The following is a 72,089-nucleotide window of genomic DNA, read 5'->3' as shown; positions in this document are numbered from 1 at the left end:
ACAAAACCTAAATTAAAGGATGTGTTTATATTTAAAGCCATTTGATTAATCATAGTGCGGCGTTTTGTGATGTGGTTTTCAAGAAGGTGGTAGCTCAGTGGTGGTGATGTTGGACTACTGAGCAAAACGTTGCATGTTCAGATCCCACCACTGCCCAGCTGCTAGGCCTGGAGCAAAGCCCTGAACCCTTCATTTCTACATTGAGTTGTAGAAATGTGATGTACCTAAGTGACTCTGGATAAAAGTGTCTGCCAAATGCTAGAAATATAAATGAAGATATAAATCTCCAGCACTCAGTATGTGCAACAGTAAAGATGCCAAATGGCTTCGTGTCAGGGATTCTCAGAGGCGAGTGCAGGCTTTTATTGTGGACGGTGTAAAAATAACACATATAAGTGTTAGAATGAAGCGAAACAGCAAAACATACAGACTCTGAGCTAGGCTATGGACGGAAAACATAACATCACTGAAGACACTGAAACACATGAGGTGCTTATCAGGGCGAAATGGGACACAGACACACATCTTGACACTTGGGCTGAAATGAGGCAGCGAAAGCAATTAAGGATAAAATGCAAATTCAGACAGTCAGCTTTCCATTTGTTTGTTTTGACCGCTTGTCTTTGATTAGGGTTTTTTTTTGCCATATCTGTAATAATATTTAATTCTGAACTGCTTCTATCACCGTTTTCTCCAGCCCATACCGCACACACACACACACACACACACACACACCGTGTTAATTGGTAATGCAAACCAGCATTGATGTTCCTCTGATCAATGGTTAATGATTTTTATAAAAAAAAAAAAAAAAAAAGTAAGAGCTGCATAAATGTGATAATGGGGTTGTAATAAATACACAGGAATTATTCCATGCCAGAAACGCTCATTTAAATGCACTCATTTTTCTGATCTACATCGTCTATTCAACTTCTTTGCTCACTTAAAATAAAAATAAAAAAAAACCCTGGACAATCTATTGACATTGAAATATTTGTGTTAAGATTATGTTACAATTTAGTTTCGACTTGGTTTTATTCGTATAGCATGTGGACATTATAAAAAAATAAAAAATATCGAAATTTTACATATAAATCTAATCAATTTGCCAACAAAGCTAGCAACAGAATAGCAGCACAAGCAATTTGTCACTGTGTTCTTGTGTTAATGTGGATTAAGAACAAGTAAACTTTACCCTAAAAACATTAAAAGCTAAACATTTACACCATGACATGTAGCATGACAAGATGAATTGATATATTAGAAATAATCTTTGTAATCCATATCATTCACACACGCGCACACACACACACACACACAGTGTATGACAGATGATGGATTCCACATCCATACAATTCTACATTCATCCATCATGCAGGTTTTCCAACTAAACAAGAACGGCTTTCAAGAGATCTCATCAGGTATCGTATATTAGCTGCAGTCTGCAGTCACACTGACCCTGTGTGTCTTTACTAAGAATCTCAAAATCAAAATCGACAGTTGTGACACATCCACTGGTCAGGAGATCAACAAACAACACAGTGAATGCAAATCAAAGGACAATGTGAAAACAGAAGCAGAGGTCAAACAACAAAAGACTATAAAGACTCGTTAATGGCAGAAACTGCTGTGAACTGAGCAAATACTTCACAGTGAACTGACTGAATGGAAGATGTGGCTGTAGTTTGTTGATTGTGAAAAGGGAAGTGTGTGTGTTTGTGTTTCTGTCCAGGGTGACCATGTTTGTAGGCCATGGCATACGCTGGGCATTGGAGCGCAGTAAAAGTACTGTGAAAGAAAATTGTTGTGCCGTTTTTGCCTTTCCTTTTATCCAAAATGATCCAAATTATTTAAAAAATAACTCCAAAATTGTGTTATTGAACTTTACTTCGATATAGTTACTAACAGGAAAAAAAATCGTTTTCTTTTATTAAATTTTAATGAAATGAGATTACTTTTCTTTTACTATTTTCTTTTTATTATTATTATTATTATTTAAACAAAAAAGAGGGCGGAAAGGCACAAAATAACCGAGTTGTGTACATATGCCTTAACCATTACTTTGTCAAATCAAGATGTGTTAAATTGACCAAAAAGACTGTATTAGATTGCTGTATTAAAACAAAAAGTCCTTTAACAATTATATTCTACTCTTCCTTGCACAAATCCTATGAGTTTCAGTAGGATTTAGAGCTGGAGTTCAGATTGTTGATCTATTTATATTCTAAAGCTGGCTACTTTGTTTACTTGGATTTGTGCTTGTATGATTTTCTTCCTTTTCAGCTGTCTCAAAGAGGTCTTTTACAGGTTTTTACGTCAACATCAGTTGGTTTTGGAGATATCCACGATTCCCTGGATCTTGATAAGAGCCCTTGCTAAAGACAAGCATCATGCTGCCACCACCATGCTTCACTGTTCTGCGGTGTTTTTTGGGTGATAGACCGTCTGATGTTTGTGCCAAACATATCTTTTAGATTTACGTCCAAAATTGTGTCATCAGACTGTAACACATGGTTTTGCCACATGGTTTGGGGGTGATTTCGGCGAGCTTTTAGCCATCCTAACCCAGAGCCCAGACATGAAGAGTATGGGAGATTGTTGTCACTGGCAGAGAGTGAGCAGTCCTTGCCAGATTGTCCTTTATGTTGCCGTAGGTTTCTCGGCAGCCTTCCATGTCCTTTTTGTCGAATTTGAAGGGACATCTTGTTCTTGGTGATGTCACTGTGGTGCCCCATTTTCTCCACTTGTTGATGTTGTCTGTTCCATGGTACATCAAATGTTCTGGTAAAAATTATTTTCTGCCTCTCTCTTGATCGATCTCTTTCAACAGAGATCCTGTACATGCTTTAATCTCTTAGTGGACCATGGCATCAGATAAAACCAAGAAATCTCTTTATTTGGGGTTAATCAGAATAACGTCATTAATAACAGACAGATGTGTTTGTGAGACAGTGCAAAACAAGAAAAGAGTACAGGACAGATAGACAAAACCGCAGTGTACATTCGGTATAATATGTTATATGTGCAAAAATAAGAGGGTTCTTGTAAACATATACTGTACACTAATCACAGAAATCTTTTGTAACACGGTGGTGTGAACTTCCACTACATCCACTCTAGATAGATTTCTAGATCCATTTTCCCTCCTTTTTTCTATGATGATCATGTTATAATCATACGACGAGATTATAAAGTGTGATCACTTGATTCAGGTCCATCATATTCTGAAAGAACTACAAATAGCTGGATTTCATAGGGGTAAATTTGATATTTGTCTGAAGGCTGCAGGTGCAAAATCCATATTTAGAAAAATCAAATCTAGATCTGCATGAAAGGAAAATGGATGTTTCGAATCAACAAAACACTCCACGTGAAGCGCTCGTCCTTTATGTCTGAGATGCGAAATCATCATCACACCAAGCTCCAGATTTGGAAGTGAATAAGACAGACTGTGCTTTTACAGGTTCCAAATGCTCCATGCTGACAACCAAGAAAAAAGGGCATTCATTCTGTCCATCCGTGCATATTTGAAAGGAACAAATGAATTGACTGTCTGCTGTCTGGCTGTCTAGTCCACAGCAGGAGTGAACAGAGCCACTGAAATCGTCTGGGGTTTAGACCAGTGTGATGGCAAGCCCTTATGGTGCTGTGTTTGTGTATCTGTTTGTCTGGCTGGATGCCCCCACGGGTCTCTGATTTTTAACGGATATGACAGATTTGAGAAAGTCTGTCTGGTGTGTGTATGTGTTTCACAGAGGAGTCTGATCTCATGCTGAGCAGCATCACTGATGGATCAATCAGCCCCCTCCAGTGTGTTATATGTTATACCATCTGCCTCTGATGCGTTTTTGCAAAAAAAGCTATTGTCTTAATGTCACAAATTTGCTGAACTGCTTCCATCCCTATCATGGATAATAACGAAGGTGCCAGAGAAGGTTCTGTTGGTTCACTAAAAAGTCAATCCATTTCCTTTAAGAACCTTTTTGCTCTTTAACGGTGAGATAATAGCCTGAGTAATCATTTCCCATCACGCGTCATATTTCATGACGGAAAATATTTAGTCTTTCTGTGGCCTTCTATGTGAAGAACGTTTTCTGGCTAAATATTAATTAAACATTGTGATATGCAGTATTCCCGGCACTACCATTAGCGATACACTTAACTTCTCATTAGATTATAATAATGTCTATAAATCTATTACCTGGTATTTTTCCTCGCTGTTCTGTTTTGAGCTGTGATTTAATCCTCGAGAGGCTTCAGCATTTCAGTGTTTTCTCTTCTGTTGAGTATATCATTACACTCATCAGCGTCTTTAGAGTTTGCAAGTTTTAATCAGACAGTCAGTGAAAGAAAATACCGCCGCAAATCACACCTTAGCTAAACATTGCGGTTAATCCACTGCATTGTATATATTTATTCTGTATATCACTAAACGCTTTGGCAATTTCATAGCTCACGCGACCTGTTAAGAAAGCATGTTGTGTTGGGGTGTGTGATGATAAATGACACTGAGTGTGTAGAGACACGTGAGCTCCTTTTGTACAGTGTGAATGTGTGTGTGTGGGGAGGAGCAGCGATGCCTAATTACAGACACTCTCCCACTGATGCTAATTCGGCCACCCTGAAAGATGGCTTTTAAGGTAAAAAGCTTTGAAGCAGCCAATTGTCTATTAAGTCTTTGGCTAGCTGCATAAAACCTGATGGTTAATAGCAAACAAAACAGCCAAAAAGAAGTAGACGGTAAAGACACAGGAGCGAAAAAAAGCGCCACAAATGGGAACATATCGATCGATTAGGAGCATGTTAGAATAGGCAGGATATGTTTTTTTAATAAGAGATGAGTAGCATCAACATTCCTTACAGCCCACTGAATAGTAGAAAAATTGTACGACTCTCGGTTTTACTACTGCGCATTAAAAAGGCTTCTTAAAATGAAGCAAAGTGATCAGGTGGAATCCAAAGTTCTGAGACCACACTGAAATCTGGGATTTGTTTTTTCTTTAATTAGATTGATTTTGGAATTTTTTTGTCCAAAATATCAGATTTTCCTTATAAATAATTTCTATTGAAGCTTTTCGTCAGAAAACACGCTGATGGATTTGATCTAAAATGGATCTTAAGGTTTTACAAAAACTTATGAAGTCCAAACAGTGCACATTGTCTTTAAAGCAAAGATAATAAATAAATAAATAAATAAATAAATAAATAAATAAATAAATAAATAAATAAATACTACTTTCTACTTTTCATTCAAGATGTTGTCAGTAATATCATTTGTAATGAAAATTGTATTTCATTTAAAAAGAACACTAAATATAAGCATTTTCTCTGTTTTCTGACACCACTGTATATATTTCTTTAGCTTCTAAGATAAACTCACTAGATGTGTGTTAAATAAACCCATGGATTTGATAGCCACATGTTTTTTCCAGCTACAGTAGTTATTATTATGATGCAGAATATACCATCAGTGAGCAGAATACGAGAGCGGTGAATAAAGCACTGCGAAGCTGATATCGATGCCATATAAGTGCTGCAGTCACATTTCACAGCTATCAATACTCTGTGATCTCCGAAGATAAGTAACGCAAATGCACATCCTTGAGGGTTAAAATGGGGGCTATTCTTTTGCACATTCTTCTTCTCCAGCGAGTTCTCATTCACACCTAATAAAAAAAAGAAGCTATTCACAGCATGAGAAAATGAGAAACTACTGACTGTAGAAACTGGCTTCCATTTGGATGCCAAAAAATAGAGCTTTGATCACTGCACTGGGAGAAAAGGAATAAGTATAAACTATAGAGAGAAGAATTCATCATTTATCTGAAATGTTCTAATCATCAACACAACGTCCCTCGGATGAAAATGACCAAGATCGATCTCAGTTTAAATACAGTGCTGGTGTCAAAGGTGAGTCGGCATCTAATAGTGGCTTTTCTTGATTTCTTTCTTCAAACTGTCTCTCTCTCTTTAAAATTCTATTCCTCTTCAATTCAGTTATTTGTTTAGCACTTTTAACAATGTCTCCAAGCAGCTCCTGTACCTACATTTAGTAAATTTTCCACCAGGAGTGCTGAGAATCACCACAAACATTGTGTAATAAATAGTGCAAGCATACAGCTGTGAACTCTTGGAACCATTCATCACTGGTTCACAAGGGTATCCATGGTTCATAGAAGCACGCTCTGGCCAAAAGTATGTGGAACATCGGTACTGAGCATCACACCCATATGATGATCGCAATCCAAATCCTCGTAGAGATAGAATAAACTCCACTCTTCTGGAAAAACTTTCCACTAGGAATTGAAGCATGGCTGTGGGAATTTGTGTTCAGCTACAAGAGCATTACTGAGATCAGGCTCTGATTTTACTCCCCTAAACACCAGACATGGTATAATGTAAGCCAACGATGTCCTGAGGCCAAATTTATGAATGTTCATAATTTATTAGACCCAGGAGAGACGTGCAACCTGGTGTGTGGTACATGGAGATACAGCTTTAAGCACAGTGGCATAGTAGAAATGATGAACTCCCTCAAAGTGGGACTGAAAAAAAACAAAACAAACAATAACAGAAATTTAAGGATCATTAGCTAAAAGAGGAAACACATTTTTCAATCACAGATAAAAATAGGAAGAAAATAAAAATATTTTATACTCTTAGGATAAAGAAAATATTTTTTCCATGTTTTATGTGTTGAAGTGTAGTAAAGTTTCAAATCTTAATTTTGTAAAGAGTTGGTAAAGTATATACATAAATAAATCATTGTAAAGTAGTAAACAGGCAGAAGCAAATACAGCTCTCAAAGTCTCCAAACGTCTGAATAATTCATGCAAACATGCAATCTTGTGCTTTCACTCATTTCTCACTGATGTGCTGGTGAGAAAGAAATGGCTTTGAGCATTTTAAGAGGTAGCATGTCAAAAAAAATAAATCTGAATACTCAAAAACCACCAAAATATGAGGCCAGACCTTCTTGATTTGAATCCACAGATCAAGCATATGCTGCTATTTTTGTGTGACAAACTCAGAAAAAGGTAACTACTGGCTGGTTTAAAATCAAATAAATGTCTCTTTCCTGTGTTTAACAGCTTGACTCTATGAACTTAATAATGCCATTTACGTCATATATATATATATGTGAGTTTGCCTCGTCTAGCACACCCTCGCACCCTATCTGTCTGTCCCTTAATGCTCCTTCCATCACTCTTGCATTATACCACTGCTTTTGTGATGAGCACTTGCAGCTGTCTGGCAGTCTCTTTTTCAGAAAAGTATTTTTCCAGACTGATTTTCTTCCCACTATTTTATTCTTACACATTGAAGATGGGTGAGAAATAGACTTTCGGCCACCTCTGCTGTGCCACTTCTGAATCAATGTTTTGAGAAACATGTACCTCCAGGCTTCTGTGAGTCTCGGCTATATTCTAAATCCTGGAAATTAGAGGCTATTAAACCTGAACTCAAGCCATAACATAATCCTGATGAGTGAGAACTGGTCCTGATCATTCGACTCTTTATCAAAATAGGGATGGGGACCACTACTAAGACAGACTTCTACAAAACATTTCTAGGCCCTGAAATGCATTATCCTCACAAAATACTGCTTCTCATTAATAATTAATTCTCAACAAAATGATCCAGTACATCTATTATTAGCCATCAATCATTAGTCATTTGATTTCAGTACCATGATCACAGATAAACAATAAATACAATTTTTCATAGGGGCCACAAAACTTAAGTTAAGTTTAATGATTAAGTCCATTGTTTAAACCTGTTTCGTTAAGGCTTCGCTAACTGCACTCTCTCTGGGCTTTCACACTGGCAGGTTAGTCTGAAACACAAGATGATTTTAATGAAAAATGGTAATGTGAATTTTATTATACTGTACGAACTGGGAAGCGCACTGTGGTACCAAACCCAAGAAACCCCTGTAGGAGGTGTTATGAGTTCGTTTGCACTGGAACGGTGTGTCGATTTGTGTGAATGTGAACACTCTTACTCGGTTCTGCACTTGTTCAGGAAGTAAAGTAACCTGTGTGTCTAATCTAGTTGATGATTACATCATTAGTTTCCACAACAAACGTGTACCGTAAGTGGCAGGGGAACATTGAGAGACACAGAAGGGGTGAGGAGCCTTACTGCACATAACAGCACTAAAATGAGTGGTGAGTCACACTGTGTGCTCCATGAGAGTTTGTGATGATGTAAGATGAATGCAAATGCACCGGGGATCAATAAAATCTGAAACCCAGACTAGTGCTGTGGGGACCAGAAATAATCACACTCAGATTCAGACCTTGGCAAAACCATTCAGGGAGTTCATGGGAGAACAGAGAGAACAGAGAACTCTCTTTATTCTGCTAACAGTAGATGAAAGGGGCTCTGGTGTATCAGAGCTCCATTGTGCCTGTGCTACTGAGTGCTTCTCCAAATTTGCTAAAATGTTAGAGCTATTGCAGATAGTTTTCAACTATCTGAGATACTCTCTCCTGAGAAGATGCTCCTGCTTTGGTCATGCTTATTCTCTCAACAAAAGTCAATTGCTTTGAGCCAGCTGTGTGTGCAATTCAGCCTACTGTGGCTTCCTGGGGGAAGACAATTATCACTTCCCTATTAAATCCCTGTTATGTTATAATTTAAAATTAGCTGCACATCACCTTCAATTCCAACTACTGCATAAAATTTGAACCTTTTCTGGACCATCACATTTTCTCACCTCTGCTCCTGTACTCTATTCTTGTGCTTTTTTGCACTCACATCAGTTCCATTCTCCAGTGTTGAACAGAAAATGAAGGGTTTCTACCTTTTTAGTCTTGCTTTATCGACTCATAGCTGCACTTTACCAAACCGTGACTCCATTACTAGATGAGCATGCACCCTTTAATGAATTTGTTCTCTGGGGTTTAACCAGTGATTTGAGTCTGAGGGCCTGTGTTCACGCATCACTGTGCTGAAAAAATCCCCTCACTGAATGCAGAAATGAAGAGCATGGTAAAAGGAAGATGACCTGTGACTCGCTCTCTGCTGCTCGGAATGTTCCCTCGTGGATATCCGAAAGGTTACACTCAACAAAATAAGTGTATATCCACAGCACTGCCTTGCTTCAGAAAATAATTTTGCCTGTAGCCCTAAAAACATTTGCTGTTTATAATTACAAAGACTGTGATGCTCACAATAAACATCCTTCAACACATTTAGTATTGTTTGTCTAAAATACATTTATGGCATTTGGTAGATGACATTATGCACAGCAACTAACATTAGTCCTTTTTTTAAGGGCCCAGCAGTGGCAGCTTGACCTCACAACCTTCTGATTGGTCCAGCATCTACCCCTTATATACAATTGTAAGTGTACAGGAAGTGTAATTCATAATCACGGAGGAGGATGAGTACCCTTTTGAGACTGGTTTCTCTCAATATTTCTTCCTCATCCCATCTCAGGGAGTATTTCCTTGCTCTGACTTGCTCATTATGGAGATGTCTAGTATTGAAATTGTTATACAAATAAAACTGAATTAAATGGAATTTAACTGAATTTGGAGTTGGGTGATGCCCCATTGTCCCAGATGACAAGATAAAGCCTGGTGTTGGAGCAGTTGATCAAGGCATGACAGCAAGGGTCACATAACTATTTACCTGATTGCTGCACAGATTTACTCTTAGCAGATATTTATCTTTATATCCTGGGACCTTGTATGTGTATGTGCTATAATGTTCTTCCTGGGAATATGATCTATTGAATAACCCTATTCCAGCCTCATCAACATGGTGGAGAACACAGATGGAGAACACATCAGTCTAAAACTGACCTTCTCAAGTGTACCCAGTCCATGCCACCTAAACCGCAGACCCCAGTGCCAACCCCTGCAACAGAACCACAAGTTTTTACTTTGTCACCCATCTGTAACATTCTTTAAAATATTCCCCACATTTTATTCCTCACTCTATGGTTAATATTAGTCTATTATCAGTCATTATCATTATCTGCTGTTCCTCTCCTCTGTTTCTTCCTTCCTGTGATTTGGTACAATTGCTTTGGTTTTTTTTTCTGTCTAAAATGCTGTCTTTTTTTGAGAAAGGAGTGAAATTTATGCCTGTTCTTCTTTGGAACAAAAGAGTAAAAGAGTATATTTTTTAAACTAAAATCACCAAATGATTTATTAATTACAAAAAAAAAAAAAATTGGCAGAAATAATTGTTTTTACAGATTATACCTCGAGCGAAAAAAATAGTTTATTATTATTTTAATTTTTGTACCACATTATTAATAAATTAACAAAACAATGGCAGAAATAATTGTGTTCTTACAGACCTCAAGTGAATATTTCTTCCTGGGTGAACCTAAATCACAGCAGAGAGTCAAAACAAGTATTACCGTTCGGAAAGTTTAGTATTAGAGAATATGAAAATGAGTACCACGAAGCAATAATGTCATCCAGTATAATACTAATAACACTAATATCACTTGATATTATCTAAAATTAAAACCAATCATTTCAGTCAAACATGGTTTTACTGATCTCACTGTCAAAACACATCATGACTTAAGAGAAAACGATGGTGTATCCACCAGGATGCAAGCAGATCCCAATCTCTTCACTAATCCCAAATACCTTCCTTATTCATCCCAACTCCTCCTTCATTCATCCCAATCAACATCCCTCATTTATCCCAACCCTTATTTGTTAAAATTCAAATCACCTCACACTCATAACAACCCTATCATTCCATTTAACTCCTCCTTCAAACCTCCAAATCCATCTTGATTCATCCCATTCCCTCCCTTGAACATCCTAACCCTCTTCACATATCCTAACACTTCCTCTATTCAGACCACCCTCTTCCCTTGTTCAGATCAATCTCGGGTCTCCGACTACTCAGTTGCCTCTACACTATGAGCTACTATAATCTTTCTCCTGCTGGCATCACAACAGAAAGCAGTCAAGCACTGTTCCTGAAGTTTACACTCTGCTCCTGCCAAAAGAACCCTAAATTCTACAGGTTCATCATCTCTTTCTGGCACTATGCCAACCATTATCTAGCTCCTGATTCATCTTCAACTGACCCACTAGTATTACCCCAAAGTCAGTTAAAGCTAGACAGTTAGGCAGTAAAGCTGTTCTGATTCCAGCCACAATTGTATCCTTGCTAGCTGCTTACCAAATACTGCTAAGACAATGCTCAGAGAGTGTTTCATAAGGCTTTTTTTGTGGCAACTGTACTAGTGTTATACTATTCATATAGTACTATATAAATTTAAACTGAATCAAATTAAATTGAAGTTGGAGTGTGGATCAAGGTATTCTTTGCAAAACCATGCTGTGTGTAAATCTTGTGGAGTGTAAACTCCACTGCATTGAGTATTTGCAGGTAGGATGTTCTTTTTGATTGCTATGTCTCAAACTGTATTTGCACATGGATATGGCCGTGTCATCTAAATGGTGTCTTACCATAAAGTTCAGTGAAAGTCAATTTCACCGGAACAGTGATTTTCTTTTTCTGTGTGTGTGTCAGAAAGAGTTGGAGAGAGAGAGAGACAGAGACAGAGACAGAGATAGATTGGCTCTTGCACTTTGGTAGACATTGCCATGAATCAAGAGCTTCCCTGACACACACTGTTATTTTGAAGATACATTCAGTACCAGCAGTGAGGATGTGTCCACCTGGTAAAGTTTGACCCAGTGCTGATCAGATGTTCAGAGTTTAGACTGACTGGAAACATTGGCAAATGTGAGCTCTTTAAACATTTATAAGAATGCCCCAGACCGGGCTCATCAGAAAGATTTGACATTAGGCCAAATTCTCGTTGAGTAAAAACTGACTACATTAGTAAATATTTGTTTATATATTTACTAGAGTAAGATTAAAATGTTATCCTCATTAAAACTACACTCTTACAAGTATATGCAATATATGAATCACCTGTGGCTGAGACTATTTTTCTGTCCAATGTGATAGAATATCAGTTTAACTACATCATGAAGGTAGGACAGTTTTTAGTAATTTATCTTTATTTTAACAGATTCTACCTGGAAAAGGGTGCTGTAAAATGTGTTGGGAGCCAGAAACATGTTCCTGCAGGGCATCATTTAATAATCCTGACCTTATAAAATGGAGAAATAGATACTTCACAAATTTCATGACAAAACTGATGGAGACGTCACAGCACACAGATCAGTAATGTGAGCCACTTGTGCTCTTTTATGTGTCTAAGAACTATTACTACAAATTGCTCTTTAGCTATTCATCCATGGAATCATCTGTTGCCACAAGACAATTCATGGAGATGGGCTTTGGCATATGAATAAGCATTGAAAAAAGCAAAAGAATTGATTGACCTCAGAAAATGTGCTCACATGGTAGAACCCTATCCATGTATCTGGTTTGTGATTCTTTTTTTCTGGAACAAAACATGCTGATTTAGATGGACTTTTGCCTCTGATGTGAGAGCCAAAGGAAAGGCGCCAGGGACATCCCTAAAGGGTGGCATGTTAAAATGGATTTGGAAATCTAGCTTGATTGGAACCATCCAAGCATGGTTTCCAAAATGTCTGATATCATTTAACTCTTAGATACTGCCTGTGCTCTGTGGGAAAAACCTAAGATCTGGCTACTAGCGGAGCGGTGAGCAATAACTATGTTTCGGCCAAAATTATATCACTTGATTGCTTGTAAAATAAACGGCAAGATAAACGTCTACAGTCATCAAGAAAAATGAAAAACAGCTACTGAAATGTTTCTGGAAACATGGAGAAAGCAAGGTTATATCAGTGGCAAGAGAGGCCTGTCTAACTCAAGTGGAGCGAGAAATACTTTTCCTGACAGCAAGTTCAGCACTGAGAGACAAAGAGCAACTTGCTGAGCTTCTGTCTCTCAAAGCTCACAGACATTTTTGTTTCTCCAAAGATCAAAGCCCTTCTGTCTCCCAAAGCTGGCCGCCCTTCTGTCTCTCAGTGCCTCCAGTTCCTCTCTCTAAGGCATTGCAGATACACTCTTTCTTTTCCTCTGAAGAACCCCAGAGACACTCTTTCTCCATCTGAGGCAGTGCAGACACCTTATTTTCTATAGAGGCATTGAAAAGGCCCTTACTCCATCTGAAACTTTGTAGACTCTCTCCCTCTCTCTCTCTCTCTCTCTAAACCATAGCAGACATTTTCTCTCCCTCTTGTCCATCCCTTATGTCCTCTCATTCCCTGTTTCTGAAGCATGCTCTCTCTCATTATTTCTTAAGGGTTGCAAAATCGATGTTTCTCTGAAGTATACAGATGCTCTCTCTCCCAAAGAGCTCCAATGCTCTCTCGCTCTCTCTCTCTCTCTCTCTCTCTCTAGGACCACAAACACTCGCACTCCCCATCACATACAATGGCTTTTCGTCATTCTCTACAAGAACCACGGCCTCTTTTTCTAAACAACTGCAGGCTTATTGCTCTATCTACACACTTTTTTCTCTATCCTCTTCTCCATCTCCATTGCCCTCATCTCATCCCCTATCTTATAGATCCCAATCTCTTCACTAATCCCAAATGTCTTCCTCATTCATCCCAACCCCTCCTTCACTCATCCCAATCAACATCCCTCATTTATCCCAATCCCTATTTTATTTTTTTTTTATTCAAATCCCATCACACATCTCTTTTCACTCATCACAACCCTCAGGGAAGGAAACCTCAAGTTTACAGGTTCATGATCACTTTCTGGCACTATGCCAACCATTATCTAGCTCCTGATTCATCTTCATCAACTAACCCCCTAGTATGACCAACCGTCTATTTTGACCCAAAATCAAGGAAGACTGTTAAAACTAAGCAGTTAGGCAGTTTAGCAGCTAGTTAAAGCTGTTCTGATTCCAGCCACAACTACAATTGTATCCTTGCTAGCTGCTTACCAATAACTGCTAAGATAATGCCAGACAGAGTAGGATGAGCAAACCTGCCAAACCTTGAGTTCTCCCAAGGTTTCTTCATCCTTGTTTTTTAGGGCAAATTTTTTTCTTGCCAATGTTGCCAAGCTCACCAGGGTTTAAGGCACTCTCATGTCTGTAATTCAGTTACACATGCACAAGTAAGTAATTCTGTGGTCATGTCCACATCCTATTCTGATCAACTCCACTTCATCAGCCTCTTTTGCTATCCAAACAATGTCATCTCTTGATAAAATTGGGTTGCATTTCACTTTCTGACCTGCAGGTATGATCCACTTGAGTCAAATAAGCCTTCAACCCATACCTTACCATCCATGCTATCCTTTGACCATGAAGGGAGAGTCATTCTAATACACTTATAATTGGACAATCCCTCACAGACAACTACTTTAAGATCATAATATCTTTCCTTTGCTAAGCTAACCTGATGTCCACTCTAGAAACACATCTCCCTCTGATTAACTTATAGCCAAATCTAGATCAAGAAATAGAGCAAAAGCATGGCCTCACAAGCTATAGTGAGCTACAATCACTTTAACTGTGCATTCAGGGGCCTGGTTAGCTACTGCAAAGTTCTCCCCTGTGCTACAATCACTCTTTATGTCATTTAATTCAGTGTGTGGTCTGCACCCTTAATGTATTATGTAGGAAAATGAGGTTAGCTTACAAGAATTGTAGTTAGACAGAAACATAACTCTTACAAATGGCTTTTTGAAGGTAAACAGTGTGCCTTTTTATTTTGAAGTGACTTGTTTGCAATCTGCTCTGTAAAAATTCAATTCAAAAGCACTCTCATTAATATTTATAAACATATTTACACACGCTAGCACACATTATTAATTATACACGACTGTACAAGATGTCCTCTAAGATACCCAGTTTCAGTCAGTTTCAGTATTCATGAGCATTTCTAGTTTATCAAAGACACTTAAGCTAATGCTGAGTATTTTGCTCAGTTGTGTTGCTAGTTGCTATAGCAACAGTGGGGCCCAATCAGTTGGTTGGGTTTAATCTGAGTGCTCAGATTTCTGTTGAGCAAATTTGGTTGTGAATGAGAATAACCTAACAGAAATAATAATGTAAAAACTAAAGCCTGGCCTAAGTCTCGATCTTAAAGGATTAGAATTAAAATTGCATTAGAATTTGGAACTCAATAATAAATATAATGTTTCATAATGCTGGTTTGTGATTTCTGAAACAATCGAGTAATCAATCAATCACCTGGCTATGATTTGGGGTCCATGGCCATAGAAGACTGTTTTAGAACTGTAAACAGAGGATAACAGCAACAGTTACAACAAAATATTGGGTTCAATATTGAAACCATAAGTCATGTTCAGGCGGCATGAATATAAGTTCCACGATTGTGCATTAAAATTATTTTGAAGCAGTAAAAAGAATCAAATGCAAATAGGAGTAAGGAACAAAGAAAAGACCTATTGAAAAACAGTAACCTTCTAAACAGTGAATTCATACGATTTTAAAGTAAGTATATACACAAGTGTCAAAAAAAAAGAAAAAAAGAATGATTTCTTTTCTTTTCTTTTCATTTTAACCCAGTTTTCTCTTTATCCACAGCTTGTGATCATATGAGGTTGTGCTACTGTGAACACAGCATGGCAGAATCTTAATTCATTTTTTGCTCCTGCAGTTAAAATACAATTCCTCATTATACTTGACATAACAAAGTCACTACAAATAAAGAGCGTATTAAAATGTCCTGGTCAATATTGTTGTTCTTTTTAAAATAGGGAAAATATGAATGTCTGTAGAATATATGAAACATAACTGTTGAAACAATGTGATGAAAATGTATATAAAATGCAGGTCTGTGCTGAATTCCTTGTTTGTATTTGCATCCCTCAGTTCAGCCATGCTATAGACAGACCCTCAAATCTCCCTTCTCTCACACAAGTCTGTGTAATAACTGGACAACTGGACTGAGACAAACAGAGAAACTAGTTAGCTAGTTAGAAACTATTTAGCTAGACTGTCTAAAGATCAAGTTACAGTTTATATATACTATGTTCACACATAGTTTTATCGCTGCAGGTCTTCAGTCGTTGTACTATGCTTTACTACATAATTATTATAGAGTTTATCAGCAAATGGTGCAGCTATTATTCCAAATTAGTTCCCTTTCAATGTAACTTGACGCTGCATCATGGCTGACGCTATAGGAACATTTCTTTGTGGAAGTTGTGTCTGAAGCTCTGTGTGAAATCGCACTGATTTATCAGCTCATGTGACGAAGCGGAGCACCAGTAGGAAATCCTAACGCCTGAGGGCTAGGGTACCCTTCATATGTGGACAGACCCCAGTTTCTCACCTTGGGTCCCACTCTTAGGGCATGACATCATTGCAAGACTCTTTCGACATATGCCCCCATGTTTCTAGTGCTGAAACACTTTCTCCTGAAACTCAGGGGCTACCTTTCATGGTCCCCTTCATCAATTATTAACTCGGTCTGTGTTTGCACCCTCTGTTCAGGTTCAGATCTATCCCTAGGTAGAGACCAGATTTCCCCAGAGCCCATGATCAGGAAGCTGGCTCCCTGCTGAGGCACCCATATGTGGTGGAATGCATATGGCAATTTGTGGCCAGACGGAAGTGGCTTTGTTTACCGCTGAGGATTTGTCCCCTGTGGCTTTCTATTTTCCTTTCTGGATGGTGCTCTATGGAGATTCCCTTCAGAAGAAGCCTCCTCTCTCTGTAGCAGGGGACGATTCTCCACCCCTGCCCTTAGATTGGGACCCTCTTGGTCTAGAGTTCTTGCAGACTTGCCTCTTTGAGGGCCTATCATCCTCTACATTGAGGTATACATGGCGACCATTGCTGTGAGTCACATGCCTATTCTCTGGTCTCTCGCCTTCTGTGCAGTTCCAGGCGGCTGATGCTTCCTGCAGACCAGGTCTCTGCTCCTGACACCTCTGATTGACCCTGGAGAGGCTTCTTTAAGCCCGCTTTATGCCAATGGTGTCAGCCTCTTAGGAGTTTCTGATACTGGAAATGGCTCTGCTAGAGGTCGGTCACCCAGCCTTTCTGCAGGCCTTCTGCCCTCCACCCCACGAGTTGGTGGAGCAGGAGAGACTGCACCTGACAAGTTGAAGAAGGAGTAATGTGACATAGATGCCCTATTATGGTCTTGCTGTGTGCGCTACTTTATCACATGACCTACCTGAGCCGAATATTTGGCATGATTACACACGGAGCTTCAGACACAATGTCCACAATGAGAAAGCGTTCCAATAGTGTCAGCCATAACACAGCATCTTGTTTCCTTCTCAGGGAACCAGATTACATACATAACCTTGTGAGGTTTCTTACAGCAAAATCGAAAGGAGGGAGATTTAGTATTTGTGTATACAATTAAGCAGTTTTTATCTGCATCATATCATTTAACATGAAGGAGAAATATGTCAATATGTCAAATATGAATGTGTTGTTTGCATGTTTGTAGCTATCTTTGATAACTAGAATAAGATCATGGAAAGTTAGCAACCTAACAGGAAGAGAATGACCCCTGCTGCTCATCATAGATTCTGGCATGCAAGGCATTGTTTAGCACAGTATATGAACCAGTATTGACATATTCACTGATGGTGACTTCAAAAGCACTATTGTAAATCGCTCTGGATAAAAGCTTCCGCAAAATGTAAGTGTCTGTGTATCTGGACATGGATGAGAGCTATGGTAGAGTAAATTCCACCCAAAGTAAAGCATGTGATGTCAAAACATGTTATTTCAGGAATAATGACCAGTAAAAAAAAAAAAAAAAAACTAAAAGCATTTAACATCCATTCAAGCAAATGAGAACAAACAAAAAGAGACATTTTCACCACAGATTTTTAGGCACTTTACATACATTTCTGCAGATGCACAGAGAGCCTGGTATCTACTGCTCTGCGTATAACACTAAAGCAACCTCACTATGATTGTTACTCTTTAAGCATCTATGTGCACATATTTACAAATGTAATATACAATATGCTGTATACTATATACAACAGAAGTTCTTTTATTTCTGTGTAAGCACTACTTAAATACACTACTGGTATGTTACTGTCTACACTCCTGTGCAGGTTTCATTTTGCTTATGTAATTTGTTCAAGCCAATAATGAGGCATTCCCAGCAAACCTCCTTATTTAAATATCAAATAATTGCTAGGAATCCTTAAAAAGATTAAGCTGATATCTTTTTTTTTTTTAATATTCGTTGCAGTTTTCACTTCCAATTATGATACACGTTGTCAAATTTATTTAAAACTTTTCTTTTCCTTTACAATTACATTTAGATTTAGATTAGTTGTCTCAAGTCCTATCCACAAAAAAAAAAAAGGCTGGTGTGGCTGCAGGTTTTCATTTCCTCTGTAGACCAAGCATTACCTGCTGCTCAGCCATTGAAACAGTACAAACTGATCAGTAAATGTATGTAATATCAATACAATCTGGACATCCTACATTCGTCTATGATGTCATAACATTTTTTACTGTTGTTCAACCTTCAACAAGTTAAAAATGTACTCAGGTACCACAAGGAACAATGTTTAATACCTATACACTTACACTCAGCTCCTCAGCGCCAGTCCTGGTGCCTTACGGGATAGCACAATGTCCATTGCTTCCAAACTGCAGAAGCCAGGTAATTTTCACCGACTGTTTAATAAATATTAAGAATTTGGACATGCTACTTCTTTGACATACATTTTCTGGCCTACTGTATAGCTCAAGATCAGCTGAATGAAAAGGTAGAATCAGGATTAGCTCCTGTTTGCTTGAAACAAAAAATACCTGCAGCCACACCAGCCCTTAGTGGAAAACACTAATGATCTAATGCAACCATGTGACTCTGCTCGATGCCTTATTTCTTGATCGTTTTTACCTTCTGAATAGAAATATTCATGATATTATACTGATTCAGTCAGTGTTGTAACAAAGTCTGTAGAGCTGTACAAGGTCAAGGTGATGGCTATGAGAAAACACTGAAAAATTACAATAATATGATATCTTCAGGTTTTCTTCAGTGTTAATGAGTGCTAATGCAAGGCATTGATGTGTTGGGGTCAGTACAAAAAGGATATGATGACAGGTTGCATTGACACATGTTGTCTCTGTTCATATCACAGACTATTCCTTTGGCATCCAAGGAAACAGTGACATCATTTCTTCATCTCAAGGGTTTTATTTTAGAGTGAATTTTTTTTCAGTTTTTTGGTCTGACACAGCATTCTTAGTGAGGCAACCTTCTTCACATTCAGCGTGTGTTGGGTTTCTTCTGAAAATAAAATTCTTTGTCTCATTCAGATTTGTTCAGTTTTCAGTAAATGGTGCAAGATGTTGATTTGGGTGTCAGCCTCAGGATGAAGTCCATTCTGGGAGGCAGCAAAACATAAATAAATAAAAATAAAGTAAAATAAAAATTCACTTGATCTGTATTTTATGGCACAGTCAATCCACCGATGGTCTATAACTGATCAAAGCCATTGACCTCATATCTTCTGACATGCATTCGCTGCCTGTGAGGATACAGTGAGTATTTTAATTCATGCCTGTGGCAATAAATAGTTAGTTAGAGTTTGGTTTCACTCTGGTATATGAATCTTATTATCTAGTATACAGAGTGTATTAAATGGCAATCCTCCCGTCAATACTAAAATTCAGTGGTGGTAATCTGAGTAACCTCAGACTGCAGGTCTTGCTGGACTCGTGAGCGGGATCCTGAAGGGATCCGTTCCAGGCCTAGTCATACCGGCGTCCTTCCTGCCTGGGATGGAGCACAAACTGATGCTGGCTCCCGGTTGGCATTCCTGGCTCTGGAAATGCTGTTCTGTTCCATCCTGGTACGGAATGGTAGGCAGAACTCCCTGAAGCACCTCTTGAAATTCTCATCTAGGAATGCATAAAGAATGGGGTTGAGACTGCTGTTGGTGTAACCCAGGGCGATGCACAGGTGCCAGCTGGCGATGACAAAGGGATTCCTCTGATCGATCTCCACCAGGGTTTTGACAATAATGAAGATGTGAATGGGGGTCCAGCAGATGATAAAAGCTGCCACCACCACTAACACCATGCGAGTGATGCGGCGCATGTTCCTGTCCTTCTCCTTGGAACCAGAGAGAAGCCGGACACTGCGCAAGCGAAGGATCATCAAGCCATAGCAGATTGTGATGACGAGGACTGGCACCACAAAGGCAAAGATGAAAACACAGATTTTTGTCACTGTGTCCCAGTACCAGTCAGGATCAGGAAACTTCAGAGTGCAGACTGTTTTTCCTGTTAGGAAATATTTGTAAAATTCAGCTCGGAATAATATCAGTGTATATCACAATAGTTCTAAAACAATTTACCAAACAGAAATTATTTGAAAGAGGACATTGTCATTCACCTTGATCTGTCACCTTGGTAACTGCCATGATCATTATGGGCACTCCAATGGCAGATGAGAGAATCCAAACACACACGTTGATAAACTTAGCCTTGATGGGAGTGCGGAACTCGAGTGCCCTGACCGGGTGGCACACAGCGATGTAACGATCAACACTCATCATGGTCAGCGTGAAGATGCTGGTGAACATGTTGTAGTAGTCAATGGCGATGACGAGCTTGCACAGGGGCTCGCCAAAAGGCCAGGTGTTCATTAGGTATTTAGCACTCTGGAAGGGAAGTGTGCTGGTGGCCAAGGCATCAGCTAAAGCCAAGTTGAAAATGTAGATGTTTGTGGCAGTTTTCATCTTGGTATATCTGCATAAAACAAATACATGGAGAATTATATTGTTAAAATTGAATGTATATATATATATGTCTTTCAGGAAATATCATGCAATCCAAGAAAAATGCTCTGTAAGAAGAAGGATTGATCTGAAATATTATTTACAGCAAATAAGCTGGATACAATAGTAATTATAGGAACAATAATGTTCCAGCACTGCATGCTTGGACTCCTAATGAGGTTATTTTTTACGCTGGTAAATGGCGATGAAGCTGAGGAACTGACGGAGCCGATGTTTAGGCCACACCCACGTTAGGTTTTAATCTGAATATATTTACTGTTTACTAGGATGAACTTAAAAAGAGGTGAATGTGTTGGTGAAAGGATTTATTATCTGGTGGATTATTTTTTATCAAACCAGAAGAAAGAGCAAGGCAAGATGCAGCCATTAACATAACTGATGTTGCGTGCTTTAAATTCACTCTTCCGGCTTTCTTCCTAGCAGCTCAATTGAACCATCAATTACAGAAAGACAGTGTGAGTGAGTGAAAAATTGTCAGTGCTGTTTCCCCTTTTCTCATTATTCTGTTTTATTAAAGTTTTACTCCTCACACGTAACTCAGTGTTTCGCATTTTATTCTGTCCTGAAGTAGTTGTTTCTTCATCCCAGATTTTACATTTATTCCTTCACACAAACTCTCCCTTCAGTCCCTTGGAGGCATTTCTTCAAGACATTGCATTTTTAAAAGTAGGTGTCAATAATTCAGTGGCTTTGATTTCAGTCGTTCATTTTTGTAATGGATTCACCAGTAAACCAACAATGCTGGTATGACTGGAAGCAAAACATGGAACATTGAAGCAAGCAATTACTATAAAGGAAAACTGAGCCACTCGGTTGCCTTAAAATCTATCTATCTATCTATCTATCTATCTATCTATCTATCTATCTATCTATCTATCTATCTATCTATCTATCTATCTATCTATCTATCTATCTATCTATCTATCCATCCATCCATCCATCCATCCATCCATCCATCCATCTATCTATCTGGTGACCATTGGCTCTACCCCTGGTCAGAGTCTTGTCGCTTAGTGGTGCTCACTGACGCTGTGGATGGATCTGTGTAGACAGGCTGTGACCAGGAGACAGACAGTGTCACCCAAATGAGGATGGGTTCCCTTCTGAGCCTGGTTCCTCTCAAAGTTTCTTCCTCATATCATCACAGGGAGTTTTTCCTTGCCACCGTCGCCATAGGCTTCTCATTAGGAATAAAATAGGGATTTTCTGCTTCTATACTTCTGTAAAGCTGCTTTGAGACAATGTCCAATGTTAAAAGTGCTATACAAATAAATTGAATTGAATTAATATATATTTTATCATAACATTTTGTCCATTATTTTGTAGGATGCCAATGAATCTCATTTCCAGGAACATCACTTTGTCCTTCTCCTTCTAAGTGAGTTTTTCAGCCCTGACAACAGTCTGATATTGAAAATTAGACCCTGAAAAGGTCTCAGTGCACCTAAAAGCTTCTCTGTTTCACTTTGTGTCCTATTAATTCACCGTTACGCTCTTAGATTTCTGTGAAAATGCATCACAATGCAGATATGGGACAAGCATGATACCCAGAAGTACACTGATCCTACATCATCCAACCTTCAGGCAAATACTGTATGGTTGAGATGGGAGGAGTGTCTGGTTGTGTACCTGGAAATGTTAAATCAAGATGCATTTGTTTTTTGAAAGCATAGTCTGTCATGGTTTTTAGCTGGAGCCTATTCATGCTGTTTAGCTAATTACAGTGGTGTCTGGAATAAAGTGTTCTAAGGTGAACGCTTTCTGATGAGAAACTCGGAGGAGCTTCACGGATTTATTTACAGAAAACTATAATCATGATATTACAGAATATGGAGCATATGTGAATATAAAGTGAAAGGTTTTGTACCAGCTGTCATTATAATTGCCATTTAATCGTTCTAAAGGATCGCCCACTTTTTTTTTTTTTTCCTCAAGAAAAACACAGTGAAGGCGATGTGCACCAGAGCAACACCATTATAAATGCCTTTCCACAGCTTCCATCATTCTAATAATGCAGGATTTGTAGACTCAGATGAGTGAAAGGGTTTCTGCAATGATGTGGTGTAAACTGGTATATAATTGAGCAAGTTTTCTGTGAAGCCTTTTTCTTGTCATCATAATCATCATCATCATCATTTTGCAGGATGTAGTTGGGTGCAGTGGGGTTTGTGCTTGGGCAGAGAATAATTAAATGTCATAACTTAAACAGGATAAATCCTGATCAAACCCATTAGTAATGATGGAGCAGCTGCAACTGGATGTCCTCAGTGGAAGTGACATTAAACCTGTTATTACTGAGACTGTAACTTATTAAACATGGACTATTACTCTTTTTTTTTTATTTCATTCTAATATCAGCCTATTATTATTATTATTATTATTATTATTATTATTATTATTATTATTATTATTATTGTTATTATTATTATTATTATAGTTGTTGTTGTTAGTAGTAAGTAGTAGTAGTTATTAATGTAGTGGTATTATTAAGTAGTGGTATTAATACTATATATACTAATTATTATTATTATTAGTAGTAGTAGTAGTAGTAGAATTACCACTAGGAGTAGTAATAGTAGTTGATGTTGCTGTATAGTTCGATTAGTTGGAGCAATAGTTGTAGTAGTTGCTGTTGTTGTAATACTAGTGGCAGAAGGAGTAATAGTGGAAGTAGTCAGATTAGTTGTAGTAATACTAGTAGTTGTTGTAGTAGTAGTAGTAGAAGTAGTAAACATATTACCCATGGGTATGATTGTGTTTTGACTTCCTGTGCACTTCTTTTGGCTCATAATACACTGCTGATGAATTTATGGTTTAACTTTATGGTTATGATATACTCCTAGTATGCAGCAGTACAAGTAGTCAGAATAGAAATAGTAGTAGTAGTAATAGAAGTAGTCAGATTAGTTGTAGCAATACTAGTAGTAGTAGAGTTAATAAACATATAGCTAGAATTCAACATGACTATGATTGTGTTTTTAATTCTTGTGCATTTCTGTTTGTTCATAATACACTGTTGATAAATATAAAGTGAAGCAGCAGTCAAACTTTATGGTTATAATTTACTGCCTGGTATTTAATCCTTCATACAGAGTTGCTCTGAGACCCTTTACCTGAGCGTGATGCCATTTTTGACTGTAATGAAAATTAGAAATTAGATAAGATAAGAATATAATAATAATATGATTAAGTAGGCAGAGTGAAATGTAGCAGCCTGGTATGTACATCCATGTAATGGATATAAAATTCTACACACCCTTGTTGAAATCGTAATTTCAGGACGTAAAAAAAAAATCTAATAAAATCAAATAATCATGAAACTAAGATTAAAGATCTTTTTCCACTTCTAATGCGATTTAGCAAGAACGTTTTTTGGTTAAATAAGTATGTACACCCTTTTATAATGGTGCATGTGACCTTTGCTCAGAATGAACCAATCATGTTCAAACCCATGTCTAGAAGTAACTATCATTCTCCTGTCATCACGTCCACACAGAGTTTATAAAGCATGTGCAGGATCTCACTGCTGAGTGGACCACAGGTCAAGAGCTTTGTAAAGATCAGGAGAGTTTTACAAAAGAATTAGATGCACCATGGCACACTGTGAAGGTCATCACCAACAAGAGGAGAATTTATTTTTCACCCTAAACATTTTTATTCATTTCATTACTTGGCTTTAATCATGAATATATCATATTAAATGTTATGGTTGTTAACGTATCAGTGATATGAATTTCAATATCTAACTTGATTTCTTTTAGATACCTGTAGAATACAAAGTGAAACATGGCAGCATGATAAGACCTTGTAGATATACATTAGACGGAATATTTATCCTGAGCAAACAAACAAACCTATTCTAGTATGCATTCTGTATTGCGTCCATCCAGCCACACGATTCACTCGCTGTGACGTTCAACAAAACACTATCTTGAATTATCATGAGTTATTTACTCCACAATAACGATCCGTTTGTTACAGTGTGTAGCGGTTTTCCTTATTACATCTGATTTATGTGCACTAGCAGGAAGCTTGGGTGTGATAACTCCACTGTCCACTGTTACAGATTGTTTTATTGACTACCCTAACCTCAGCCCATCTGTAGGTCAGATCTACAGTTCAAACTCATCAATCTACCCAGTGCTAAATGAGACTAGCAATCAATCCTGGAGATGCCGAATATGTAGTTCCAGGAAATAGCAGCGCAAAATGTCAAGGATGCCTTCTGTCACAACATCTTGAGCGTTTTTTTCCACCTCTAGTTACTCTACGAGAATGTTAAGAAAAGAGTTCTTCTGACAAGCATTTGCCAACTGCTGAGGGGATTATCTGCCCAGCAGCTCATGGACCTGGCTCCTCACTCCTTCACTCATTAATTAACTTTCTCTGTGGAACACAAAGCAAATAGTATTTTGCCAAGTGCATTTTATTTACAATAAGGCATTGTGTAATAACAGTTAAACATAAGCAATCATTTTCTATTACAGTGGAACCTCGGCATACGAATGCCCTCCACACCCGCATTTTTGACATACAAACGAACCGAACCGAACTTGTTTGCATCAGTGAAAAGCCAAGCGAAGCTAACCCAAGGTGTGCTGTGTACTGTTAGCATGTGTACCTCACACCTCCATGGTTGGGATTTGATTCCCACCTCCACCCTGCGAGTGATTCCTCTTGCATTGCCTTTTAGAAAGAATTGTAGTATTTTCCCCCATAATACCGCTGTGAAGAATTCTTTGAGCCGAGGCATTTTTAATGTATGAAATACAAAACAGCATCTAAAACTCAGGAACCATGGAAATGAACAGAAAACACAAGGCACAGCAAGCAGACTATGGTTCTCAAGGCAACAACAACAACAAATATTTGGCATATAGACACTGAAACACAGGAACATACAGTGTATAATGGCACGAATCAGGGTGAAAATGAGGCACAGGTGCAAGTGATTCAATGAAAAGCTGGGGTTGATGGGAAATGTAGACCAGCCGCCTTTGGGAACTGCCATGGTAATGCCACAGGTTACTCTGCCTTTGTGTCATTGTTATTGTTAAAAACAACATGTACTTGGATGGTGCACAGTGAAAAGCTGACCAAGTGCTTTGGCACATATCCTTTGTTTTTTTTCAGAATTCTTAAACTTTTTGTTTATTTCTAGAATTTCAGTGTGGTCTCAGACCCCCAGTGTATATAACATTTGCCAGAAACAGGATGCATGAACATTCTGCCAAATGACACAGTGAGGGAGTCCAAAAATCAAAAACAAGAACAAAGACTGTAGTTTAGTGGCTACCCAAATAGCACACAAACATCTAACCAGCCGTGACACCCGCGTGCATGTCAGCTGTGGCTTATTTGCTAATTAGCTACGACATCTATGCAAGGTTGCTTTTCTTTACTCTTCATGCAGTTTCTTAATATTCCACTACTGACAGCAGTCAATTGTGTGTTCCCAGTTAAACGAGAGTTCACACACTGTACTCGGTGATGACTGAAAAGAGCACACGATTAAAAAAGGCATTTTGCCAACATCTTCAGTAATTAGCAAACAAGCTGCATGCAAGACATTATTTGCACGTCAACACAAAAATGATTGCAGATCAGTGTGCTTTGTCTGTTTGTCAAATCTGAAAGCCTGCAGGATCCAGGATTCGAATCCAAGCTTTGGTTCTCCTCTTGTGCGAGGTTTTGAGTAATTTCTGCATGTCTGTATGGGGTTCCCTGCTGGTTCTCTGCTTTCCTTCTACCTCTCAAAAAATTTTCAAGATCCATTTACAAGTGATACTGCAACAGGGTTAACAGGAAAACAAATAAACAAACAAAATCACTGAGTCAGGGCAGAGACTGACAGCAGTGTCCCTGAGCTGCTGTGTGTCACCTTGATAATACTGTAATAGTAAATTACAGGCAGAAAAACAAATATATCTTCTATGATTATGTCTGAAGAGAGAGAGAGAGAGAGAGAGAGAGAGAGAGAGAGATTGTTCCTTGATACAGATGGCAATGTTTCTGGATAAATAATGCCTTCAAGCCCTTCTCTCCTTCTCTAAATAAAATCCTGACCCCACAAATGATTGGACAGTGTCATTTCAGTGTAACAGTCCCACAATACAGTGAAAGTGGAAGTGAAATTCTATTATCTTTTAAGTCTAAATTACAGCAATGAAATGAAGGTTTTGCTTCTTATTAGTGTAAGTTTAAGTTTTCCACACATCATTACTGAAAAGAATTGCATTGTGTGTAGTACATGCCACAATCTTCAACCTGTGTGTCTGCAGTTCTGTCTCGAGAATCACACAGTCAATTGCAATGTAGAGGCTTATTTTTCATTCAAGTGACTGATGACTGAATTTCCTCCATCCATCCATCCATCCATCCAATCCATCACTCCTATCTATCTATCCCCCCATCCATCTATTTTCTGTACCGCTCATTCTACTCAGGGTCACAGGGAACTCTGGGTACAGAGTTCCCTGTCAGAGAGGTCAGAGTTCCAACCCATCACAGGGCACAACTTATAATATACCCATTGACACACTAATGACAATTTAGAGATTTGTCATTCCATTTGGCCTGAAATGTCCTTAAATTCTCTGGGAGAGGAAACCAGAGTACCTGGAGGAAACCCAGAATCAAAGGGAGAACATGCAAACTCCACACACACACAGGGTGGAAGTGCCAATCAAAACCCCCAAGCCCCAAGCTGCAGGCAAACAGGCTAACCATAAAACTACTGTGCTAGCCTAAGACTGATATAAAGTCAGTGTAGATAATGCGTGTTTCTTAATCTAGAAATAGATCTGCTGCTATATTCAGAAACATGCATTTTGTAGAGAGATTTGGAGAAAATGGCATTGGAATAAGGGGTGAACTCCTTCAAACTCTAGCTGCCATACCTAAATCCATTAAAAAGGGAAAAAACTCTCCACTTCTGCAAGCACAGCAGTCAGTCCAATGCCAATCAATATTATTCCACTTTAAAGGTGGAGTATTTCAGTTGGACACACAAATAGACTGCACTCCTGACACTAACTGAATCAAGTGTAGATTTGTGGTGAGAAGCATGCCGATTACATTATTTGTGCCCATTCTGACCCTCTTGTAATCAATCTAGGTCTAGATGAATGTGAAAATTGATTCAATTACACTAGCCTGCCAGCACTGTGTTCGATGCAAATCGTAAAACTCCAAATGACTGGACTCCAAAAGATCTGCACACACTTCAGGTCGCTTCCAGTAAATCTGCCCCTGCGGTCAAATCAGTCTCTGTGCTGACAGAATCAAAAGAATATGTTTCATGATCCACGCTGACTCATGTGTGGTGGCCAAATCAGATTTTCTTAGCTGTTCTGTATACAGTATGCCCATAGGATTAGAGTGAATGTAGTTTCTCTGTAAAATAAAAACATGAACAAGCTGTTAAACTTGGCATAAGGAAGAAGAGACATCGCATGGTGAAGTCTGTGTTAGACAGGAGCTGGTCTGTTCATGATATCATGCCATAATCCCTGCTTTTACTTTACGTGCCATGCTGTTCCAAGTGTCATGGGATTTCAAGAGATGCTAGAACAGCTTCGATACCCAGATTATGACACCATCTGGAAATGTACTTTGGAAATGTCACTTGCCTAAAATGCCCATCTCAAATCTTCTACAGATTTTCAAATGAGTTCAGGGTCACCACATAGGACCATCAGATCTGCACATTTTGATTTTGGCACAGGTTTTATGCCAGATGCCCTTCCTTGAGTTCACAAGAATGTGAGTTAGTAAGAATGAATGTCCTGTGAATGGGGCGGGGGTATCCTGGAAGAGACCACTGACATAAAGATAAAAAAAATATTCTATTATAGGAAAACAAATTAGTCAGAATAACTTGATTTGTATTGAATTGTAGTGACCTTTTTTCTATAAAGGAAATAGTGGAGCCTGCCAGCTTCCTTTCATTTGTCAACCATAGGCACTGTATGTAGATATAAATATACAATCTATTACATTATTTTGATTCGTTTTCTTTTACCAGAAAGAAAAAACAGAAAACCACCCCTTACTTTGAAGCTAGAATCAATATGGAGCCATTTTGTTTCCTTTAAATTATTCAAGAGCAGAATTCTGTTTTACATCAATATAATTATCCTAAGGGAGAGAACATGCATATTAAATGAAAACACTTGATGTTATATGGATAATTAAAATTAACAATGTTCAATGTTTAACAAACAATTGTTCACTTAGGCACACTATTATAGTCAGCTCAAGAATCACTGGCACCCTTGGGATTGTGTTTGTCATTAATTATGTTCAAAAGTTTCATTATGAATTGTATAAGAGAGAAATGTAACCATTCATTGAAACTAATTTACTCTAAGGAAATAAGAATCAATCCTTTCCCTTTTCATTTTTTTTTAATAAAAACATGTGTACATTGTTCATACATTCATATATAAGTCATCCACTGCCCTGTATATATCACCCCCATAGCTGTATATCTTTATTCATAATTTATTGTAAATATACCACTATCCACTTCTGGTTAGATGCTAACTGCATTTCACTGGCTTTATACATGTACTGTGCACAGTGACAATAAAGTTCAATCTAATTTAACCTGATCTAATCTATGAGTACTGCCAATCCAGCATTTTCTTTCTGGTTCAATCTACAGTACATCTGTCAACATAACAGCACTGAGTTTTCTACATGATAAATGTAGAGGACACCACTTGTCAATACAGAATCTCCCCAGAACCTCTAGATCCTCCTGTTTTCAGAACTCTCCTCTTCAGCTCAAGCCCACAGGCTTTCAATATGATTGAAGTGATGCTATACGGATGGCCATGTCAAAACTATGAATCCTAATAAGGCCATGTAAAGCCATGAATCCTAATAAGGTTCTCAAAACCCTTCATGAAAAAAAGCCCCTGATAGACTGATCATGCTGAACCATACTTTGGAGTAGTCCCAAATCTTCATTACTGATTCTAAAACATGCATTGGAGGGAAAGTATGTTTAAAGTATGTTCAGAATGCAATTCCAGCTACATCTATGTAGTGTAGAGGAATAAAAAATGATGAGTCTGGATTTCTGCTGAGGCTCAGAGTGGTAATTCATTTCCATGAAACAAACACACTGAACAGGTTCTGGTAGCTTAATGTTTGTTGACCGGCAGGTTGGGATTCAAGCCATAGCACTGCCAATCTGCCGCTGTTCGGTCCTTGAGCAAGGCCTTTAACCCTTTCTGCTTTGGGTTTGCTGTATCATGGCTGACCCTGTGCCCTGACCCCAACCTCCAAGGATGGGATATGTGAAGAAAGTATTTGACTGTGCTGTAATGTATATGTGACAAATTAAAGCTTCTTAACTTATGTTAGCAGTTCAGGCTGGTGCAGGTGGTGTTATGGTGTGGGGAAAGATTTCTTGGCACACTTCATCAATCAGTTGTTTCTTAAATGCTGCAGCTTATCTAAGCATTGTTGCTCCTCATATGCATCTCTTTATGGCCACAGTTTCCCCATCTTCTAATGGCATGATAATGTCACAAAGAAAAAGTTGGTTTCCAAGCTGGTTTCATGAACATAGCATGAGTTCAGTGTTCTTCAGTCTTCTTCCCTGAAAGTGCTCCTGAAAAATCTCCATGAATTCTGAGGCATCATTGAATCTTTCCTACATCCCCATTTCAATATGAGATTTAACACAAACATTTTATACCCTCCTTTATCAAGGGTACTAATACCTCTGTAGCTGACTATATATTTCCTTCCCCTCTCCTTCACCTTCCAACTTTTACTTCTTTTCATTATCCCAACTGAGTAAGCCGGAACGTTTTTATTCAGATCACTCCGATACATTTCACAAAGCACTGGGTACTTATTCTGTCTAATATTCTGGATGAAGAGAGCAATCGTTGAGGAACAGACTCAGCTTCAGCTCAGTAATCAGACTGCGCTTCTGCATTTTCAGAAACTGCTGGGTGAAATAAATGCTCCTTTCCTCACAGAACTTGACAAGTTTTGTCTAGCTAGCAGAAGCGAGTGGAGTTAGATAAGCTTAGTGTCGTGAAATACATACGTATTTTTCATTGCTCTCAGTTGTGTTTTGTAAAGCTTGTGTGCTTTTTCATGGAAAGGTACAAGGAATGTTCACTGAATATACTGCATATCTCAGCCAGCGTTTATACAACAGTTCTATAAGCAAGAAACCAATATCAAATAACTGATATTTCAGATACAATGCGGCCAAACGTTCTTGTTATTTTTGCTCTGTTAGATTAAGTACATCCTGAAGAAGCCACAATTAGATTATGGCTTTTTGGCTACCTGGATAGCTAGCTCATATTGATTTGTGCGTTCTGGTTTATTCATTATATATACATTTCTGGCATTTAGGAGAAAAATGTGCTTTGAGGTTTCTATCAGTTAAGACATTAACACTGGTTAGGATAAAAGCTGTGTTGGGAGGAACAATATTATATATATATATATATCTTTTAAAGAGGCACTTGAAGACAGCCAGTGCATTGCAGTAACAATAGCATCCCTTTTTGCTTTTCATCTTCACCCAATAAGCTTCCATATTTTAAATAAAATGTAATGTCTGCCTTGTCCTTCGATGATGTCAAGTGATTGAATACATACAATAAAACATCGCAGTGTGGTTAGACGAAATATAAACACTTTTGAAAATTCGATCAACCGATCAAACTAGCGGACAGGATGTATCCGTCTATCCTTTTTCTGTACTGCTTATTCCATACAGTATCAAAGGAAGCCAGGAGTCTATCCCTGGTCAGGGAGGAAACCCATCACAGAACATAATCACATACACTCCAAACTATTTAGAAAAACTAGTAAGCTGCACTAAAGTCTTTGGACTGAAGGACGAAATTTGAGTGCCTGGAGAAAACCCCCTGAAGCACAGGGAGAAACTCCACACACACACACACACACACACAAAGATGAGAGGAAATCAAACACCCAAACCCAGAGGTGCCAAAACACCCCACTGACCCACTGTGTAATAAAAGTTTTCAGCTCAAATATCATTTCCACCAGAGAGTAATAAGCTTGGTCCCCTTGTTGCTCCTCACCAGCAAATATATACACAATTTTCATTTCATCTTAATTTTTTTTTGTGACCCTGGTGTTATCCTTTAGAAATGCACCAGAGCTGATAACATCTATGGTTTAATCATACTACTTATGATTTTTTGACTGCGAAAGAGGATGAAGAACAGGAAATGACATCTAGGGCGTATGAAATCTAACAAAATGCAAGAAATGATTAAAAAGTATAACTTAATACAGCCAGACTTGTACTGCAAATATTAGATCATTTAGTCCATTTAATTTAGAATGAATTTTATATAGGAAACAACACTAAAAGGGAAAGGACCTGGGCATGAAATATGTGGATAGTGGGTACTTTCACTTAATTCTTTTTTTTTTTTCTTTTACAATAAGCATCTGTCTTGTTTTACAGCATTGTTTTTTTTTTTTTGTTCAGTGCACATCTGAAAACCGCAAACAAATTTGCTAGCTAAATAATGTTACAATAACAATATTCTTACAAAAAAAACAGTGCCTTGTGAAAAACAGAAGGGTAAAAATCTGGAGTGACAGTGGTTCAACATGGAGATCATTTTTACTGTACGCTAAAAGATCAGGCATAACATTATGAGCACTGAGAGGTGAAGTGAATAAGACTGATGATCTCCTCGTCATGGCACCTGTTAGTGGGTGGGATATATCAGGCAGCAAGTCAACATTTTGTCCTCAAAGTTGATGTGAAAAATGGACAAGCGAAAAGATTAGAGCGAGTTCCAAATTGTGATGGCAGAGCATCTCCAAAACTGCAGCTCTTGTGGGGTGTTCCTGTGCTGCAGTGGTCAGTAATGCATGGTACCAGGATGCACTATGGGAAGAAGGCAAGCAGGCAGAGACAGTGTCATGCTTTGGGCAATGTTCTGCGGGGAAACCTTGGGTCCTGCCATCCATGTGGATGTTATTTTGACATGTACCACCTACCTAAGCAATGTTGCAGACCATGTTTCCATGAAAAGGTATTGGCCTTTTTCAGCAGGATAATGCATAGTGCCACAAAGCAAAAATGGTTCAGGAATGGTTTGATGACCACAACAATGTGTTTGACGTGTTGACTTGGCTTCCAAATTCCCCAGATCTCAATCCAATTGAGTATCTGTGGGATGTGCTGGACAAACAAGTCCAATCCATGGAGGCCCGACTTCACAACTTACAGGAATTAAAGGATCTGCTGCTAACATCTTGGTGCCAGATACCACAGCACACCTTCAGGGAGTCCATGCGTTGACGATTCAGGGCTGTTTTAGCAGCAAAAGGGAGACCAACACAATATTAGACAGGTGGTCATAATGTACTGTATAGTACATGTACAGTACATGGATTTTTTTTCCCTCTGTATGCTAGGATGTTTTGTTAGCCTGTTGGCATGTCTGATTCATGTAGACTGAGCCGTAGATCTGATTATCTTGAGGTTACAGAAGGAACACAGTGAAATAAGTTTGTTCGTGCACTCAGCTGTCATAATGAAGAGCGATTACACAGATTATAATGTGCAGTTCCATTTACAGGACTTAGTTGCCTATTATACAGGCATTTATGAAAACAATTCTTTCGAATTTGAACCAATGACTGCACATATGAACGGACAGCATGCTGCCATTTACTACGGCTTTGCAGTTTAGAAGCCTGTTGTGGTTGGAATGGAAGCCGCCATCTTTTGATAATTGCAGCTGGAGCATGTGCAGTAGATACAGCTGTCAGAGATCGAGTCTGCCTTTCACACACACATACTGGTGATGGATTTGTGTACTTGTTCATGTCACAAGCATGGATTCTGTGAGATCTGAAATGTAACTTAAGATGGTACTCTGGCTGACTCAAAGCAGTAAATATAATGTTATTGATTAAGATGAAAAAATGCTAAAAATTACAGACAATTTTAATATATAGATAGATAGATAGATAGATAGATAGATAGATAGATAGATAGATAGATAGATAGATAGATAGATAGACAGACAGACAGACAGACAGGTAGATAGATAGACAGACAGACAGACAGACAGACAGACAGACAGACAGACAGACAGACAGACAGACAGACAGGTAGATAGATAGATAGATAGATAGATAGATAGATAGATAGATAGATAGATAGATAGACAGACAGACAGACAGACAGACAGACAGACAGGTAGATAGATAGATAGATAGATAGATAGATAGATAGATAGATAGATAGATAGATAGATAGATAGATAGATAGACAGACAGACAGACAGACAGACAGACAGACAGACAGGTAGGTAGGTAGGTAGGTAGGTAGGTAGGTAGGTAGATAGATAGATAGATAGATAGATAGATAGATAGATAGATAGATAGATAGATAGATAGATAGATAGATAGACAGACAGACAGGTAGATAGATAGATAGATAGATAGATAGATAGATAGATAGATAGATAGATAGATAGATAGATAGATAGATAGATAGATACACTATATTGCCAAAAGTATTCGCTCACCCATCCAAATAATCAGAATCAGGTGTTCCAATCACTTCCATGGCCACAGGTGTATAAAATCAAGCACCTAGGCATGCAGACTGTTTTTACAAACATTTGTGAAAGAATGGGTCGCTCTCAGGAGTTCAGTGAATTCCAGCGTGGAACTGTGATAGGATGCCACCTGTGCAACAAATCCAGTCGTGAAATTTCCTCGCTCCTAAATATTCCACAGTCAACTGTCAGCTGTATTATAAGAACGTGGAAGTGTTTGGGAACGACAGCAACTCAGCCACGAAGTGGTAGGCCACGTAAACTGACGGAGCGGGGTCAGCGGATGCTGAGGCGCATAGTGCGAAGAGGTCACCAACTTTCTGCAGAGTCAATCGCTACAGACCTCCAAAATTCATGTGGCCTTCAGATTAGCTCAAGAACAGTGTGCAGAGAGCTTCATGGAATGGGTTTCCATGGCCGAGCAGCTGCATCCAAGCCATACATCACCAACTGCAATGCAAAGCGTCGGATGCAGTGGTGTAAAGCACGCCGCCACTGGACTCTAGAGCAGTGGAGACAAGTTCTCTGGAGTGACGAATCGCGCTTCTCCATCTGGCAATCTGATGGACGAGTCTGGGTTTGGCGGTTGCCAGGAGAACGGTACTTGTCTGACTGCATTGTGCCAAGTGTAAAGTTTGGTGGAGGGGGGATTATGGTGTGGGGTTGTTTTTCAGGAGCTGGGCTTGGCCCCTTAGTTCCAGTGAAAGGAACTCTGAATGCTTCAGCATACCAAGACATTTTGGACAATTCCATGCTCCCAACTTTGTGGGAACAGTTTGGAGCTGGCCCCTTCCTCTTCCAACATGACTGTGCACCAGTGCACAAAGCAAGGTCCATAAAGACATGGATGACAGAGTCTGGTGTGGATGAACTTGACTGGCCTGCACAGAGTCCTGACCTCAACCCGATAGAACACCTTTGGGATGAATTAGAGCGGAGACTGAGAGCCAGGCCTTCTCGTCCAACATCAGTGTGTGACCTCACAAATGCGCTTCTGGAAGAATGGTCAAAAATTCCCATAAACACACTCCTAAACCTTGTGGACAGCCTTCCCAGAAGAGTTGAAGCTGTTATAGCTGCAAAGGGTGGACTGACGTCATATTGAACCCTATGGATTAGGAATGGGATGTCACTTAAGTTCATATGCGAGTCAAGGCAGGTGAGCGAATACTTTTGGCAATATAGTGTAGATAGACAGACAGACAGACAGACAGACAGACAGACAGATAGATAGACAGACAGACAGACAGATAGATAGATAGATAGATAGATAGATAGATAGATAGATAGATAGATAGATAGATAGATAGATAGATAGACAAACAGACAGACAGACAGGTAGGTAGACAGACAGGTAGATAGATAGATAGATAGATAGATAGATAGATAGATAGATAGATAGATAGATAGATAGATAGATAGATAGATAGATAGATAGATATGTCCACTTAATGTGGTCATCTCACATATCACTGTACTGCACAGTATAACGGTGTTTATCTCGTCTTTCGTAGTGAACTGTTTCAGACATCAGAAACGTGCCTCCTTTAGTCCAGTCAGTCACAGTCATAACTGTGATATAGAAATAACTGCGTTTCTCTTTGCAAGCTGTTTGGTAGTGAGCTATTCTCTGAATGCAGGGAAATCACAGAGATGGCAATACAGCTCAGGAGGAGGAAGAGGAAGGGCAGATATCAGATTAATATTCAAATCTTATTTGTCATATACACAATCATACGCAGTACAACATGCTGAGAATTGCTTCTTACAACTGTGTGTGTTATAAAAATATCAGTAAAATAGAATTGAAAATAAAATAAAATAGAATAAGCTGTACAATAAATGAAATTAGCTCTACAAGGAAAAAATAAATAGAAAAAATATAGAAAAGTATAGCATATGAATGCAGTGACTGATGAATATGGGGATATGAATACAATATTTCTGTGTCCTTAGTTTAACTATATAAAATAGTTTTATAAGGGAAGAAGTTAATTTATGATTATTACTAGCATATTATTTTAATATTTTTTAATGGAACTGTCATAAGGCTATTTTATTTCCCCTGCCTATTATAGTTTATTAAAATAGCAGCACTGGTTAAGCATAAATCATGCGTTAAATAATGAAATGACACATTCTGAATACCGCGGTCTTACTTACTACTTTGCTCAGTGTTCAATCCAAAATGCACATGCACACCACACTTGAATAAATAGATTTTATCCAGGCATATTTCCTTATCCCCTGCCTGAAATTAATTCCTGGCTAAGCCACTGCTTCCAAAGCATTTTAATCACTTGCTCGGCTGGCTGGCCTTGCCATTTCTGAAACCAGAGAATAGCTAATATTTTAATATGCGGCTTTCGTTTGCGCTGCCTCTGTCACACAAAGCCTTATTCGCTTAATAGCTGTTAGGATGAACACTTTTGTCCACGGCCACAGATGGAATAATATTCGAAAGACCATCCTTCACCCCCTACACCCCCATCCCTGCACACACACACACACACACACACATTGGCATCTCCACTGAATTTGGCTTTGGATTATTTCCAATGAGTTTCAGGGACTTGATTATAAAACTGCACAACCTGTAAACATACATGCAGATCAGTTCACCCAGTATTTATTTATTTATTTATTTATTTATTTATTTATTTATTTATTTATTTATTTATTTATTAATTAATTAATTATTATTTTTTTCATGATTTTTGTGGCCAGAAATTCTTGTTGTTGTTTTTTTTTTGTTGTTTGTTTTGTTTTTATTTGATGCAAGATTTTGCAGATTTATTTTATTTTTTTTCCAGAAAACGACTTAAATTAGTGAAATTTCAAGCTCAGGATTCAGATCTTTTAAACTCCTACCAGTAAAGACGCATATAATGTTACGTATTCTACGCTAGCTGTACTCATGTTCCACACACGGGAATCAAAGAGGGTGTTGGCTGAATGTGGGTGAATTTGTACAAAATCTGTGGAAAATCTGTGTTCATTTACAAAGATTGCAAGCTTCTGTGGATGTCAGAGTCCATTTCTGCAGACGCAAAACTGTGAAATCCTGCAGGGACTAGCATTTATAGTACGCCTGAGAATACAGTTTTTATTTTCCGTAATATGCGACTAAATAAAATGGACAAAAGTCAGTTAGCTGAGTAAAAGTCATTTGACTTACAATAAGGCAAGTCTCTGTAGACTCTTGTTTGCCCAACAGTGTGCAGCTTTCTGCACAAATTGAACACATTTTCATGCATAAAACATTGACATTGTGTAAGTATTGGAGTGTAATGTGTTAATCATCTGATTTTGAGACAGCTTGGCAAAATATGTGAAAGAAATTGATCTTCTATGGTTACATCAGGGTTGATTCTTTTCAGGGTATAACTGAGTTTTCCATAAAGCAATGACACTGAGGTGATGCACGTCCTCTGGGACACTTTCCCTCATAATGAATTTTTATTACGGTAGACACGCTACCTATAAGTACCCTACTGTTAGCACAGATTTGCTAAACTCAGCTAAAAGAGAGTGCTAACTCCCCGATTCTGGGTACATTTTTTAGTGCGCACAGACCTACTACAACTCAGAGTCATTTTACTTTAACATCATGTGTTATATTGCTTTATTCCCCTTATTCTGTAATGAACTGCCAACAGTTGTAACCTTTTTATATATACAATCTATTATATATGCAATTTATGAATAAACATCTCATACTTTTTAACTACAGTTTACAGTTAAAGTTGTGATGTTATAGCAGCTAGAAACAATTCTCTCACCAGACATTCATTCATTTATTCATTCTCTCTCTCTCTCTCTCTCTCCCTCTCACACACACACACACACACACACACTCTCAGTTTCTTTCACAAACTGTCAATCCAATGACCTGAGGAAAATCCCATGATGGAAAACTGACTGATGAAAACCTCGGGCAGATTTTTTTTTTTTTTTGCACAGCACATATAACATATATTTCACAAACTGCACACATCGTGTCAAAAGAAGCTCTATTTACTGTTCTTTTATTTTTTAATTCCTTTTTTCTACATTTTATGACACTGGTGCTTTCGAAGCGTTTCACTGCAGTGTGTGCTTGCGTATGCAACACAAAAATTTAATTAGGAAAAGTTCATAAATACTAAGTAAACATCTATTTATAGAGAGTTTCAGCATACCAGTGATTGTAATTAACACACTTTAATCCCTAATCTTTTTATGAAGGCAATATAATAAACTGAATAAACTGATATCATAGAAACCTCGGCGCATTAGAATGAGCGCCGTAATATACAGCAACCTTCATTTGAATTTCAGCCAACACTGGAGTCACTAGAGCCGTGCTATTATAAAAATGATTCAGCATCTTCTGACCACCTGAAACGGAGTGGAGTGATGGAATAAACCTCATTAACACTGATTTATTTGGCAGATGTGTTGGGCCGAATCAACTTACAGCTGATCTCAGCAGTTAAATGTTATGAGTCCGGCTTCAGGAGCCAGCATTATAGGATGCTGATAAAGGATCTGAACTCACAATGCTCTGATCCTGAGCCTTAACCATGAACCGTGTACATATTCTGTCACCTCACAACGTAACTGTAAACCATAAACTAGACCCAGCTTCCACATTTTACCAGTATACTACCAGTACTACCACGATAGAGGTCAAATGGTCTCATGCTGCATCGTATCTAATGATGATATCTGTTATCTAGGTTTTTTTTTTTTATATGCACAATATATGTTCTCCTCCTTTTTAATTAAAAGGATTTCTCCACCAGGAGCCAAAATGCTAGGTGTTCAGCATCAAGCTGCTGAGGATGAGCAGGCAGTCACTATGAGCTCAAGTCATAACCATTCAGATCAACATCCAGACCTGAGTACAGCCAGAGTGTATCCCATTGTGTAATTTAATTAATTCCTTCAACTTCATTAACTTTTATCCTATTCTATCCCAACACACAAGGGTGCAATACAACCAAGCAGATGTGCATCCAGGCAAGTATTCACACTATACTGGTGATTTAGCACAGTCAGTCTAGAGGTGAAAGGAAACCATAGAACCTGACCATAGAAACATGAGGAGAACGCACACACACAACTCCACAACAAGGCTTTTCACACTTGAAATATTTAACGCTGGGTGACTCCAGTTAAACTCCAGTTTACTTTTCCACTGCTCAGGCTTAACAATCAATCCTGGCTATTAATAATCTGATGTTTACTCTTTAATCCTGGCTTGATCTTTTTATTCGAAGATCAGCCATGTCAACAACCGCGACTGGATAAAAACAGCACATGACCAGTTAAAATAATGGATCAGCAAGGAGAGAAGTTCACGTTCCCTGATATTCAATTTTCACTCATTTTTCAGTGTCCTGTATTTTTTCCCACTTGATACGATACACACTTCCATGATGTTCGGCATTTTGCCGCCTGACTCTATCTGCCGAGCTGTGGACCAGAGCTCAGAGAGGAAGACGTCTTAATGAGCTTTGTTCCATTGCATTATTTATTCCAAGCTGTATCTCAAACCTATTCATGTTCAGTCAGCTAACTGCTTGCGAGGAACGTAGTTAGAGGAAAGAAGGCAGGAAGATAATGTAATGCAAAACCACTGGAATTGGAATACAGCCACGTTAAAAAAACGTAAATGAGAGGAATGACAAGATCAAAACCAGTGAACTAAACTAAACCTGGGAGATAAGCTTATGAACTGCAACACACACACACACACACACACACACACACACAGACAAACAATGATAACACAAGGTGAAAAAAAAAAAGATGATGCAAAGCTCCTCTACAGGAACATCTTGAAGTGTGGAATAAAAGCGGTGAGTAATGTCAGCTAATTACAAGCAGGTGACAATAATCAGCAGTAACCACGGGATACTGACTATTCAGTACTCTGCAGACAGTGACATCTAGTGGTAACATGTGGGATGTGTGACACTGACAATCCTGCCCTTGCTTTCATCAATTTGGTGAATTATAAAAAATGCCGTACTAATCAAGCAATAATTAAAGCGTGCTTCAGTCGGACCTGGATTAGACACTAAAGTGCAAATGGCTCGGTGAATGAAATTGCTTGTCACAACATATCCATTACCTTTAAAAGCAGCAGCACAGTGTAGGCTAACTCTAAATGTGTAAGGAATTAACATCCATTTAGCATGTTAATAAAAGAAGTGTGTGTTTGTGTTTGTGAAAGCATCTCACCTAACCTTGTAAATTTCCCATTGGGATGAATAAAGTCTATCTATCTATCTATCTATCTATCTATCTATCTATCTATCTATCTATCTATCTATCTATCTATCTATCTATCTATCTATCTATCTATCTATCTAGAATGTAAACTGCTGATGATTCACTTAATAAGGAAAAAAACAAATCACTTTGGATCAAAAGCAAAGAGAGAATATAGATTTAGGTCAGCTAATGAGATCAGTGACTGATTAAAGTCCATGTCTCTTCCTGATTAGAGATTCTATCATGTGAACAGACACCAATCATCACACCGTCCTGCTGGTTTTACATTTAATAACTGCTATTTTATTTATTTTTTTTATATCACGGTGCCTTGTTGGTTAAGATGTTAATATCAAAACTAAAAATATATATTTTTTTATACTTCTGAATTTGTCCTGTTTATTTGGAATTGCACTTAATAATGTTTCATAACAAATTTTTTATTCATTTGTGCCTTTGTTCAGTCGTTTATTCTTAAATATGTTCAGCAGGATTGTTATAAACGTCCTTTAGAAATAACTTTTGTTGTTATTATTATTTTTTGGCTTAATGTCCTTTATTGAATTAGAAGTGATGTGGGCTTTGCAGTGTTAGCACTCAATACCACTTTATCTGTTAATCCAGAACCAAACATAAAAATAACAAGCTCAAGCCCAGCAGGATCCTCCTCCCGGGCCTTCAGTTGCACCAGCTCTATATTTCCCTCCATTTCTTGCTCAGTGGGGAACTCCTAACTCAGTCTGGTGCTCACTCAAGGGCACTGAGCCCAGCTGCCGGCCATCTCCATAACATGGAAGTCCACTTAACACGTAGAGAGAGTCATGAGGCAAGAATTCTACAATAATAGTGCAATCACTTCTGATTTCTGAGTATAATATAAACAAATGTAAGTTGTAAATGAAAATCAGCGACTCATCAGCAGCTGGAAGCACAGCTGGTCACTGACTGAATGGATTGGACATTTCCAATTTTGGTGGTTCTTTGACTAATGTTATCCGACCCCAGTAAGTGAATACTGGTGGAGAGTCTCCTCTATATAGGCAGAATCACAGCTGTCATCATCTTCTGTCCTGATTTATTTTCTGATTTCGGATGTAATGATGCTCTGAAGAATATTTCAGGATATTTTTGTTGCTTCCAGAACTTGATATCACGTGACACTTTAATTGTAGATCCGCTCTGTTCATTGTGACTCCTCATGGTGACTGGCAGATATACACTGCATTTCACAGCAACGGAGTGAATACATATGCACTAACACATATATTACTATTATGGGATGTTTTGTGGAGGTTTATGGTAGATATTCCGCATGATGGCATTTCAATTTCAAATTATATATTATATATATTTTATTTTATATTATATATATTTATTATATATATACATTACAACATGTAAGGTTCAAGCAGGGTGAATACTTATGCAACAGACTGTTATGCAACATATTGCATATGGCATTTTTTCCTTTACTGACCTTTTTCTCACAAAATCTGCTTTCCCATTTATTTATTTATTTATTTATTTATTTATTTATTTATTTATTTTACTTGAGTAATGTGAAATATTCATGCTTTGGTTTTAAATCATTCTTTGGAATGTGAAGAACATTTAACACAGTATCTGCTACAAATGACGGCTATTAGACACAAGAGCAAAACCAATAAAATTAAAGGCTTGTTATGTGGTTAGTTCAGTGATCAGACATTTACATCATGGCTGTCTTTAAAAAGAAAAAAAGAAAAGAAAGAAAAATACCAAACAAACAAAAACCTTGATCAGGTTTCTAGTAGCTCTCATCCCTTTTGTGTCTGGATGTGACTTTTCTGAAAAATTTCTCATGCTCCTCACCTTCTTCTCCCACATAATCATACTACAGCAACCTCGGTTTCTCTACACAGGGGATGTTGAGTGCACTGAAAACCCTCGCTGTGTAATCCACTGCTGCTGTAAACATGTTACATTGCTGCCATTCAGCATGCTCACATTTTTTTTTCATTTTTCTCATCTCATCTCAACTCTTCTCTTCTCTTCTCTTCTCTTCTCTTCTCTTCTCTTCTCTTCTCTTCTCTTCTCTTCTCTTCTCTTCTCTTCTCTTCTCTTCTCTTCTCTTTTCTTTATAATTCTTTTATATTCTAATCTGCACTAGATAATTTGACTAAGCAGCACTGCACACTACCATGCTAATTTGTTTGTATTATTATTATTATTATTATTATTATTATTATTATTATTATTATTATTATTATTTATTTATTTATTTTCTACTTCTTCTTCTTCTTCTTCTTCTTCTTCTTCTTCTTCTTCTTAGTATTAATAATTTTCTTCTTATTTATTTATTTATTTATTTATTTATTTATTTATTTATTTTTCATTATTATTAGTGATAAATATTTACAATGTAAGATATTCGTTTTGGGGGGATTTTTTTCCCAAAAAACACCAATAAGTTTATATAAGCTGTGCAAACACTTGTTTTTACAACATTTATAATAATAATAATAATGATGATGATGATAATAATAATAATAATAATAATAATAATAATAATAATAATAATAATAATGATGATGATGATGATGATGATGATAATAATAATAATAATAATAATAATAATAATAATAATAATAATAATAATAATAATAATAAATCTATATATTTTTCAGCAGGTTGTGTAACGCCAGTCATCATACCAGGACATTTTAGACCAAACATTACTGTAGTTAACTGTTGTATGTGTAACAGATTTAAAGTTAAAGTGCATCTTTACATGACGGATCTGATTTTGTGCAAACAAATCCGATTTAATCCGAGTCCAGTGAACGTGAATGGGAAACTCATTGCTCTAACTGCTCGGAGCTCTTACCTGACCACCCCATACATCACAAGGATGTTCCCGAGAAGTCCCACGACGCAGATAATGGAGTAAAGAGCAGTGATTGAGACCGCTATTATGATCCCCGCTGTTCCTTTCGTGGGATTTTGCTCAGTTTGGTTTTGTCCATCCGGAACGAAGGCTGTCACATCGTCCGGGAAGGTGACATTATATGGGATGACTGAGTAAAGGTCGGGAAATTCAGCTTCAGCAGCAGTGGACAGCTCCATGATGATCTCTCTGTGCGTCTGTCTAATCGCCCGGAAGGAAGTGTGTGATGAGTGAAACCTTCAGTCCGAGCTTCAAACTTCTAGCTTTTCTTACGAATCTGTAATAATAAACGACGAACAAAAGTCAACACCAACAACACTGAGAGAGGAAACAGCGCTATTTGCTCTTCTGACACCCGAGCAGGTTTGTTCATACACCTCCTGTTGCCGAGGCTTATATGAGAGAGAGAGAGAGAGAGAGAGGGAGAGAGAATGATGAATGTGTGTGTGTGTGTGTGTGAGAGAGAGAGAGAGAGAGAGAGAGAGAGAGAGAGGGAATGAGAGTGGGAGAGTAGAGAGAGACAGAGAGAAAGAGAGAATGAGAGAGAGAGAGAGAGAGAGAGAGAGAGAGAGAGAGGGAATGAGAGTGGGAGAGTAGAGAGAGACAGAGAGAAAGAGAGAATGAGAGAGAGAGAGAGAGAGAGAGAGAGAGAGGGAATGAGAGTGGGAGAGTAGAGAGAGACAGACAGAGAGAAAGAGAGAATGAGAGAGAAAGAGAAAGAGAGAGAGAGAGAGGGAATGAGAGTGGGAGAGTAGAGAGAGACAGAGAGAAAGAGAGAATGAGAGAGAGAGAGAAAGAGAGAGAGAGGGAATGAGAGTGGGAGAGTAGAGAGAGACAGAGAGAAAGAGAGAATGAGAGAGAGAGAGAAAGAGAGAGAGAGAGAGGGAATGAGAGTGGGAGAGTAGAGAGAGACAGAGAGAAAGAGAGAATGAGAGAGAGAGAGAAAGAGAGAGAGGGAATGAGAGTGGGAGAGTAGAGAGAGACAGAGAGAAAGAGAGAATGAGAGAGAGAGAGAGAGAGAGAGAGAGAGAGGCAACAGCAGCAGCAAACATATGGAGCTTGGTAGATGACAAAAGTATCAGTTTTGTATATTTCTAAATTACATGTAACATTAAATACAAATCCTTTTACCAATTTATTTATTTATTTATTTATTTACCTTTTTTTCAGATTTGAAATGTTCAACAAATTTACCCAAAAATACACAGAATTTATGTTATTATCGATGCTTTATGGTATTAAATAAAGCCTCGCTCTGGTATATCAGGGAAAAGTAAATACAATCAGAGTCAGATACGACTGAAAGTGGTAACATTTTGTCCTTGATGACTCTCAAGGCATCTATTGTTCCCTGGGAATCCTTTTCTAAACCTAAAATCTGTACTTTTAAATTTGTTTTTTTTTATTTTATTTTTTATTTTAAAGATCTGTATTTGTTTAAAACAAAACAAAAAAAAAGATTTTCTATTTTAAGTATAGATGAAACATGTGAATGTATTAAATTAACACAGGAAAAACATATCATTTGACTCAATGTGCCATGTACTGTATATAACTCAAATGCACAAAATTCATGTTCATAATACTTTTGTGAGCTTTCAAGCTCCATAGAAACAAGCATTTATTGTTACTTGATCTTTCATATGGACCTTGATTAAGAGTTCAGGAAATCTCCACCTAGCAAATTCGTCTAAATAATGTAACGTAACATCATGAACAAACATCTGTCTATTGTTACTTTCAGACAAATCTAAACCTAGAGCTCAATCAATCAAGGTGTCAAATAAGCAACTGATGAAAAATTAAAGCATTTCAATCAGATTTACATTGTTTTTTTTGTCTTGTTCAGCTACATAAAGCAAATCCAGACCTTCTACTTCTAGCTAATTAGAATTGTATAAAGGTTACAAATAACACATTCAATTCTGTATGCATTATTCATAAGATTTTTTATTTATTTATGCAAAATAATGAAATTAATGTTGTGAATATTGAACTATTATTTGAACTATATAAAAGAGAGAGAGAGAGAGAGAGAGAGAGAGAGAGAGAGAGAGATGATAGGAGGCTTGGGTTACATGGCAGATATATAGGGTTAAGGAAAAAATGTAATGGAAACACAGTAACTGTAACATAATGAGGTCAGGTTATTAATTAGAGACTGTAAAATGCAGCTTCATTGCCATTTCACACCCCAAAAAATTTTTATTATAAATTTATAAAATCCAAATAAAATAAATAAAATAAAATAAAATAAAGACCCTTCTTTACATATGGTAAAGAGTCATTGGGCCTCCCACCGTCCCACCTCTAATCATGGCTGATCTTTCTCCTTTGCAGTCTTCGATGTTTTCTTTCTTTCTATTCACTTTCTTTCTCGATTATTACCAGCTGCCAGATTGCCATTGCTCAGTGTGTTGAAGTTGAAGCAGTGTGATTTGCTGCTTGCAGAATTATAGGACGTTATTTTATTATTTTAAAAGGATTTTTCTGAAATCAACACCCAGCTCTAGCAGCTTTCTAGCATCATATGTTCCCGGAGGCAGACGTGCTGTGCTGGAAGTGAAGATGAATTTAGTCCTTTTTGGGTATTTTTCTGAAATTGTGATGCAAAAAAAGGAAAATTACTTTTTTCAATATAAATTGAAAACAATGATTTTCACCCACTGGAGCAGTTTTGAGTCATTTTGTTCATGCGAAATAAAAAATGTAGTTTTTGATTTATTCCTTCTAATGTTTCTGCTTTAAAGAAAACAAAACTGTAAAGGAATGTGAAAAAAAGACGTGATCCGTGGTAAAGAGCACATACCTGCTGCTCCTGCATCTCATATTATATGATGCAGATAAACACTGTTGAATTTTATACACAAACACCAAAAAGTCCCTCCAGAATGGTTCAATTTAGCGGCAAAAAAAACAAAACAAAACGTTGTTACTATGGAAACCAGTAGTAGGAAAGCCTATTGGCGACTTCATAAAATCAATGTGTATTTGAACGTAGCATTAGGGAGAAAATCCAAAATGTCTTATAATATAAACATAAAATAAGATAAAGTGAACAAACAAATATCAAAAATATTGAAAATTAAATTAACATTTAAAATTAAAACCATCGTTATTTTTCAATATTTCTTCTTCCAAATCTTTGCAGAACTTGTTGCCATGGTGACCGCCTCCTGAGATCATTTATATGTATGGGGTATATATATATATATATATATATATACATTTATATAAATATGCAGTGAAACGTACCAAAATTTCAGAACAGGCGAATGAAATAAGGTTGAACATTGCCAACCTTCATAAATCAGGTAATAGTTATAATGAAAGCTACACAGCTGGAAATCCGTGGATTAACAATATTAATATTAATATGTTTACTACTGCAGATGTTTTGGTATGCAACAAGCTTTTTGAAGATTTGACAGAATGATATTCTGTTCTCAAATATAATCATGGAGTTTGCTTAAATTCCCCTTTTAAGTGCAAAAAAAAAAATATATATATATATATATATATATATATATATAAACAATTAGCACACTAATAACTAGCACCTTAAGACCATAAACACCACAGATGGGTTTGTTGTGGAGATGGATGGAGATGGATACAGAGCAGCCTGATTCCAGTGTAATGGAGTTTGTGTTGAACCTTTATAATCTTTATCAGGAGTGTAAAACTGGGTTGTCGAAAGGCTTTTGATCACTTTTTTTTTCCACAAGCCATTATAAACTGAAGTTCTCCTTGAAATTGATGTTCAACCTTTAGCAGCGAACGTTTTAGCGCAATTACTTAAACCCATCAGGTGAGCTGATGTCGTAGCTGAAGTAAGCCTCTTTAGAAGGAAATACAGCAGAGATGCAATAAATAAAGGCTTTTCAAACATGAAATAGATCCTCTGGGTGATTAGAAACTCTGGGGAAATGCGATCCTGGATTATCTTGTTTGATGTTTCACACTGCTGATTCTTCAGCCGAGGTTTAGCCGAATTTCCCCACTGTACATTACACCCTGCTTTATCTTATTATTTGCATATCTGCACCGTCAGCAACTTGATAATATATGAGCATCTACATAACGGCTTGACTCACCATCACCATCTATAGCACCTTTTTAAAAATCCATCACTGTAAAAAATAATTTTCCTTCAATTTTGCTCCAATGGACACATTTTGTATATTGTTTTTGTTATATACTACTATTTACACAACATGCTGGCTTTCTGTGAGTGTAGCGGGCATGTGATATGAAGCATGCGCTGTTTAGTTTCCGATTAAGTGTCGAACATCACATCATGTCACACTGTACAATGCAGCGCCTTTGGAGCTTTGGAGGGTTTTATAACTCCAGGTAAAAATTAATTTACAAGTGTGAAGCATTCCTCTACACAGGATAAAAATCAGTTAAAATAGTTAGGATTAAAATCATTTAGAACAATGTTATCAAATGATGGGTTATGCACCGTGTCCTTAATATTTTTGTTATAAAGCCCTTAATATTTTTGTTAGCCCCTTTTTGTTTGTAGATATTGCAGCAGAGACTGGAATATCATTCAGCCTGGTGGCTAATCTTTAATTAGCGAGCATCAGTTCACACTTTTTTATTTATTTTATTTATTTATTTATTTAGTTTCACTAAAAAGAAACATGTTGACTCTATTGACCCAGCGGTGATTATCTTCAGTTTTAATTAAAAACAGTGAATGACATGCCTTACTGTTAGCTGGAGTAGACAGAAGGCAAGCTGAGGGAGTCTTCATGCACTGATAATTTGAACAGTCAGTGAAGTGTTGAAATCTGCTTATCTGTTCCACAGACGAAGGCCTCCATGTGAGCCGAGCAAACCTGCGTTCCTGTAGTTGAACCTAAATGAACAACAATTACATTAGATGTGAAAGTGAAACTCAAGGGAACTGCTAAAAATATTTATTTATTTTAATTAAAGACACTATAATATCTATCTATCTATCTATCTATCTATCTATCTATCTATCTATCTATCTATCTATCTATCTATCTATCTATCTATCTATCCATCCATCCATCCATCCATCCATCCATCCATCCATCCATCCATCTATCTATAATACAAAAAATAATTGCATAAATAAATTGATAAATAAACAAACGAACACCTTGTATTACCGCAATAAAAAGAATCTTTGCTAAGATCATGTTTGATTTTGTAACGCCCAGATAGAAAGAATTTTTTAGTATTTTTTTTTTAACAAGAAAGCAAGAAAAATGTAAGAACTATATCAAAAACAACAGCAAAAAAAAACAAACAAAAAAAAAAAAAACCTTGTGGTCACTACAACAAAATCTGAAAGCATTTGTTAGTTGGACACGCTCCATTATGTAGAAGAAGGAAAAGTGTGTGTGTGTGTGTGTGTGTGTGACTCTTAATAAAGAAAAACACTTGTTTCCACAATGATGCTAGTTATGTAACTACAACCAGAAGTTAGCGGACCAGACCTACATAAATGCTCAATAAAACTCCAACTGATGTTGTCCAGTGTCCTAAACTGTGGTTGAAGTATAAGTCAGATTCTTGCTAGGCAACAGTGCTGACCTCACATGAAGAAAAGGAGCCACTGTGGTCCTCTGTAAAGCGGTCGAGCTCTGCATGCACATAGAAGCTTGTCTCACTGTGGGAAAAATCACACTCCATTACAGCTGGAGTGGCGTCCAAAAATTGCCACCGATATTTTTCCTTTTAAATCTGGTCACTTAAATATAAATAATATTTAAAGAAACTTGTGATACTGACATTATTTTACTATGTTAACTACTTCATACAAATAGTACTCGGATTTGATTTGATTTGATGTGAGGAATGTCAGGATTTACACAAACTCATGGAGTCCAAGCCAGCTTCAGTAAACCTGTCATTAATCATACACAGTATCAATAATACCCCTGACAGGAGAAGTGATTAACGTTGATTATCTCATTATAAAGGCACCTCTCAAGGGGTGATATATATTAGGTACCAAGGGAACAGTCAGTTTTTAAAGTAAAGTGTCAAGTGTGGAAATGACAATGGAAATGTGAAGTGTGTCGAACTTCCTCAGATCTGAACCTGATCTGATGTAATGGACAAGTCTGATCCATGAAGGCTTCATCTCACAACTTACAGGACTCGCAGGATCTGCTGCTAACATCTTGGTGCTAGATACCACAGCACACCTTCAGAGATCTTGTGGAGTCCAGAGCTCCAGGGCTCTTGTGGGTCAGGGCTGTTTCTGAACCTACATGATATTTAGTCATTTAGGGTTTTATCTTTCGTCTGATTGGTGGAAATCATTCTGAAATTCATGAAAATATTCCCACGATTTGACATTCTACTTAAGTTATCTGTAATGATTACATTATTTACATTTACATTATTTACTGTCCAGTGTCACCCAAATGAGGATGAGGTTCCCTTCTGAGCCTGGTTCCTCTCAAGGTTTCTTCCTCATATCTTCACAGGGAGTTTTTCCTTGCCACCTTTGCCGCAGGCTTCTCATTAGGGACAAAATAGTTACTTTAAACTTTATAAGTTTCTGTACTCCTGAAAAGCTGCTTTGAGACAATGTCCATTATTAAAAGCGCTATACAAATAAAGTGAATTGAACTGAATTGAATTAATGCATTAAACTACACTAAAAGAGTGAAAAGTAAAGTATTTTTGTTAGCAGACTCATAGTTTTTGGACACTCAGCCTCCTTGATATCTTGTTCCTCACCTCCTTCTGCATTATTTTAATCTTTTTTTTAATAGTTTATGCTGTCGAAGAACCGATAGATCGTTAAGTCATAACACCTCTTACTTTTTCTTGTGGTAATAGACACTTCTACTGATGACTTGGCTCACCCCTGATAGTCTCCACTGGCAGGTGGGGAGAAAAAAATATCTTTAAGAAACTCACTATATCGTTCGGAGATAGCAATGAAATAGGGAGGGAGAGAGAGAGAAAGAGAGAGAGAGAGTAATAGGAAGTATACCCTGACATGAGAGTGGGAGAAGTGAGAAATGGAGGGAGTAATAGACAGAAAAAAATGTCTCCACTTATGAGATATCAGACACGGCTTCTATTACTTGCTGCCATTTTATAATGTGAAAACTTTCTCTAAGGGTATTGCTAATATTCAGAGCTAGTCTAAAGACAGACTGGGGAGGACTGAAGGGGTTGGGGGGTGGAGGTTTTAGTCAGAGAAAGTGGATGGACAAACATGTGTCTGAAACCTGACATGTTTGTAGAAGGCATCAATGCATGATGAGAGGGAAAGTCTAAGTTTAAGTCTGCATATGATCCATAAGCCTTTCAGACAGACCGAACATGCTGATGACCACAATGTTATTTAGACATCCATAGAATTATATAGTGTCCAGGGTTTTTGTGTACTAAACTAAAACATTTTAATTGTATTTGTATAGTGTTTTGAACTGTTTGAATGACTTTATTGCAACAAATCAGCTTTATAGGAATATATACAGAAGATAAATGATCAATTTTAAATGAATGCCTAATGATAAAGGTGATGGTGGTGAGAGACATCTATATGAGAGACATCTAATTTGAGTCAAACCAGAGAGTGTGATAATATTAAGAAAAGATCCTTTTATAACTGTGTACTATATGGTCATATATATAACCAGAAAATTCATTCTGTAGTTGAATCTTGTTGAAGTTATCACCTGTTCTCTGATCGTTGACATTGGTGGTTTTTTGTTCGGGTGCTTCCTGTAACATCACCTCCATCAACATGAAAAGAGCCCTGAGTGGCCCTGCTGCGAGTCATTTCTACAACACTATATCATACTGTTTGCGATCAAGGTTAAAATTTCCTTTTAAATCTGTGTAGGGAGATTTTGTTTTCTTCTGTATTTCCAGCTGTGCTCTTCTTCCTAAAAACATATGCTGAGGTATTTTTTGTGCTTTTTTATGGCGCATAAATGAGCTATCGCTTAGAAATACAAGATACCCAATGATGCCCCATGTGCATCAGTGTCTTCATATATAACGATTATACCCAGAGAAAAAAAAGGATCGCACTTACTTTAACCGTCTTATTAGCCATCACGCATTATAGTGTAGCCCTGTAACCGTGGCAACCCTCCAGGGTTTTCAGACTACAAACTACGAAGTCTGCTGCTGATACTAGGTTTAAATGATTGGCCAGTGCAAACGCTAGAGCGTGTGTGTGTGTGTGTGTGTGTTTACTGGAATAAATGAACAGATTGCACCCCTAATGGTTCCTGGAGTATATGAAAGCATGATGACCTTTCTGTTCTCCCTTCAACTAGTTATTTTGCTCTGTGAAGCAAGAACAGATCTCTGAATTGGCCAATATATATATATATATATATATATATATATATATATATATATATATAAATTCCAACTGCTACTTTTACCTGGTTTCAAAGAAAATTAACACTCAGAAGTGGATTTTGTGCAAAAGGTCACAAGAGCAGAGCCTTATATTTACACAGAGCAATGTTGAAATAAAAGGTTTGTGAAAGAAGGAATGAGAATATGAAACATGGCCCTGAATGCCATTTGTTTATAGATGATGCATCACAGTGTGCAAAACAAGAAATGCAAATTTGTAGCAGCCCCTAAATCCCTGAATTCTTACGACACCTGGAATATGTTTCTGGTGTGTGAGAGAGAGACAAAGATGTGAAGTTACAGTGTGAATAGAGCATTATTATTATTAAATTAATATTATTATTATTAGAGAAATGTGCTCATAAAATAATAAATAATACAAATATTTTGATCACTTAAATACTCATACTCTTAACTGGGGTGGATGTAGATAGCATTGTCACTTAACAACTCAAAGAGCCTCCATGTCCTCCCAGTGCTCGCAGGGGTTTAGTTTCCATGTTTTGGTTTCCTCCCACTGTATGAAACTACACATGCAGGCAGACTGGCTATGTTAAACTGCCCATAAATGTATATAGTGACTTGTAAATGAGCTTGAGTCCCGACTCCAAGGAGTGTTTCTGGAGCAGGTGAGACCACCACAAGTCTTGCCAGTAATAACTCAAGATGAACTAATGTAGGAATAAATGTATTTGTATTTCTTAGACGAAAAGAAAGACAGATGAAAACTTTTCAAACTGCAATTATCTATTTAAAGAATTATGTTAATAATAACTGCAGAATGCTTGGCTTGTCATGATATCGGCAGACAAGAAAAAATCTCGGACAGATTCGGGAAACCACTGCATACACACCTAAAGAAATAAGGACAGGTTTCACAACCCCATTCAATGTAAATGCAGTGCCTTCCCACACCTCAGGTACACTTTACATACCAAGCTAATAGACACTAATAAACAAACATCAGACACTGAAGAAAATCACTAAAAGAGATCAGTACGGGCAGACAAGGACAAAAACGAGAACAAAATCAGGGACAGAGACTAAGACAAACATTAGAGGAATGATGAGTGTTTAAACTGTTGGGGATGAGCCACAGTACTGAAGACGTAAACGTGTTTAAATAGGGATATAAAAGTCAACAAAGACTTTTAGAGCTTCTGAAGACAATTTAGGAGAGAGGATGGTAACAATTAGGTTAGATTAGATCAGATCAGATTAGATTAGTTATACTGACAAGGCATTCTCATTGTACAGTGTGGTGTTAACGGTTAATGCAGCCCTTTAATGAGTTGTTCACACCCCATGTGTCCCCCACATGTACATGCTGCCTGTGTTTCTCTTCTGGAACAAAAAAAATTTAATGTCTCACCCAGTTTACCAGAAATTATACCATTTCAGTGTGTCCTATCAGCCTCCGCTGGTTTCCATGGATACCAGCAAAAAAAAAAAAAGTTGAGAAAGACTTCGGTCTGTCGCAAGGAAGAAGTTATGTTCATCAGTAGAAGAGAATCCAGAGATGCAAGACAGACCACAGGTTTTTACTTTTATTCCTTTTCTCCTAGTTTCTGTTTATTGCTTGTCTCTCGTCAGACCCCTCACCCTCTGCAGGGCGCCAAAGCATCTCACCTCCTCCTCTCATCATGCTGCCCAAGACTCTTGTTAGAGGAAGGTGCAAATTAGTATGGCATGGGAAGATTATGGTCTAGAGGTTCTGTATATTCGAGATACACGTCCAGAGGCTGGTAAAGAGTCCTGGATCTGGGTTCTGTTCTCAAGTGCTCTGGTTCATTAACTACTCAGGGGTGCCAATAACTTTGGCATATCATATACAGCTCTGGAAAAAAAAAAGAGACCACTGCCCAATCTCCAGATGGATGGATGGTCACAAACCATCAAGCAAAGCTGAGCTGTTTGCTTTTTTTGGAAAAAGAGTGGTGTAAAGTTCCCCAACAGCAATGTGAGAAACTGGTGGAGAGCATGGAGCCAAAACGCATGCAAATCGGGGCTATTCCACCAAATACTTGCAAATACCAAATACACCAAATACATTATTTAGCCAAAGCATTAACACAATTTGTTTACAAATGATTTGCATTTTGGTTTATTTGATGTGTTTGTAATTTCCTTTAAATATACGCTCTAAATAGTTATATTTTGAATTTAAGAGAAATATTGTCAGCAGTTGAAACTGAAAAATGAAACTGTTTATCTCACCAATACATGAACCTGTAAGAAAAAAACATAATAAATTGTTTTTTTTTCCAGAGCTGTATATATATATATATATATATATATATATATATATATATATATATATATATATATATATATATATATATATATATATGTATATATATATACATTAATGTTAACTTTTGGTTTTAATTCAGTTGTGTGAAAAAAGTTCAAGGCACAATGAAATAAATTGCTTAGGGGAATCTACATAGATTTATTACCTGGAAGTAATAAATCTTAAAAGTATTAAAGCTGTTGAATATTACATTTGCTAAATCAACAATATTTAAAAATATTTATATGCATAAATAACAACAACAACAATAATAATAATAATAATAATAATAATAATAATAATATCAGCAACAACAATAATAATTAAAGACTATTAAGAAGCCGTACAAACGTAATATATATATATATATATATATATATATATATATATATATATATATATAGGGAACTGTTATAACTTTAAGTCATTACACCTTCGCTGATAGGACATTTGGTCATTCAGTCCGGCAAGAAGTGCTTGTTATATCAATGCTAAGGAATCAGGACAAAGACGCAACCGGATCTTGTTGTTCAGAGATGCTTTTGAGATGAACACACCAGGAATGCTGAAGTTAGAGGCTTGAGTTGGCATGAAAAGGAGTACACAGATAATGTGCTGTAGAAAATGAATAAGACCTGTGGGATAGTGGAATAAAAGTAGTGCTACAGAAAGCCAGTAGAATCCTTCATGCCATTCTGTGCCCATGATAGCATCAGATTCTTGAATATATTAAATAAAACAATAAAACCTAATATGGTAGGCAGATAAAATCACTGAGACTGGTGTGCTGTAGAGGGCTGTTTCTACCCTGAATGCAGTTTTTTTTAGACAATGATTTATTTTTTATTCCCCTTATAAGACAGAAATTTGTTATTGATTGGGATCCGTTATACAAATTCTGACTAATCACAATGGAGTATTCGGTATCACTGTCAGCTAACTAATTCATAATCAACCAAAGATTTTTAGCTGTGTGCTGAATGAGCTGTCAGGCTGTTGTTCCTTTCCGATATCGCCCATGGAGTGAATGAAGGGGAGTGTAGTGTGTCATCACCATAACAATTGTAAAGAGAAGCCAAGTTTCCTGAGTCAGTCAGTCCGTGACTTGGTAGGCTATATACGATGAGCCAAAGTAAACCAAAAGCAGACAGTCATTTCTCTGTATATATTGTTCTACATTATGATTTATGTGTTTGTAATTTGATTTATGGGTGGTATTTTCTACAACAGGCTAAATTTAGATGGCAAGACACATCAGTGTCGTACGATGCTGGGTTTCTTTACCTGAGCTGCTATGTGATGAAAAAACTCCCAAGTAATCCAGCCTGAACAGCATGAAGGCATCATCAACAAGTAGAGAAAATGGGGCACCACAGTGACATTACTAAGAACATGACATCCCTCCAAAATTGATGAAAAGGACAGGAAGAAATCTTATCAGGAAGGCTGCCAAGGCACCTACGCAATCTTGGCAATGGGCTTGGGTGGATAGACAGAAGTTCTTTCTCACAAGAAAAAAAAAAAAAACAAGCTCATCCCAAATTATGTGGCAAAATGTGTTATGGTCTGATGAAACCAAGAAGTTTTTGGTCATAATTCAAAAAAATAAAAAATATAAATAATACTAAAAAAAAAAGGTTTGGTGCAAAAACAAGACAGCTGGTAACCCAAAGAAAACCATACTAACTGTGAAGCATGGAGAGAAGAGCATCAGGCTTTAAGGCTACGTCCTTTCAGCTGGGACTGGGCTATTGACTCAGTTTTGCAAGGAAGAGTAGTAACTTGGAAGACTTGCTAAAAAATCTTACAAGTTAATTGTGTTTCAAGAAAGTATTAGTTAAGTGGTGTGTACACTATTTATATCCAGAATCACACAACTGTCCAGAATGTATCCTGAATTCCCTTTACTGCAATTAAGGATGAGAATAAAGCATGAGGATGCTCCTGTACACAAGGCGAGCTCGATGTTAAGGTTGGAGTGGAAGAACTCAAGTGTCCTGACTCTGACTCATCCCCACTGAACACCTTTGGGATGAACTGGAATGCCGACTGAACCCTGAACCCGATCCTCTCTCTTACAACATCAGTGTCTGATCTCGCTAATGCTCTTGTAGCTGAATTATCACTAATCCACACAGAAATGCTTCAACATCTACTGGATCTAATTGTTCTCAAAAGAGTGGAGTCTGTTATGGCAGAAAAGAAGTACTAGATCTATAACGGGATGTTCAAAAAGCACGTGTGATGTCCAAGTGTCCAGAAACTTTTGACTTATTGTGTAGAACTACTCAACCTCAGTATATACACTGTTAGACAAATCCTAGCAATATCAGATATTACTACAGGTGATTGACAAGCATAATTAATAAAAGTATTAGTCAAGAATTCTTTAACAGCTGTTATCTCACTGTCCCCTGGGCATGATTTTGAGAAATCATTTGCTTTATATGAGACTATAAATTATGTTAACATATAGCACAGGAGGAAAAAAAATCATAACCATGAGTTCAGGTATCATTAAAAAAACAATTTAAAATAATAATAATAATAAAAATAAATAAATAAATAAATAAATAAATAAATAAATAAATAAATAAATAAATAAATATTTCATTCATTTTACTCACAACCATGAATTCAGATATCATAAAAAATAATATAAAATTAATTAATTAAATATTTAATTAATTCAATTTCTCAATTCAATTAATTCAATTTATTATTATTATTATTATTATTATTATTATTATTAATAAGTACATTTACAAGCTGTTTTGAATGAAAAGATGTAATATTAAATAGACAGTAAGATTAGTTTTCTTTGCAAGTAGTGACTGACATTTGTAAAGAAAATCAACAAACTTAGCTGCATTACTGAACATTCTATAAAACAAAATATAAATGTATTATGTATAGATATACAATCTGTAAAAAAAACAAAAAAAAACAACTCAAATAAATCTGCAGTGGAAGATGGACAGTTTAACTTTTGTATTTGTTCACAGAAGATGCATTAATGAAAAAATTTGGTGATAACTAAGAACGACTAAGAACAAAGCCAAAAGGTATTATGTTAGTGACTGGGCTTGAACTTTAAAACTAGTGTTTTGTGGATGTAAATATATATTGCAATGCCCTCTGGGAAATGTGTTCAGGTTCTTCTCTGCTTCTCCAATTAAAAGCAGGCCACTGAGTACAGCTTTGGGCTGTGAATAGACAGTGATTGCCTCTTAGGGTTTCACAACTTCAATCCAATGGAGAAGAATTGCATTCACATTTGACACCAATACTTTAAAAAGCTCTATTACTCAATGTTCCTCACCAGAGGGATGTGCAGGAAGCACTGTTGTATTAATAAAACCATGTCTGTTGTGTCTGCACTTAAGTATTATAAAAGCATACAGTTAAACAAAGATGCTGTTCTTATATTCCCCTCGCAAATACATTACACTGCATACATTATTCTAACAAGCAGCATTTAAAGTCAGACCCTCATGCTGCCTCTCAGAACGCAGTCAAACACACTGTACGAGTCTCACTAGAACTGCTGAATCATTACACTGTGCCAAGAGACGCATGTGTTGAGAAGTGATTAATGGTATTAATGAATTATCAATAAAGTTTATTTATAATGTCCTTTGGGGGTGGTAAGCACGTAAGCCCCACACATCCAGGGTTGGGATGCAGCCACTGCCATGCATGTGTTGATTTTGCCTGATTCCCTCATGCCTTAGGAGTTTCCTCCACCAGTCCAGAGACATGCATAGTGTGCGTGTGTGTGTGTGTGTGTGTGATTCTGCCCTGCAATAGACTGGTATCCTGTCCAGGTTGTATCCTGCCTTGTTCCCTGAGTCTCTTGGGATAGGCTCCTGGTTCCCTACTAGGATAAGCAATGGAGAGAACAAATGGATGGATAATGAACTTTTCAGAAAGCATCACAGGAACAGTTAGCTCCTAACATCCACCAAAAAAACTTAAAAGAACTGACTCATACACAAACAACACACATCTTATACACGTCACCCACTCTACAGATCTGATGTTTTTTTTCATTTTGTTTCTTTTTGTTTCAGTGCTACCTTTGTGGTGCATTTACATTAAGATGGTTTTCACACTGGTCATGTTTGCAGAGGCCTCAATCTGAGTGTGATTATTCCTGGTGCCCCTGCAGCATCAGCCTGGTTTCAGATGCACTTGATTCTATTGAACCTCAGTACAATATCAGATATTACTATAGGTGATTGACAAGCATAATTAATAAAAGTATTAGTCAAGAATTCTATAACAGCTGTTATCTCACTGTCCCCTGGGCATGATTTTGAGAAATCATTTGCTAATATGAGATGAATCTAGCCATGGGGTCACAGTCCAGTGACTTCTGTGCCTGTCCCAAGCCCGGATAAATAGAGAAGGTTGCGTCAGGAAGGGCATCCGGCGTAAAACATCACCAAATTTAACCATGCGAATCGTCAGTACTGTGAATTTCATACCGGATTGGTCGAGGCCCAGGTTAACAACGACCACCATCGGCGCCGGTGACCTACAGGGCGCTGGTGGAAATTGGGCTACTGTTGGTTGAAGAAGTAGAGGAGGAAGGATAGTGCGTAGACAGAGAGAGAAGAGGAAAGGTAAGAGGGTAGGACTGAGAATAGGAACTCTGAATGTTGGTACTATGACAGGGAAAGGTAGAGAGCTGGCTGATATGATGGTGAGAAGGAAGGTGGATATACTGTGTGTACAGGAGACCAGGTGGAAGGGTAGCAAGGCTCGTAGTATAGGAGCAGGATTCAAGCTGTTTTATTATGGTGTGGATAGTAAGAGAAATGGGGTAGGTGTGGTCCTGAAGGAGGAGTTTGTGAGGAATGTTCTGGAGGTGATGAGAGTGTCAGACAGGGTGATGAGTCTGAAGTTGGAGATTGAAGGGGTGATGTTAAATGTTGATAGTGGTTATGCCCCACAGGTAGGTTGTGAGTTAGAGGAGAAAGAGATTCTGGAGTGAATTAGATGAAGTGATAGAGAGTATTCCCACAGGTGAGAGAGTGGTGATAGGAGCAGATTTTAATGGATATGTTGGTGAGGGGAACACAGGTGATGAGGAGGTGATGGGCAAGTTTGGAGTTAAGGAAAGGAACCTTGAAGGAGAGATGGTAGTAGACTTTGCTAAGAGGATGGACATGGCTGTGGTTAACACTTATTTTCAGAAGAGGGAGGAGCATAGAGTGACTTACAAGAGTGGAGGTAGGAGCACACAGGTAGACTACATCCTATGTAGAAGAGGCAATCTGAAAGAGATTAGTGACTGTAAAGTGGTAGTGGGAGAGAGTGTAGCCAGACAGCTGTAGCGAATTTAGCTCAACATTTGAATATTTAAGTGTAATTATAACTGGTTATAATTAATTATAAATATTCAAATGGGGGTTCTTAGAACTAACGGTCAGAGAATCAATAACACAATTATTTGATTTGTTCATTCACTGAACAGACAGTATAATTATGTATTAATTCCAGGGAAAGTTATCTTCCTGACCAAGAAAGAATAACTACTTTATAAAGTACTAGTTGTAATTTAGCATGTAGCAAGAGCAATGTTCAGGGACCCCGAAATTGTGAGCAAAGCACAGAGACAATCACTCGTGAATAAAATGCATTTAATAAAACAGAAACACACAACACATACTAACTACGACACACATACATAAAAGACAGGATAAGGATTATAGAGAGGGGATAAGTAGGCAAAGAGAGATTGAAATTAAGGAAGGGAATACGGAGGAAATAAGAATGAGAGAGAGAGAGAGTGAGAGAGAGAAAGAGATAAGGAACTAGAGAAGAGATCAAATATGGCAAGTTTCAGATCGAGTTTTGATTACCACGTGTGAGAATCGTCAAGGTAATTTCGCCTTAATAAAGGGGCTTCAGCTTAAAATTGCGGATCTAAAGTAATTAGTAACTTTTACTTGCTTTGGTTCGTTGATAAGAGTCCTGATGTAGTGGATTAAAGGAGGTTCAGAGATTCGAAGTCCTCGGAGTAAACAAGAGATTCTGCTGGAACGAAAAAGGTTTCGGTGGTGCAAACAAAGATCTTCAATTGAAGCTGCTGGCAAAGTCTCAGAAGAAAGTGAAAGTCTTGTCCCAAAGAAAGATCAGAGTCGAGTCGGGCGGCGATAGAAGAGGTCGTGCCGGGAAGAAAAGGCGCATGGGGGCCCCCCCCGACCGCAGAGCGGAGAGGGGGTTGGCCCCCGCGGGGCCAAGCCGAGCTGAGCCGGACAAAAAGCCAAAGCTGGACAAAAAGCCAAAGCTGGACAAAAAGCTAAAGATAGATTGGTGCTTAGGGTTTTTATTGATCCCTTGGTCGCGCCCAGTTTTTCAGAGTGACCAATCCAACACCTGAAACTTTTGGAGGGAAAAGTTTATTTGTCTCCGCTCGGTCACTCATTTGCATACTTTATGGTGAAGTCAGGAATGGATAAAGTTTCAATTAAAGTATTGTAGGCTCATATTATGTGCTTGGATAACCATATGGCATACACTATTGCTTATAAAAGTAAAAGAGGATCATTTTGATAGTAGACACGAAAGAGACAGTATGAGAGGAAAGGAAACTGGGTATAGGCAATTAAAATATACATTCTTATCTTATAAGACATGTTCTATTTCATGAAAACACAGAACAACAGGTCATGAGTGGTAATACAACAATAAAAATATAAAGGCAAAAGGGGAATACATATACATAGGTGTGTTAGGTATGGGTCAGGTAGGGTTTTACTATTGTTTTATTGAAACTTGAATCAAGGAACTCTCCTTATGTGTGTGCGTGTTGGGGTCAGGATGAGCGTTTCCAGACGCTTTGGGTGTGTGTGTGTGTGTGTGTGTGTGTGTGTGTGTGTGTGTGTGTGTGTGTGTGTGTATGTGTATGTGTGTGTGTGTGTGTGTGTGTGTGTGTCTTCAGTCAGAACTTTGGTCATCCCCCGGTTAAGGCATTGATTCGGTTTAGATTAGGGAATTCTTGTTGACTTTTAATGGCAGTAAAACTGCTAGGCGCAGGGTGATTTGCATGTTAAGGTCACAAGTTGATGGGAAGTTCCAGAGGTGTGAGGCTAGGCTATCAGTACTGATGGTCTGCAGAACTCCAACATTCATGGAGGCAGGATTCCTCCGTTGTCTCCAGTCTCATTGGGGGGGTCATTGGTTATCCAGAGCCATCAGACATCCCGGAGCCTGGCTCCCATGAGTCACAGCATGTCGGTTGAGGTATAATGAAACGACTATAAGTAATGATAGCTCAGTTGTGAGCTGTGTAATAGTTAATTGAGTTTTTGAGAAGGATGCAATGGACCCCATGAGCAAGTGAGCCAACCTGGAGACGCTACAGAGCATAGGATGGTGGTGTGTAGGATGACTTTGATCTGTAAGCAGAGGTCAAAGATAGAGATGGAGAAGAAAACCAAGTGGTGGAAGCTGAAAAAGGAGGAATGTTGTGAGGAATTTAGACAGAAGTTGAGGCAGGCTCTGCGTGGTCAGGTAGTGCTGCCAGATGACTGGGAACTACAGCAGAAGTGATCAGGGAGACAGGAAGAAAGGTGCTGGGTGTATCATCTGGAAGGAGGAATGAGGATAAGGAGACTTGGTGGTGGAATTAGGAAGTTCAGGATAGTATTCAAAGGAAGGGGTTAGCCAAGAAGAAGTGGGACATGGACAGGACTGAAGAGAATAGACAGGAATACAAGGAGTTACAGCACAGAGTGAAGAGGGAGGGGTCTAAGGCCAAGCAGAAGGCGCATGATGAGTTGTACACTAGGTTAGACACAAAAGAAGGAGAGAAGGACTTGTACAGGTTAGCTAGGCTGAGGATTCGAGATGGGGAGGATGGAGGTGCAGGTGGAGGAAAACCTGGAGAGGTGGAGGTTTGCACTGGAGAGAAGAGAACTGAAAGTAAGTTGTAGTAAGACTTAGTACATGTGTGTGAATGACAGGGAGGGAAGTGGAACAGTAAGATTACAGGGTGAAGAGGTGAAGAAGGTACAGGAGTTTAAGTACTTGGGGTCAACAGTCCAGAGTAATGGAGAGTGTGGGAAAGAGGTAAAGAAGCGAGTGCAGGCAGATTGGTATGGGTGGAGAAAGGTGTCGGGAGTTCTGTGTAATAGAAAAATTTCAGCGAGAATCAAGGGGAAGGTGTACAGGACAGTGGTGAGACCGGCCATGCTGTATGGTTTAGGGACAGTGTCACTGAGACAGAGACAGGAGTCAAAGCTGGAGGTAGCAGAGCTGAAGATGTTGAGGTTGTCTTTGGGAGTGACAAGGTTGGACAGGATTAGGAACGAGTACATCAGAGGGACAGCTCATGTTGGACGTTTGGGGGACAAAGTTAGAGAGGCCAGGTTAAGATGGTTTGGACATGTCCAGAGGAGGAAGAGTGACTATATTGGTAGGAGAATGTTGGACATGGAGCTGCCAGGCAGGAGGAAAAAAGGAAGGCCAAAGAGGAGGTATATGGATGGTATAAATGAGGATATGAAGCTGGTGGGTGTAAGTGTTGAGGATGCAGAAGATAGGGATAGGTGGAGAGAGATGATTCACTGTGGAGACCCCTGAAGGGAAAAGCCGAAAGAAGAAGAAGATTTGCTAATATGAGACTATAAATTATGTTATCTTACGTTTTCATTAAGCACAGGAGAAAAAAAATCATAACCATGAGTTCAGGTATCATTAAAAAACCTATTTAAAGTAATAATAATAATAATAATAATAATAATAATAATAATAATAAATACAAATTATTATTATTATTATTATTATTATTATTAATAATAATAATAATAATAATAATTACAAGCTGTTTTGAATGAAAACTTTTAATAAAAAAAATATTTGAAAATTTAATAGATAGTAAGATTAGATTTCTTTGTATGTAGTGACTGACATTTGTTTAAAAAAAAATCAACAAACAGTTGCATTACTGAACATTCTATAAAACAAAATATAAATGTATTAAGTATACATATAAAATCTGTCAAAAAATAAATACATAAATAAATCTATTATCTCAAATAAATCTGCAGTGGATTAGGGACAGTTTCACAGTTTCAGTGCTACTCAACTCACACCACTTCCTGGTCCACATGACAGCTTTGACATTACCAATTGTTCAGGCAAACACTGCTGTGCTTCAGACTAAAACTCCTCAGATCTCTGAAAATGTGCACATACAGTACATAGCTTGAGATTTGAGAGCTGTTTCAAACAATTATTTCATTTCTAATTATTTGTAACTCAAAATTCCTAAGAACTAGTGTACATTTCCTCGACTTTATCCAAGTCTTCATACAGTAGATGAAACCTAACAATTCCTCAGTGTGTAAATACTCATTAAGCTCTTTTTGCTCAGGCCATGCAGTCTGCTGACTCTGCAAATTATTAAAGCAATACAGCGTCATGTTCTGCTCAGTAACCTTCAACCATTGTTGTCTAGTGTGTCCACTTCAGTTAGCCAGGAGGATTTCTGTAGTAAGAGGAAATGAATAAATTTCTGCTTGCTCTAACTTTCAGTTCTGCTAATATATGCTCTGTGGTACAGTGGACGATGCACTAGAGCCAGACTGGAATAAATACTGGAGGGTGACTCACAGAATGACCTCATTTAAAGCAAATTTAATATCATTTCCAACAGCCTTTTAGAGCTATTAAATATTCAGGTAGCAATGAAGGTCTCCTTCAGAGTGAAGGCAATTACATGGATTTACATCATTTGGGGTGTCTTGCATTAATTGGGAAAAATGTGAAAGTGCCTTGTGTTTTCTTGTTACATACAGCATGTTTCCTCTGAAGTCATGTTTTATACTTTGTGAAAACACAAATCTCAAAAAACTATAGAATAGGGATCAATATGATATTATATTTGATTGGTTGATTAATTAATTAAATGTGTTTTCCCTGATAAAGTCCACAGAGATCTCATCAAATGATACATTACTGATTGTCCTGAAGTTTCCCATCCTACTTTTTCTGAGCTAAATCTCATTGCGTTACTGTGATCTATGATACCCAGAAAAACAGATGTACAGTTTTGAGACTGATGGATAAATTTAACAGAATGTTCAATGACCTTTGGTGGATTTCACTGATATGTAGAGTATTTTGTTTGTTTGTTTTATCTAGTGAAGTCTGTCTTTGAAAGGCTATTATTAAGAACATTGTTTTATTCAGCCTCAGGATGTTCAGAGAGCGTTGAATTGTAATAGCTTGATGTGATTTCTAAGCTTGGTGCTGAATGTGTGGTTCGGACAGAATATTTCTGGCTATTGTTACAAATTTCATGCCTGATAAGGAGGCTAATTAAACTGTGTCTGCTTAATGTACATGTCCACTTATATGTTGATGTGGCCACATCCTCTTCATCAGTGGAATGCATTGCTAGATCCATGAAATCTGGTGGTTATGCAGCTGACAACTATGAAATCTAATTATAGATTAATTACCTCTGGGGCTGCGAGGGTAGTTGGGGGCGGTGCTGGGGGAAGGGGTGGTTGGTTTTGGCTTACTCCTTGTCCTTACTCATACAAAATGGTTAGCATGCATTACACCCTGTACTCTAACAGCCTCACTGTTTACCATTTTCACAATGAATTACATACAAAGTCCTACTTTGTTCTCACTTATTATTATTATTATTATTATTATTATTATTATTATTATTATTATTATTATTATTATTATTGTCTTAACTTCAGAAGAAAACGTGGCTATAATTCTGAATTAATTGTACACTCATGTTACACACTTAAGACAAAAATATATCATTATTACAGTTCCTTGCAAAAGTATTCACCCCTTGGTGTTTTTCTTGTTTTTTTGCATTACAACATGAAATTAAAATGGATTTTATGGAAACAATAACAATAAACAATAAAACAATAATTAAGACAAAAAAAAAATCTAAACTGAAATCTTCAGTGTGCATAAGTATTCGCGCCCACCCCATCCACCCACTGCTCCACCCAAACCCCCCACCCCCCCCCAGAGATCACAGTTACACTTGGGGTTTTTTAACCATTCTTCAAGGCAAAACTGCTCCAGCTTCTTAACATTAGATGGGTGGTGTTGATGTTGCAGAAATATTTAAGTCATGCCAAAGATTTTCAAGGTTTGAGGTTTGTTTTTGTCTAGGCCAATCCTTTTAAGCCACTTCAGTATAGCCACTCTATATACACCCATATGTGTTTCTTCCCCAAGCTGTTGTCACAAAGCTGGAGGCTTACAATTTTCTTGAATCTTTCTTTATGCCATAGCATTACAATTTCCCTTCACAGACCTCACTAAGGAGCCCAAACCTGTTCCACTAAGACAATCCTCCTTTTTACAAAGCGAGCTCCATGAAGCTATAAATTAATGCCCACAAACATTTGGCTATATTGTATAAGAGAAAAGAATGACATAAAAGCTTTAGACTATTAAAATGACACACATAAGGCCACATGCCAGTATCATGGGGATTAATTATGAAAGCCAGCACTAAGTAAGCTTCCTTCACAGATATTCTCAGCATGAAATCCATTGATTGGTATGCTTGCCCTTTAGCTTCACCTCTAGCTTTGTCTCTGCATATCTGTATTTTAGGGCGCATTATGATAATAGATACCAAACGTTCTCTTCTCTATGGGAGGTTCAAAATGAGACATTACAATCATCATAATACATTCAAAACCATTTGCTATAGTAAGAGTTTTGGGTCATATTCACTCAGCCAGTAGTTTCTACACTACTATGCGCCTCATTTGCTTTCCTACATATAGTAGATCTTGGACATTTTGCAGCACAAGCACAAGGAGGTTCTTTTCACACTGGGCACATTTGCTGAGGTCTGAATCTCTGTGCGATTGTTTCTCATTGCCCCTGCGGCACTGGTCTCACTTGAGTCAGAAACCCCAGTGCATTTGCATTCATCAAACAAACTTGCATCACAAACATGCATGGAAACACAACCCAGTGTCTCACCATACATACATGTATACAGTATATATATATATATACACTATATTGCCAAAAGTATTCGCTCACCCATCCAAATAATCAGAATCAGGTGTTCCAATCACTTCCATGGCCACAGGTGTATAAAATCAAGCACCTAGGCATGCAGACTGTTTTTACAAACATTTGTGAAAGAATGGGTCGCTCTCAGGAGTTCAGTGAATTCCAGCGTGGAACTGTGATAGGATGCCACCTGTGCAACAAATCCAGTCGTGAAATTTCCTCGCTCCTAAATATTCCACAGTCAACTGTCAGCTGTATTATAAGAACGTGGAAGTGTTTGGGAACGACAGCAACTCAGCCACGAAGTGGTAGGCCACGTAAACTGACGGAGCGGGGTCAGCGGATGCTGAGGTGCATAGTGCGAAGAGGTCGCCAACTTTCTGCAGAGTCAATCGCTACAGACCTCCAAACTTCATGTGGCCTTCAGATTAGCTCAAGAACAGTGCGCAGAGAGCTTCATGGAATGGGTTTCCATGGCCGAGCAGCTGCATCCAAGCCATACGTCACCAAGTGCAATGCAAAGCGTCGGATGCAGTGGTGTAAAGCACGCCGCCACTGGACTCTAGAGCAGTGGAGACGCGTTCTCTGGAGTGACGAATCGCGCTTCTCCATCTGGCAATCTGATGGACGAGTCTGGGTTTGGCGGTTGCCAGGAGAACGGTACTTGTCTGACTGCATTGTGCCAAGTGTAAAGTTTGGTGGAGGGGGGATTATGGTGTGGGGTTGTTTTTCAGGAGCTGGGCTTGGAGCCTTAGTTCCAGTGAAAGGAACTCAGTGAAAGGAAGACATTTTGGACAATTCCATGCTCCCAACTTTGTGGGAACAGTTTGGAGCTGGCCCCTTCCTCTTCCAACATGACTGTGCACCAGTGCACAAAGCAAGGTCCATAAAGACATGGATGACAGAGTCTGGTGTGGATGAACTTGACTGGCCTGCACAGAGTCCTGACCTCAACCCGACAGAACACCTTTGGGATGAATTAGAGCGGAGACTGAGAGCCAGGCCTTCTCGTCCAACATCAGTGTGTGACCTCACAAATGCGCTTCTGGAAGAATGGTCAAAAATTCCCATAAACACACTCCTAAACCTTGTGGACAGTCTTCCCAGAAGAGTTGAAGCTGTTATAGCTGCAAAGGGTGGACCGACGTCATATTGAACCCTATGGATTAGGAATGGGATGTCACTTAAGTTCATATGCGAGTCAAGGCAGGTGAGCGAATACTTTTGGCAATATAGTGTATATATATGGTGCTATTATGTGCAGCAGTAAGACACTTCACTTCATATGAACCCCCCCCCACACAACCTCCTACAGGTAGTCTTGGGTTCGATATTGTGAACCACAGCTTTCACGTGACCTGCTGTGTTTCTAAACTTCAGTGTGAAAGCATCCTTATTCTGAACTGAGCAAAAATTGTAATCTCACTTCCTCAAAGCGCACTACATCACAAAGGGATTAGGAGTCTAACTGAAAGGCAGTAATGCTGCTGAGGTCAGAGGTTGAGCTGCAGAGAAAATGTAGACATTAATGCTCCTGTCAGAGGTGTCACTGAATGCATTGTCTGCTTTTGACCATAATGACCTTATTCACCGTCCAGAGGTTACGTAAATCTTAATATGCTCTAATGACATACAAATATCTCCTCTAATGACCTTACTGTGCACAATAGCAATTCAAAATTTTTGTCACCATCTCTTTATCTATCTGGGATTTAATATGAGCTCATCTACTGAAATGTTATTTTGTCGTTCAATTCAATTTAAGACAATTTTATTTGTAAAGTGCTTGATAATGTCACAAAGCAGCTTTACAGAAATATATAAATTCAGGATATAAATTATACGTTTTAAATTTATCCCTAATGAGCAAGCCAGATGTGACAGGGGTGAGGAAAAACTCCCTGAGACGATAGAAAGGAAGAATATTTTAGATGAACCAGATTCAAAATTAACCCATCCTCATCTGGGTGACACCAGAGAGTGTGATTATGAATCATTTCCCTTTCATAACTGTACTTTATGGTCAAAAATTGCAATTACATCATCAGGAGATTCATTGTAGTTATAACATGAAGTTCTACGCTGTTCACTGATACAGTGATGAAGTGATAGAATGATGGTGGATTGCTGTTTCATATTTCCTTTCCTTTGTCCTGTTTTCTGTTTAGATTATGATTATAAATACCCAATACAACAAATGATTGGGGCCCTTCCTCTTTCATTTTTCAGGAAGAGTGTTGGGTCCAGTTGTGCAACAGCACAAATAAACCTGTTTACCTTTTTACTCTTTTACTTCCCCAAAATTTCCACAGCTCTCTTCATGGGTCATTGGTTACAACCTGACCTGAGAGTTAGCCAGTACTGAAAACTTGTGTATAGGTTCATTATACAAAAATATAACATACATTTATGTAAATATATATTCATTTTCTGCTTTAATAGGAACAGCTGTAGACCTGTTTGAGGACTGTAAAAAGGCCAGACAACATTATTCCCATCTTCCAACAGCAAATGGTTTTCACTGAGCCTGTTCCCACTGTAACTTTTGCTCTTTGTAGGCATCAGTGAAACCCAATGTAGTCTTCTTTTGTATGATTTGCCTTAAGGTCTGCCGTGTTGGGCATTCTGGGATACTTTTCTGCTCGCCAGAGTACCTATTGAGTAAGTTTAGCCTTCCTGTCAGATCACACCAGTCTGGTCATTCTCCTCATCAACAAAGTGTTTCTTTCCACAAAACTGTATATTATTTGATTGTTTTTTTTTTTTGCATCATTCTCTGTACACTTTATACAACATTGCTCATTTTTCTGGCACCAGATGATGATAAATTGGATAATTGCTTGAATGAACACAGTGTAAAATATGAGGATTCTTGTTGAAAATTGTATAATGTAAATAATAATAATGTAAATGTAAATTGATAGAACTAATTGTTTTCCCATTATTTGCTTATAAAGCATAGATTTACTATCTATCCTTGCTTCTCTAAAATATTTACGATGTTTAATTACTACCTATACTACTTTATATACTGCAGACCTTCCTCTCTCTACGAGCAAACATTATGAAGATTTACTGTATGCTTCCATGTCCCGAAACTCTGCTTTCCAGCCAGCATGTGTGTGGACGATGGAAATGAACAGATGTAGCAATTTCTGGTTTATTATCCAAGTGTGGAAAATGAGCTGTGAATGCAGGTATGAATATGGATTCTCACTCCATACCTTATTATACTACATTCACACAGAGACTCGCAGCACCAAAGTGACTAGAGAGCATTCCATTTTTAATAAGAACTGGTGAGCTCTGGTGACATTAGAGACATGAGATGTACAGTAGGTGTGTCCAGTGATGCAAGAAAGATATGGAACTGCTTGGTACCAATGGGACAAGAGAGTAAGAGCAATGTGATCCGTGTGATGGATCAAAGAGCAGAGAGTTTCTCCTTTATCTCATTAGATAAGATGATAAAATAAGATAATCCTTTATTCGTCCCTCAGTGGAGAAATTTGCACAGTTACAGTGGCAAAGGGACAGAAACTAAAGAAAAAGATAAAGAAAAAGATCAAGACAAGGTGACTTAAAATTATAAGAGGTATTATAGAAAGATATACACTGCTGAATTCTATACACAAACACAAAAATCTCCCTCTACAATGATTCCTTTTAGCGACAAAAAAAAAAAAAAAATTTAATACTACTTTTGCTGCCCACTGATAAACGCTATTACAATGGCAACCAGTGGTAGGAACGTCGACTGACGACTTGATACTACAGAGACTGGAGACTTGCAGCCATAAAATCACTGTTTTTGTTTTAGCGTTAAGAAAGAAAAGACACTTGACTAAATGTCATTAAACAGTATTAAATGTGTGAGAGTTTGTAATGTCAATGTTACGCCCCAGATAAGAGTCTAAGAAGGGAGAGATTAGCGTAAATAGCATAAAGGTTAGATGTTCTAGGAATAATAAAGCAGTAAAAACACACACACACAGTGGTTGTTTGTTTCTTTAGAATTAAAAAGAAGAAAATACCTGATAATATGTTTCTCAATGGAGATTACATTCCTGTGCCAGTGCTGGTGCTTGGTGATATGTGTCTTAGCCGTGTGTGTGTGTGTGTGTGTGTGTGTGTGCATCAATAGCAACATTTCTGAAACGGAGCCTCTGGAATCCACAGTTTGATGCTCTTGGAATCCAGTTTCATTTTCTCTCACCTCCTACTGCACCTACTGCACAAGCAATTATGATCTATGACTACTTGGTACAAGTTTGCTGTGAGCTGTAGCAAACAGGCATGAATACCAATCGAATGCAACATTTGAAGTGAAATAATTTGTTTCAGAAAAATATTAGCACATTACAGCAACACTGGGCTCAATAACCTATATACCTCGGTTAACAGCACCAAGATATACAGTAGCATGACAGCAGAAAACACAGAACTTGAATAGGAAACTTTTTGGGGAAACACAAAACAGGTGAACACAGTCAAGGAAGAAAATGGATCAGGCAACAAAAATGATTTTGTGGCCTGAGGAAGAGTTGTCCAAGATGGACAGAGGAAAATGCAATTAAAAAGATCTTAAGACATTGCATTGCTCATCTCCCAGTGATGAATGAACTTCAACTGAACCCCAAGACAACAACAATGGAGCTGACGAATGAGTGGGAGGCCTCATGAGACAAATATGTACCAACACCATTAAGAGAGTCCACATGCAGTAGTGAGTGTGTGATAAAATCTTCTGCTGACCAGAGTGTTTAGGGCATAGAGAAGTCAAAACTAAGGAACATTATGTATTTTGTAAAGTGTGCAACTGTAATTTAAAAAATTGACAAAAGTAATTACAATTAACCAAAACTTTATTATTTAACATTATTAGACGTATTTCTTACATTTTTTTAAGCTTCATAGTTTTACAAACAGGATATTCTTATTCTATGGACAGATCATTTAGCTTCTTAGTTAAAAAAAAAAAAAAAGAACATTTATAATTAGAAAAATAATCTGTCGAGGATAGTAAGTGGTTTTATAATAAGAAATAATAGCTGATAAATTCGGCTAGATTCCTAATACTGTGATAGCTAGGAAGTCAGTGTTTGCAGTTAAAATTAAAAGAACAGATTTGGGACTCATACAATCACTGCACTGCTGAAATGGAAATTAAACAGTCACAGCCAGGGTTACGGATTTGTAATAACTGCATAAAAGCTCAAGTGAGCGGAAAGAAAGACACATAGCTGTGCAAAACAAAACATAGCATTGAGATTATTGATTGCTTGATTTATGTCTGTGCATCAGTTTGGAAAAATCCCAATTTTACAACAGAGGCAATGATAATGAGAAAAAAATAAAAAAATAATGAGATCTGTTTCTTGGGTGTATGATGACTCAAGGTTCTTAGCACATTTTACAGGTTTCCCCATCATCAAGCTGCATATTTCCTTTACGGTTAGGTTGACAGGTATGCAGCTGTGGCAACTTCTATTAGATTTGATTCAGTTCACTGACACAATGAACATGGAGAGACAAATACATTCCACACAAAATCTCATGTTTAGATAGATAGATAGATAGATAGATAGATAGATAGATAGATAGATAGATAGATAGATAGATAGATAGATAGATAGATAGATAGATAGATAGATAGATAGATAGATAGATAGATAGATAGTTTATTGTCATTGCAAAGTACAGTTTATCATCTACCAGAAGTGCTAATAGTAGAAATGAACAAGTGCAGACAAATATGTAAATATATGTACATCAATAAATAAGGTTATGTCAGTATGTGCAAGTTGTATTCACAGCATATAAAGTGTAAAGAAAAGAGCAATTACATATTTGTGCAATATGTGTGCATTAT

The 72,089-nt window shown here is 37.8% G+C and overlaps 1 protein-coding gene across 1 annotated transcript; it reads right to left on the bottom strand.

Moving 5' to 3' along the window:
* Window positions 1–14,661: 14,661 nt before the first annotated feature.
* oprd1a (opioid receptor, delta 1a) lies at window positions 14,662–43,942 on the bottom strand. The gene is made up of 3 exons (XM_058404418.1): window positions 43,450–43,942; window positions 20,313–20,668; window positions 14,662–20,200 (listed from the first exon to the last, which is right to left on the bottom strand). The coding sequence occupies exons 1-3, from the start codon at window positions 43,686–43,688 to the stop codon at window positions 19,671–19,673; spliced, it is 1,125 nt and encodes a 374-aa protein (XP_058260401.1). The 5' UTR covers window positions 43,689–43,942; the 3' UTR covers window positions 14,662–19,670.
* Window positions 43,943–72,089: the final 28,147 nt, after the last annotated feature.

Source organism: Hemibagrus wyckioides, linkage group LG12 (genome assembly GCF_019097595.1).
Source record: "Hemibagrus wyckioides isolate EC202008001 linkage group LG12, SWU_Hwy_1.0, whole genome shotgun sequence".
NCBI classification, from domain to species: domain Eukaryota; kingdom Metazoa; phylum Chordata; class Actinopteri; order Siluriformes; family Bagridae; genus Hemibagrus; species Hemibagrus wyckioides.
This window is presented reverse-complemented; position numbering and strand designations above follow the sequence as displayed.

Bases quoted from the DNA above. Each gene is read 5' to 3' on its own strand.
- oprd1a (XM_058404418.1), bottom strand. From the start codon at position 43,688: ATGGAGCTGTCCACTGCTGCTGAAGCTGAATTTCCCGACCTTTACTCA. The intron at 20,669-43,449 runs GTAAGAGCTCCG...TGTTTTATGCAG, and splicing joins GTGATGTATGGGGTGGTCAG to ATATACCAAGATGAAAACTG. The intron at 20,201-20,312 runs GTGAATGACAAT...ATTTCCTAACAG, and splicing joins TACCAAGGTGACAGATCAAG to GAAAAACAGTCTGCACTCTG.